The sequence below is a fragment of the Raphanus sativus genome, unplaced genomic scaffold, assembly GCF_000801105.2.
Source record: "Raphanus sativus cultivar WK10039 unplaced genomic scaffold, ASM80110v3 Scaffold0052, whole genome shotgun sequence".
Lineage (NCBI taxonomy): Eukaryota > Viridiplantae > Streptophyta > Magnoliopsida > Brassicales > Brassicaceae > Raphanus > Raphanus sativus.
Genome location: NW_026615375.1, coordinates 17,760 through 83,754, shown reverse-complemented (window position 1 = coordinate 83,754; position 65,995 = coordinate 17,760). Strand labels below are relative to the sequence as shown.

Below are 65,995 nucleotides of genomic sequence, written 5' to 3'. Positions count from 1 at the left end.
TTGGATACGAGTCGAGCTACTTCCTTTTACGAAGAGCTAACCAAATTTGGATTTTTTTGTTATAGCGCGCTATGGTATCCTTGTCGATGCAAGAGGACTTCGTTAGAAGCCAGACTACGAATTTGATTGAGTGAAACGTTTCTATGTTTTTCCGTCGGGGCAAATCAACGGAAATGACTTTAGAGTCGCGGACAGACTGTTTGATAGAGTTTTTAGAGTCGCGGATGGACTGTTTGGAGGAGAATGGAGAATCAAGACTTTTCGGGAAACTAACGACGTCTCACGTTCCTCAAAGAATATGATTCTCGTTTCCATTGATGTTTATACGTCGAGTAAGCATTTGAATTAAAGACTTATAATGTAGAGTACATGTGAAAAGTATTTTTGCGGGAGTACAAGGATGTTTTTATCCCATCTTCCCCCCCCCCTTTTCGGTGAGGGGGATAGCTGAACTCGTCGGGTTGCGACGAGCTGCCTACGTACCTCTTGCGAGGATCAAGCCATCTCGTAGTTCTGTTTCTATCGCGGTTGCTATTACTCCACGATTTCCGGTAAGTCGGTGTTGTCGCGTTGGGAGTTAGGTCATCCGTTCTTTCGGCGATGGACTCGAGGATTTTCCCGCTATCCTGAGTTGTGGCCTGTTCGGAAAAATCCGCGCTGTTCTTTGCTGAGTTCTCAGAGATACTCAGATGTTTCTTAGTTCGCTTCGGTTTTGCTACTGGGGCGTTCCGATTGCTGCGCAATTATGTTCGGCCAGAAGCAGAGAGTCGCGACTGTTTTTGGCTTCCCCAGATTACGCTGTTCCAGTCGGTGTTGGAAACTTGACGCTGAGATGGTAAGTGGACGGGACTGCCTTCATGGCGTTTATCCAAGGAGTTCCCATTATGGCGTTATAGATAGCCGGGTTATCCACTACCGCGAATTCGACGATCTTCGTGACTTCTTTAGCCATGACCGGGAGTCTGATTTTCCGAGGGTCTGGACGTGACGCCCGAGAATCCAGTCAACGGTCTTGGTTCTGGGATGACTTCTCCGAGGGGTATGTTCATCCTCTGCAGAGTGTCGCAGAACATGATGTTGACCGTGCTTCCTGTGTCGATGAGGATGCGGCCAACTTCGAATCCTGAATCACCAAGTCCGATGACCAGAGGATCATAGTGGGGTTTATCGAGTCCGGCCGTATCCTGTTCCTCGAAGATGATTGCGTGATTGAACGTCGTCCTCTGGACACCATCCGGGGCTTGTTTCGGCCCTCCGTCCGGAGGCTTTGATCGACGAAACGGAGTCCTGGTAAAAAATGCGATCCTCCGATGATCATGTTGATCCTTTGGCGGTTGTTGTTGTTTCCTTCGCCGTCTTGTCTCCGTCCGCGTTTTTCGCCCCGATTGAGTTCCAGGAGCGTTATTCTATTCTCCGGGATTGGCTCCGTCGGTCTTCGGCGGACGGTCAGAATCTAGGAGCAGGTCTTTCATGCTCCTGACCATTGCTAGTTCGCCGGCAAGCAGCTTCGTAATGAGTCTAGCGCCGAGGACTTTGCAGTTGGCGGGGTGGAGTGACCTCTCGTCTGATGGAACTCGCAGCTGGAATTATCCTTGTACGAGTTCCGCGTCCAGGTGTTTCCGGCGGTCCTTCCTTGTTCGGAATTGACGGCGTAGTTTATGTTCGCCTTGGACGTCTTCCCCTTCGTGATGGACGTACTTGTCGTTACGAGAGGTTTTCTTCTTGCCGGATGCTTTCTGCGGTCCATGCTTTTTGCGCTAGGACTTTCATCTCTTCTTCCATTATGATGAAATCCGTCGCCTTGTGGAGAGTGTCCTGGATGGTGCGTGGCCTCTCCAAAGAAATCCACTTTCGGAATTTCGATTTTGTACCAGAGGTTTTTTCTCAGGGCGTCGATGGCGACTCTGTCGCTGAGGCCTGTTACCCTGGACATCACGAGTTTGAACCTCCTTATGTAGTCGCGGAGCGGTTCATCTTCCTTTTGAATTAGACTCCAAAGGTCTACGTCGGAAGTTTCCCTGTCCATGAACATGGAGAATTGCTTCAGAAAAGCTGAAGCAAGCTGGCGGAAACTCCCGATGGAGTTTTCTTTCAAGTGTGAGAACCACTCGAGCGCCGCACCTCTGAGGTTCTCGACGAATAGGAGACAGCAGCCGACGCCTTTTCCCGCTCTGGAAGTTTAGATCTCGCCATCGCAATCGGGAAGGACTGCAGATGTGCCTTCGGATCTGTGGTTCCGTCGTAGGTGGGAAGCTTTATTTTCCCCGGGATCTGAGACTCGTGCGTCCGTGATTCGAGAGGTGAATGGAGTCTTTCTCGATTCCTCGAGGAGCAGGTCGATCTCGGGGGCTTTGCTGGTTGCGTGGTGAATCTGCGATTTTACCGCTTTCACCTCGGGCTGCAGTTTTTGCGATGTACTCGCGCTCCTTTGTCTACGTTGGCTGCGATAGGCCCGAGTCTGGTCTTCAGCCAACCTCTCTTGCTCTGACCAGTAGAGTCTTCTTCCTCTTATGTCATGGGTTTTTCGAAGGCTGCCGCCAGTCGAGCTGACTGACTTCGGGTCCTTCTGTGGTGGATGTCGGCGTCTTCGTCGGACGGATCCGATTGATCGCTGATGTCCAGATTGATTCTTTCGACGTCGTCTCCTTCGCTTTCCCTTGTGGGAGGTGGGAGGTTATCCGTCGTTTTCTTCTGCCTCGCCGGAGTGGTATCGTCAGGATGAGTTCCAGGGATTTCTCGGGGCATCTTTTTCTTGGTCTCCGGCAGTTCCGAAGTCGAGCCTCCTGACACGCCTCACCGGTGGATCCGCGCGGGAGTTTGCTTTTCGCTGTTAAGGTATTGACCTGTTTAGCGAGTGAAGCCATTAGTTTCTCTTGTTCTTCCGACCGTTTTGGGCGGTGGCGAACAGTTCCTTCACCTGGTCCAGCATCGCGGTGTTTGCCTCGGCAGTGACCGTCGATACGTTTCCGGCAGGAGTCTTCTTCTCAGCGTTGGCATCGGCGGCTGGTCCGTCGTGCGTTTCTTGTCTTTTTCCACGTTAGCGGACATGCTTAACTGCGCGTGCGTAGTTGCGAGAAAGATAAATCCGTGTATCCCCTCCTTCTAGCGCCAAACTGTGGGAACCGAAATTCGCACTGTCGATTTTAGTTAAGTTAAACGTAGGAAAACTAAGTTGACCTAGTTTTCCCCGAGGATCCCGGCTATCTGATGGGCCACGCACGACGAAGTTAATACGAGTTTAGTTTGAGAATAAATGCGTAAAATAAAGAGAGCAAAAGAAAGAATCTTATTTCCGAATTCGCGGAGAGCGTTTGAACAACAGGTCGAGATCTTGGCCGCAAGAGCTGTCGATCGTCGCTAGTCTCAAAACCTAGATCTAACCTAGTTGAGTCGCAGCTCGCTAAAAAGGAAATAAAAGCCTAAGTTCTAAGTTGCTCTAGAGTGGTTTCTTTCTTCTAATTCGGATCCCTCTTCCTCTGCTCCTAGCTTTGCTTATATACTCCCATATGACGGTCTATTCTTGATGGGCTGAGTCTGCCGCGAGCTGGGCTTTTTCCATTTTCGTCGGCCTTCGTGTTTATCGGGAAAGTTGACAATTATCCTTTCGGAAATTTGACATTTATCCTTTCGGAAATTTAACATTTATCTTGTTATGTGAAGATAATTGTAAACCGTCGTATCTATCTTTTAAAAATCGTAAATGGGTCGTCCGATCGGGTTTGGTCCCTTTCGGGCCGTCTTCCGGACTTCCGTTGTTTTCTACGATTTCTTTGAAAGAATGCTCCTACTTGGATGTCGAGTCTTTCGGAAGATCTTCAATCCATTGCTGAGGTGAATGGTGTTTTAAGATAACCATCACTGTTTTCTACGAAGTCTTTCTGTCCGTTGACGTCTTACGGGTTCTTCAAAATCTTGGAGCAGGAAAAGGAGTTTTGTTTGCGGGGATGTTGGAAAGTCGCAAAACAAGGATTTCTGGCGACCAGGGGGCTTAGAACTTACGCACGAAGACTACCCGCCGACGACCCGAGCCAGCACGGGGCTAGCCGCCCGGCGACCACGGCCAGCACGGGCGCTAGCCGCCGGCGGCCACGGCCAGCACGGGGGCTAGCCGCCCGGCGGCCACATGGCAAGCACGGGCGCTAGCCGCCCGCGCCACGCCCTGTAAGACCCGAACCTGGATCCCATGATCCAACCAGTCCAAGTACTTACCTAAATGTCTAAGTGCAATTCAACCGGTTTAAGTCCAATAATGTCTAAGTCATTTTCATTCATTTGAGGTTTATAACACACAAGTACAAAGCGGAAGCATAAAGAAAAGATCATTTCATATATATATAAGTCAATGTGATCCATACAAATCATTCAATCCACACAAGTTGCACAATAGGCTATCATAAGTTCATCTAAACTAGACACACATCACACATCCATCCACGGCCAAGTCTTCAAGACTCCTTAGCTTTACCACGATCACTGCTTGTTCCTGAAACCAAACCACAACACATGAATACATTTATGAACCGATATCCTAACATCAATACTAATAATACATGGTTCCGGACCCTAGATCACATCTAAGTCCCAATTCTGACCACACCAATTACTCGGCCAAAAACTAAATAAAATTCATGATAAATCCTGATAAATCCAAACTAAGAGAATGGTCCAATTGGATTCCTCAGAACCGGCCTCAATCATATCGATCTTGACCATGAACCGCCAACCGGCCAAACTGAACCATCTCCAAATCCATGATATAAATTGAATCTAACACTTTGATAATTCATTAAAAATCCCAACTAAGAGATTACAATCGCCAAACCCCAATAATCCCTTGGAACCATGAGATCGGACCATACCTCCCCAACCAAGGCCATGGAGAGATTACACTGACCAATCCAAGCCTTGGGTTTGTCCGCGGGTTTAAACCCTCAGACACACATCAGAATAATAGTAGAAAAGAGATTGACAAAGAGAAAAGAAGAAACGGATGCAACCAACACATCATGGTTCAACCGGCCAGACCATATAAACCCATGGTCTTGGACGATCACCATCCGGAGTGCATCACTACCTTAGGCGTGCGTTCCTCTGCGCCTCCATCCTTCTCTGTTTCCTTCCTCTTGTCCTTATCACTTTGCCCGCCTGCCATAGCCTTGCCTGAACCTTTTCCACCGTTTAAATCACACCGGACACCACTCGGATCACTCCTCACCGCCGGTCTCTTCTCTCTTTCTTTTGGTAGAATTTTGGCAGAGGTTTGCCTAGTGTTTTTCGTGATCCAAATCGATGAAGATGACTCCTATTTATAGGAAAATGTCGACAGCAGTTGGACCGAACGGTTGCACGGTTTTGGGCGAAAAGGCACAAACGGTTCCATTTGCATCTCTTCGGCCAAACCGCTTCCAACTGCCTCCAACCGCTCCCCTTGATCGATCTCCAGCTGCCAACACTCCTCCAGGTACCTAGCTCACTTGCCAAGCTCCATGGTCTCACCTGACCATGCCACCACCGAGCCGGACCCATAACCGCTCATGGTCCGGTCCAACCGCCCAAGAGCTAATCACTCCGTCCAGCTGAGGTGAGCTGGTCACTAGCTTCCCCAGCTGAGTGAGCTGACCTGCCAGCTACTGGAGCTGTCCTAGACTTGCCTGAGCTACTGTGAGCTTGCCTCACTCCTTTCCTAGCTGCCCGAGCTACCAAAACTCAACGGCCAGCTACCAAAACACTTGTCCAGCTCCTTTGAGCTTACCTTTCCTTCATTCTGGTTAAGTCTCAGCTTCCTGATGCACTTAACCCCATTTCTGGACCATGATACGCTTGCCCTTGGTCTCATGACCTGGCTGGTGCTTGTCCTCGCACCATGGTCCATCCGGATGGCTTTATCTAGAACTTGGGACATGACAAGTCTCCCCCACTTGGAAGGAACTCGTCCCCGAGTTCATACTTGATGGTTCACCATCCACATACTGACTATACCACTCAGGATACTCAGCTTTCATCCTTGCCTCGTTTCCCAAGTGATAATGTCCTTGCCATTGAATTCCCATACTATCTTAAGCATAGGAACTGTCTTCCTTCTCATTGCCTTTTCCATTCTATCTATGATCCGAACCGGCCTTGTCTCTAAGGTCAGGTTCTTACCAAGATCTTTTGGAATCTCAGGCAACACAATGTCCTGGTCGGTCAGACACTTCCTTAGTTGGGACACATGGAACACATTGTGATAAGCATCCATCTCAGATGGCAAATCCAATTTGTAAGCCACTGCCCCAACTCTCTCAAGTATCCTGAACGGACCTAGGAACCTTGGGTCCAGTTTCTTCCTTCCAGAAACTCTGGCCCTTCCCTTGAATGTGATCATCTTGAGATAGATTAGATCACCAACCTCAAACTCAAGATGTTTTCTTCTTTTATCAGCATAACTCTTCTGGCGGTCTTGTGCCTCTTTCATCTTCTCCTTGACCAACTTGATCTTCTCAGTTGTCTCCTCCACAATCTCAGGACCTATTATGCTGCGCTCCCCCACTTGGGTCCAGCATAAGGGTGTCCTGCAAGGCCGCCCATACAATGCCTCATAGGGAGACATGCCTATACTGGTGTGAAAGCTGTTGTTGTATGCAAACTCCACCAGTGGCAAATGCTTCTCCCATGAGTCGCCCAGTCTAGTACACATGCCCTTAGCATGTCTTCTAGTGTCTGGATAGTTCTTTCTGATTGTCCATCCGTTTGGGGATGGTAGGATGTACTCATGTTCACTCTAGTTCCTAAGGCTTTTTGAAAAGCCCTCCAGAAGTAAGAGGTGAACCTTGGGTCTCTATCAGAGACTATACTGGCCGGCACTCCATGCAGCCTCACTATCTCATCAATGTAGATCTTCACTATCTCATCCACCCCATCACCCTTCTTGATTGGTAAGAAGTGTGCAGACTTGGTCAGTCGGTCCACAATCACCCAAACTGCATCCTTCTTACTCCTTGTCGTTGGGAACCCAGTCACAAAGTCCATTGTGATGTGATCCCACTTCCATTCAGGTATAGGGAGGTTCTGAAGTAAACCACTGGGAACCTGATGCTCAGCCTTGACTAGTTGGCAAGTTGGACACTTAGCCACCCACTCGGCCACATCTGCTTTCATCCTCACCCAATGGTAATACCTCTTCATGTCCCTATACATCTTGTTCAGTCCCGGGTGCACTGAGAACTTAGACTTATGAGCTTGCCTCATAATCTCTTCCTTTAGTCCCCGGTCACTCGGAACACTCACACGCCCATGTACCAAAATGGTACCATTGCTGGCCGTCTGGTACTCTGTCTTGTCATTCCTTGCAACCTTTTGCAAGTTCTCATCCAAGCATTGTGCTTGTCTGATTCTACTCAGGAGATCAGCCTGATCCACAACCTCCAGTCCTAGAGGTTCATCCTCACTGACCAAGGTGTTTAGATTCAAAGACCTGACCATCCCCTCCAATACATCAGCTTCTCTTTCAGCTGACACTTCAGCTCTCCTCCGGCTCAAGCATCTGCCACCAGATTTGCCTTGCCCGGATGGTAAGCAATATCAAGATCATAATCCGCCACAAACTCCATCCACCTTCTCTGCCTCAAGTTTAACTCAGGCTGAGTAAAAATGTACTTGAGGTTGTGGTCGGTTAGGATCTGAACCTTAGCACCATACAATAAGGACCTCCATATCTTCAGAGCAAATACCACTGCAGCCATCTCCAGGTCATGAGTTGGGTAGTTGCCCTCATGCTTCCTCAGTTGCCTAGAGGCATAAGCAATGACCTTCCCATGTTGTGTGAGCACACAGCCTAATCCAGTGATGGATGCATCTGTGTAAACCACATATGGTTGGTCGGCCTCAGGCAACACTAGCACTGGTGCACTGGTCAACATGGTCTTTAAGGCCTGAAAGCTCTTATCACATGCATCAGACCATGTGAACTTCACATCCTTTCCAGTAAGTTGTGTCATAGGTTGTGCCACACTTGCAAACCCCTTGACATACTTCCTGTAGTACCCGGCCAAACCCAAGAAGCTTCTAACTTCAGTTGCATTCTTTGGTCTTGGCCATTCTTGTATACACTTGACCTTCTCCTGGTCAACAGAAACTCCTTCCTCAGACACCACATGGCCTAGGAATCCAATACTCTTCTGCCAGAAACTGCATTTGCTCAACTTAGCAAAGAGTTGCCGCTCCCTTAGCCGTTCCAGCACCAACCTGAGATGCTTCTCATGGTCCTCCTCAGTCTTAGAGTATACTAGTATATCATCAATAAAGATGATTACAAATTCATCTAAGAAATCTCGGAAGATGCCATTCATCATCTTCATGAAGGCTGCTGGGGCATTGGTCAGTCCAAATGGCATGACCACAAACTCATAGTGGCCATACCTTGTCCTGAATGCTGTCTTTTGCACATCCTCCGGTGCAATAGGGATTTGATGATAGCCTGATGCCAAATCAATTTTTGAAAACCACTTGGCTCCCCTCAGTTGATCCAGCAACTCATCAATCCCTGGCAAGGGGTACTTATTCTTAATAGTAACCCTGTTAAGCCCTCTGTAGTCAATACACAATCTGAAACTCCCATCCTTCTTCTTGACAAAGAGGACTGGTGCTCCCCATGGAGACACACTTGGGCATATAAACCCCTTATCCAACAACTCTTCAAGTTGTTTCTTTAACTCAGCCATCTCAGCTGGTGCCATACGGTACGGACTTTTGGACATTGGGGCTGTTCCAGGTTCAAGTTCGATCATGAACGGGTCAGCCCTATCAGGAGGCACACCCTGAAGCGCCCGAAATACATCACTAAACTCTTGAACCAACCGAATCCCGTCCGGGCTACCACCCCCACAACCTCCTTAGTGCTAATGGTCGCCAACCAGGCCTCACAACCACTCCTCAGCATACTTTCCACTTGGACCGCTGAACCACTAAGCTACCCGAGGTTGGTCGGATTCCTTGGAATCTGATCGGGGGTCCACACCCACTCTCAAACTGCACCCTTCCTCGGTGACAATCTAAGGTGGCCCGATTCTTTCCAAGCCAATCCATCCCTAAGATCACTTCATGATTCTTAAGGCTAACCACTACAAGATCCACGGGCAATGCCCTCCCTTGTATCATAACTGGGATATCCTTACTAGGCCTTGTGATTGCATCCTTTGGCCTCCGGCCGCAAGCACAACCCCAGGATCATCCCTGAACCAATACAAAACAATCATTTCCCAATCATCTCTGGACTCACAAAACTATGTGAAGCTCCAGTATCAAACAGGACATGTGTTTCCACACCACCAATACATAAGGTCCCTACAAAGACCCCATCTAAGTTCCTAACCATTCTAGGTTCCGTACCATGCATAGTTCTAAAATAAAAAGAAATGAGTTGTAGAATTTACCAGTGATTGCTTTGAATGGCCCTGCTCTTCCACATCTTTGGACAGCTCATAAACCCTTGGAGTTTAGGTCTGACCCCGGTTCTGATCCGGCCTGCTACCCCCACTCCTGTTCTTGTTCTGTCCATCAGCTTGTTTTGGACAGTCCTTCTTGAGATGACCCTTAAGGCCACATGTATGGCAAGTCCGGTCACCTCCCACATTTGGGCACTCTCGAGCAAAGTGTCCCATCTTACCACAACGAGTGCAAGCGCCCATGGCTCTCCAGCACTCACCATAGTGGTTCCTACCACACTTAGAGCACACAGGCTTACCACTTGTGGTTTTACCCTCTTCAGCCTGGTCTCTCTTTCTCTTCCGGTCACCACTTTGCCCAGGAGCCACCACCACACTCTTCACCTTATGCTTAGCCTCTTCTGCAAGGTTAGTCTCCAGCATTGCCATTCTCTCAACCAGTTCAGACACACTGGAGAAGGTCCGGACTGAGCAGTAGGTCTTGAGTTCAGGCCTAAGGCCGCGGATGAACCTTCGGACCTGTACTGCCTCATCCTCCAACTCCCTTCCCACAAAGCGCCTGAGCCTGTTGAACTCTTCCTCATACTCTCTGACCGTCCTACGCCCTTGAACCAAGTCCAAGAATTTAGCCTCCAAACGGTCCCATGCCTCAGCTGGAAAGTACTTGTGGTTGAACTCCACTTCAAAGTCAGCAAAGCGCTCAATGGAACCATTGGTACGTTTGTCCAAAGCTATCCACCAGTTGTGTGCATCACCCTCCAGGAAGTGCACTGCAATGTCCCTTTGGTACTTCTCAGGGCACCGGGTTGATTTGAAGTTTCTAACCAACCGGTCTCTCCATTCATCAGCCTCCATGGGATCAACACTTCCAGCAAAGTGCTTTGTCCCTAGGCGTGACACATGCTCCAGAACCTTCAGGTAGTCCACCTTCTTAGCTGATCCAGATGGTGGATCCAGCTCAATCACTTCAGCTACTGGTAACACTCGTCCACCAGCTCCACGGCTTGTCCAACGGATGAGTTTACCACTGGGGTCAGCACCTGAGTCATGGCTACCATCTGACTACCCATTAGCCTAATGGCAGCCAATATCTCTTGAATGGAAGGCTCAGCCGTCTGATCACCCGGACCAGTCCTCTCATCAGTCCTGATGTTTGGATCCGCCCGGTGACCAATCTCTGAAGAGTCAGCCTCTCCATCCGGATCTCCCTGGTGCTGCCCAGCATCTGCACCTAGCTGGCCTCCCGCTCCCTCAAGCTGTCTTCCGGTCTCATTCAGCTGCCCATCCACACCGTCCAGCTGAACCTCAGTTTGGTTAACTTGAATTTCAGTCAGGACAGTATCCCCGGTCCGACCCATGGGTGGAACCATCAACTCTACATTTGGGTTAGGCACTGATGCATCTCCAGCACCAGACGCCCCAGCCCCATCCTTAGCCTTCCGAGACCGCTTCCTTGTTCCCTTAGGACACATCAAAACCAAACACAAACCAAATGTTAGTCTTGACAGAAACTTTCAAACCTCAAACGGCATTAACATAAGCAACAAAACCATAAACTAAACATGTCAAGAGACCCAGCCGGATGTGTGATGATCTGCCCCTAACCCAACAGCCTAGAATCAAGCATGCTCTGATACCAACTTGTAAGACCCGAACCTGGATCCCATGATCCAACCAGTCCAAGTACTTACCTAAATGTCTATGTGCAATTCAACCGGTTTAAGTCCAATAATGTCTAAGTCATTTTCAGTTCATTTGAGGTTTATAAACACAAGTACAAAGCGGAAGCATAAAGAAAAGATCATTTCATATATATAAGTCAATGTGATCCATACAAATCATTCAATCCACACAAGTTGCACAATAGGCTATCATAAGTTCATCTAAACTAGACACACATCACACATCCATCCACGGCCAAGTCTTCAAGACTCCTTAGCTTTACCACGATCACTGCTTGTTCCTGAAACCAAACCCACAACACATGAATACATTTATGAACCGATATCCTAACAACAATACTAGTAATACATGGTTCCGGACCCTAGATCACATCTAAGTCCCAATTCTGACCACACCAATTACTCGGCCAAAAACTAAATAAAATTCATGATAAATCCTGATAAATCCAAACTAAGAGAATGGTCCAATTGGATTCCTCAGAACCGGCCTCAATCATATCGATCTTGACCATGAACCGCCAACCGGCCAAACTGAACCATCTCCAATTTCCATGATATAAATTGAATCTAACACTTTGATAATTCATTAAAAATCCCAACTAAGAGATTACAATCGCCAAACCCCAATAATTCCCTTGGGAACCATGAGATCGGACCATACCTCCCCAACCAAGGCCATGGAGAGATTACACTGACCAATCCAAGCCTTGGGTGTTTGTCCGCGGGTTTAAACCCTCAGACTACATCAGAATATAGTAGAAAAGAGATTGACAAAGAGAAAAGGAGAAACGGATGCAACCAACACATCATGGTTCAACCGGCCAGACCATATAAACCCATGGTCTTGGACGATCACCATCCGGAGTGCATCACTACCTTAGGCGTGCGTTCCTCTGCCCTCCATCCTTCTCTGTTTCCTTCCTCTTGTCCTTATCACTTTGCCCGCCTGCCATAGCCTTTCCTGAACCTTTTCCACCGTTTAAATCACACCGGACACCACTCGGATCACTCCTCACCGCCGGTCTCTTCTTTCTTTCTTTTTGGTAGAATTTTGGCAGAGGTTTGCCTAGTGTTTTTCGTGATCCAAATCGATGAATAATGCCTCCTATTTATAGGAAAACCATCGACAAGCAGTTGGACCGAACGGTTGCACGGTTTTGGGCGAAAAGGCACAAACGGTTCCATTTGCATCTCTTCGGCCAAACCGCTTTCCAACTGCCTCCAACCGCTCCCCTTGATCGATCTCCAGCTGCCAACACTTCTCCAGGTACCTAGCTCACTTGCCAAGCTCCATGGTCTCACCTGACCATGCCACCACCGAGCCGGACCCGTAACCGCTCATGGTCCGGTCCAACCGCCCAAGAGCTAATCACTCCGTCCAGCTGAGGTGAGCTGATTACTAGCTTCCCCAGCTGAGTGAGCTGACCTGCCAGCTACTGGAGCTGTCCTAGACTTGCCTGAGCTACTGTGAGCTTGCCTCACTCCTTTCCTAGCTGCCCGAGCTACCAAAACTCAACGGCCAGCTATCAAAACACTTGTCCAGCTCCCTTGAGCTTACCTTTACTCCATTCTGGTTAAGTCTCAGCTTCCTGATGCACTTAACCCCATTTCTGGACCATGATACGCTTGCCCTTTGGTCTCATGACTTGGCTGGTGCTTGTCCTCGCACCATGGTCAATCCGGATGGTGTTATCTAGAACTTAGGACATGACACGGCCAGCGCGGGGGCTAGCCGCCCGGCGGCCACGGCCAGCGCGGGGGCTAGCCGCCCGGCGGCCACGGCCAGCACGGGCGCTAGCCGCCGACGGCTACGGCCAGCACGGGGCTAGCCGCCCGGTGGCCACAGCCGCGACCGGAGTCGGCTGCTCGGTTCCTTCGGCTTGTGCGTGTCTTTGCGTTCTTTTTAGTTTTCCGTAGGTTTTTCCTCGTGTAGAAAACATTTCTAGCCGTTGATTTCGAGATGATCAATCTCGAACTTAATATTTTTCCAAGGTTTCTCGATTAACAATTAGTCTCTCGAGGTTGCTCTAACATCTTTCATGTTTTTCCGAGACTTTCAGACATCGATTTCGTCTTGACCGATTTTGACCCCAACATTGATGTCGATTCCCGGCATATCTTCCGCAGCCCAAGCGAACGTGTTAAGGTTATTTTTGAGACATGGGATGAGTTCTGCTTTCAACGGATCGCGGAGATTGGCTCCAATCTCCACGCACCGCTCTGGGTTAGTCTCGTCGAGGCAGACCGAAATTACTGGTTCGCAAGTGGGCTCACGTTTCCCTTCTAGGGCTTCAGCTCTTTGCGATTGCCAGAAGATTTCTGGAGGGTCCTGCGATGCTGGTTCGTGGGTTGCTTGCTTTTTTGGGTTAGTTTCGGGCTCAGAGTTTTTTCGTTTTAACCCAGCGGCCAAGCAGACTTGCGGCGCTTTACGATCTCCTTGTATTGTTTCAACTCCGAGGAGGGTCGGAAATTTGAGGCATAGATGGACAGTCGAGGGGATTGCTCGCATGGAGTTTAACCACGGAGTCCCGACGATCGCGTTATATGCTGCTGGACCGTCGACTACCAAAAATTCCACCATCTTCATGACACTCCCGGCTCTGACCGAGAGATCGGCTGAGCCGAGGGTCATTGTGATGTTTCCTGAGAGTCCGATTATTGGATTGGGATCGTCAGTGATAGCGCTTAGGTCGATTCCCATCCTCTCGAGAGTGTTTTTATATATAATATTTGTCGAGCATCCGGTGTCGACCAATATTCTTGCTACGTCGATGTCCTAGATCGTTAGTCTGATAACGAGGAGTTCGTCGTAAGGTTTGGCTTGACCAGCCGTTGCTCTGTCCCCGAATGACACGATGTTGCGGACATGTGATGTGGCCATGCTGTTGTTACCAATCGTAGGTTTTTGAGTAAGAGAATCCGACCCCCCTCCTTCTAGCGCCAAACTTTGGGAACCGAAATTCGCACTCTCGATTTTAGTTAAATAAATCGAAGGAAAACTAAGTAAACCTAGTTTTCCCTGAAGGCTCGTATTCTCTGCGACAACCAAACGAAATTGATAGAATAAAGCAACGTAGCGGAAAAATTGCACTAAGGCATTTTATTAAATAGATGATAAGTTGAATACAATATTCTTCCGAAAAAGGGAAGTAGAGAAACGCTAGAGCGGAAAACGACGGAAATACAGGAGACAAAACGTTCTCTGTCTTGCTCCGCTAGTCTAAACTACTAAGTCCTAAGCTAGCAGGAATTCTCTAAGTCCCTAGGTTTCGGATTTGCTATCTCTCTTAATGATTTTTTTCTCCCCTTCTTCCTCTCCCAAAGCTCCTTTATATACTCCTTTTTATGACGGTCTATTCTCCTTCTGGGCCGCAAGGCGGGCTTTTTTCCATTTTCGTCGGCCTCCATGTTTATCGGGAAACTTGACATTTATCTTCGGGAAACTTGACATTTATCCTTCCGGAAATTTAGCATTTATCTTGTTACGTAAAGATAAACGTAAATCGTCGTATCTATCTCAGATAATCGTAAACGGACTGCCCGATCGCGTTTGGTCCCTTTCGGGCCGTCTCTAGGACTTCCGTTGTTTTCCACGATTTCTTCGGAAGTTCTTCATTCGTTCGTAGAGTTGAGATGAGTGGTGTCTTAAGATAACCATCGCTGTTTCGTACGAAGAATTTAAGATCTTCCTTCCCGTTGATATCTTACGAGTTTCCGAAGTGTTTCCGACGGTCTTAGTTTGGAGTAAGAACCGGAGTTTCGTACGCGGAATCTCAATGATTCATCCTGCGAGGACTTGGGAAAGACTCGAAGTACAGACTTCTGACGGCCGGGGCCTGGGACTTGTGTACCGGAGATTGTTGTCCGAAGACCCGAGCCAGCACAGGGCTAGCCGCCCGGCGGCCACGGCCAGCACGGGCGCTAGCCGCCGGCGGCCACGGCCAGCACGGGGCTAGCCGCCCGGCGGCCACGGACAGCACGGGCGCTAGCCTCCGCCGGCTACGGCCAGCACGGGCGCTAGCCGCCGGCGGCTACGGCCAGCACGGGGGCTAGCCGCCCTGCGGCCACGGCCAGCACGGGCGCTAGCCGCCGGCGGCCACGGCCAGCACGGGGGCTAGCCGCCCGGCGGCTACAGCCAAGGCCGGGGTTGGCTGCTCGGTTCCTTCGGTTTACGGGTGTTCGTGTTCGTTTTCGGAGGGTTTTTCGTATGACAAATAGACTTAGCCGTTGATTTCGAGATAACCGTTTTTGACCCCAACAAGCTAAACACCTGAATTTCCTGAGACTGCTAAGGCTTGGCATCACTGATGACCACAGCTCTTCTGTTACTTGAAACTCAAGGACCGACGACGGTGATCGGTTTATCATGTACACCGCTGTCGAAGCTACTTCTGCACAGAACCTATTACTTAGGCCACTCTCGCTTAACATACTTCTTACTTTGTTCATGATTTAATTGTTTAGGCGTTCTGCTACTCCGTTTTGCTGGGGCGTGTAGGCACAAGTCTTATGCCTGACAATACCGTGCTCCTTGCAGAAATCATCAAATGCACGGTTGCAGAACTCCAAGCCATTATCTGTGCGAAGCTTCTTCACCTTTCGTTCAGACTGCGTCTCCACCATGGTTTTCCAAATCACAAAATTCTTGAACGCTTCGCTCTTATGCTTGAGAAAGTATATCCAAACTTTCCTTGTAAAGTCATCTGTGAAGGAGATGAAGTATTGACTATTACTCAGACTAAATGGAACATTTCGTGAACCCCACAAGTCTGAGTGGATAGAGTCAAGCTTGTTCCTTGTGACATGCTTTGCCGGTCCAAAACTCGTACGCTGAGTCTTTCCCTTTACACAATCCTCACAGAACTCCAACTCAGTGACTTCACTGCCCTCAAAACAACCTTTCTTGGCTAATATCTCAAGTCCTTTCTGACCGATGTGCCCCATCCTGCTGTGCCATAACTGCGTCTGAGAACCACTGCTTGTAGACTAACTGATCTCTTCCTGAACCACTGTGTGCAGCGCTGAAACCTTTGCTGACCCTTGAAGAACATACAATGTATCCCTCCTCGGTCCCTTAAGTAGCATTGTACATCCTCTGACAATCTTGAGAACACCATTAGCACACTTGAACTCTCAACCCTTAACTTCTAGAGTTCCAAGTGAGATGAGATTCCTCGAAATCCCAGGCATGTATCTGACTTCATGGAGAACCACCGTTGTTCCATCTGGATTTTCAAAACGAACAGATCCAATGCCTTTGACTTCTGTCTGTGTACCGTTTGCCATTCTGACTCTCCCACCTGAGACTTCCTTGAAGTTGATAAACACATCATCTCTAGCCGTCATATGGAAAGAGCAACCTGTGTCAAGTATCCATTCATCTCCTCTAATGTCCCCTTTTCCAAGGTTCACTTCTGAAACAAGTAAGCCGACTAGATCCCTCGCATCATCTCTTGCTAGAGCTGACTCGCCTTTATTGTAAGACCCAAACCTGGATCCCTCGACCCAACCAGTCCGCGGCCTTACCTAGATGTCTAAGTGTAATTCAGCCAGTTTAGGTCCAATAGTTTCTAAGTCATTTTTCATTCATTTGAGGTTCATAAACAAACATGTACATTGCGGAAGCATAAGAGAAAGATCATTTCATATATATAAGTCAATGTGATCCATAAAAATCATTCTTAACACACAAGTTGCACAATAGGCTATCATAGGTTCATTCTAAACTACACACATCACACACATCCATCTCGGCCAGGTCTTCAAGACTCCTTGGCTTTGCCACGGTCACTGCTGGTTCCTGAAACCAAACCCACAACACATGAATACATTTATCATTCGATATCCTAACATCAATACTAGCAATACATGGTTCCGGACCCTAGATCACATCTCTGTCCCAAAATAGACTACTTCAAATACTCGACCAAAAACTAAATAAAAACCCTGATAAATCATGATAAATCTAAACTAAGTGAATGGTCCAATTGGATTTCCCAGAACCGGCCTCAATCATATAGATCTCGGCCATGAACAGCCAAACCGGCCACAAGGGACCACCTCTAAATCAATGTGATAAACCCAATCTTTCACCATTATAATTCATGATAAATCCCCACTAAGAGATATCAAACGCCAAATCCCCATAACTCCCATGGGAACTATGAGATCGGACTGCACATGCCCAACCAAGGCCATGGAGAGATTACTCTGATCTAACCAAGGCTTGGTGGTCCGTACATGAGTATAAACCCACAGAATACTCAAGAATATAGTAGGGAAGAGTTTGGTAAAGAGAAAAGAAGTAAAAGATGCAGCCAACACATCATGGTTCAATCGGCCAGACCATATAAACCCATGGTCTTGGGCGATAACCATCCGGAGTGCATCACTGACCTTAGGCGTGCGTTCCTCTGCAGCCCCTTCCTTCTCTGATTCCTTCCTCTTGTCCTTATCACTTTGACCGCCTGCCATCGCCTTGCCTGATCTTCCCACTGCCTGAATCCCACCGGACAGACCACTCGGTTTGCTTGCCTTACTGCCGGTCCCTTTCTCTCTTTCTTTCTGGTGTGATTTTGGCAGAGGTTTGCCTAGTATTTTTCGTGGTCTAAATCGTGGAGTTCATCCATTGACAACCACCCTTGACCGAACGGTTGCAAGCCTTTGGGCGAATGGGCACATGTGATTTCATTCACAACCCTTCGGCCAAACTGCCTTCAACTGCTCCCAACCGCTCTCCTTGATCGATCTCCACCTGCCAGCACTTTGTCAAGTGCCTGACTCACTTGCCAAGCTCCATGGTCACACCAGACCATGTCACCACCGAGACGGACCCATAACCGCCCATGGTTTGGTCCAACCGCCCAAGAGCCAAACACTCCATCTAGCTGAGGTGAGCTGGTCACTAGCTTCCCCAGCTGAGTGAGCTAACACTCCAGCTACTGGAGCTGACCTGAACTCACTTGAGCTGCTGTGAACTCACTACACTCTTCCCCCAGCTGGACGAGCTACCATACCTCACCGGCCAGCTACCAAAACACTTGCCCAACTCCTTTGAGCTTGCCTTTCCTCCTTTCTGGTTAAGTCTCAGGTTCCTGATGCACTTAACCACCATTTTGGACCATGATACGCTTGCCTTTAGGTCTCATGACCTGGCTGGTGCTTGTCCTCGCACCATGGCCCGTTCTGATGGCTCTATCTAGAACTTGGGACATGACAAGTCTCCCCCACTTGGAAGGAACTCGTCCCCGAGTTCATACTTGATGGTTCACCATCCACATACTGACAATACCACTCAGGATACTCGGCCTTCATCCTTGCCTCTGTTCCCCAAGTGATAATGTCTTTGCCATTGAATTCCCATACTATCTTAAGCATAGGAACTGTCTTCTTTCTCATTGCCTTTTCCATTCTATCTATGATCCGAACCGGCCTTGTCTCTAAGGTTAGGTTCTTACCAAGATCTTTTGGAATTTCAGGCAACACAATGTCTTGGTCAGTCAGACACTTCCTTAGTTGAGACACATGGAAAACATTGTGGTAGGCATCCATTTCAGATGGCAGATCCAACTTGTAAGCCACTGCCCCAACTCTCTCGAGTATCCTGAACGGACCTAAGAACCTAGGGTCCAGTTTCCTCCTTCCAGAGACTCTGGCCCTACCCTTGAAGGTAATCATCTTGAGATAGATCAGATCACCAACCTCAAACTCAAGATGTTTTCTTCTCTTATCAGCATAGCTCTTCTGGCGGTCTTGTGCCTCTTTACATCTTTTAATTGACCAACTTGATCTTCTCTGTTGTCTCCTCCACTATCTCAGGACCTATTATGCTGCGCTCCCCCACTTGGGTCCAGCATAAGGGTGTCCTGCAAGGCCGCCCATACAATTCCTCATAGGGAGACATGCCTATACTGGTGTGGAAGCTGTTGTTGTATGCAAACTCCACCAGTGGCAAGTGCTTCTCCCATGAGTCGCCCCAGTCTAGAACACATGCCCTCAGCATGTCCTCCAGAGTCTGGATGGTCCTCTCTGATTGCCCATCCGTTTGGGGATGGTAGGATGTGCTCATGTTCACTATAGTTACTAAGGCTTTTTGAAAAGCCCTCCAGAAGTAAGAAGTGAACCTTGGGTCTCTATCTGAGACTATACTGGCCGGCACTCCATGCAGCCTCACAATCTCATCTATGTAGATCTTCACTATCTCATCCACCCCATCACCCTTCTTGATTGGTAAGAAGTGTGCAGACTTGGTCAGACGATCCACAATCACCCAAACTGCATCCTTCTTGCTCTTGGTCGTTGGGAACCCAGTCACAAAGTCCATTGTGATATGATCCCACTTCCATTCCGGTATAGGGAGGTTCTGAAACAAGCCACTGGGAACCTGATGCTCGGCCTTCACTAGTTGGCAAGTAGGACACTTGGCCACCAACTCGGCCACATCAGCTTTCATTCTTACCCAATGGTAGTACCTCTTCATGTCCCTATACATCTTGTTCAGCCCCGGGTGTAACACCCCCGAACCGTTCTAGGTATAGGTCGAACCATCGGCCAACAATCAAACAAGAACATGACCGACGGCTGACTTTCTACCAAGGTCAGGGAGCGCTACATGACGAGCTAGGAACGATCCAGCCATGATCACAAAGAGTGCAATTCGTGATTAGGCCAGTCCGCCCATTAACACGTCCCGTCAGATTAAAGCCTAAGGCTTCTCAACCCGTACTCCAATCTGATGTTGTGTTAGCTTGGACAAGCTAATATCAGATACAACAAGCCATTTACACAAAACATCGATTTATTTATCTTATATCATACTGGGTTCACAACACACAAAATATTATACACGTGGTGGCATGCCAAGAGAAAAGATACATACTTATAGTCTGAAAACGTCGCAAGCAAAAAGAGATGCAAAATCTACACCAGCCGGCCTAACTTCCCGCTTCCTCTATCAACACTACTGGTCACCTGAAAACAACAACGAGTGAGGGATGAGTAATCTAGCATTACTCAGTGAGTTACAATCGCCAACTAACAAATACAACCCCTCGCTATCCCACCCCAAACAATCTAAAGCGAGAGGTTCACCTAATTGCACAACCCAAAGAGAATAACGATAATACTATACGCATATCAAAAATATCTGAAATCCGCAGCAGAAAATAATACGAGTAAAATATCGATACTATAAGATAGTCGATAAAACTTAACCAGGGTTTACCAATCCCTTTACACTATATAATATATATCTAACTCGGGCCCTGGTGACGTTAGGTTCCTCCTTCACTATCGGCAATATCCTATCTTCCTACCACAAAGGCCAGAAGAAGGAACTTTCAACCGACCGCGGCCCACAGTCCTTCGGGTCACCGCGCGACAACCCACAGTCCTTCGGGTCACCGCGCGACAACCCACAGTCCTTCGGGTCACTGCCACGTTACACCGTCGTGTAACACTCAGCCCTAGGCCATGACCCCATCTCTCTGAGTCTTCCCGATCCAGCGAATAAGGGGTTTCCTTAAACCCGCTAAATACGAGGCTGAAGGAACACTAACTCACCCCTAATACGCCTAGCAATGCGGGTTACACAATGCTGTCGGCCAATATATAAACAATACCAAACCCGGTAATATAACCGAGGATCCAAGCAATAATCACAACAACCACAATCAAACACATTCCAGAATATAGCATAAAGACTAATTCCAGAATATCTAACTATCCACAACCTAGCGATATCATCTAAGCATTCAGCAATCGCTAACTAACCAATCAACCTAACCATTAGCATGCTACTACGATTCTCAAGCAATAACTAAGCATGTGATGAGGCCATCCAAGTAGAGGTTCCCATAATTAGGCGCGGTCCGACCACTAGGAGTGGAACCAGGGCGATAAGGGAAGGGTTCTCCAAGGCTGTCCAACAGATCCTAGATCAAGATGGACAAACCGGCCAGAACCAGCTACTGATTGAAGAGATGATCCAATTGAAGATACAAGACCAAGCCGGTTCAATTGAAGTTCAAGACTCACCCGGTCCAATCCAATTCAGATCACTCGGCCAGAACCAAGCCGGTTTCATCATCTCCACATTCAACCTTGGTTCAGAATCAATCTCCAATCCAACCGACCACATTGCTTCCGGTTCAGAGATATAGCCAACCACCAAAGTAAGTAGTATGTGTTGTACTCTTTTTCCTTCATCGGGTTTTGTCCCACTGGGTTTTCCCGATAAGGTTTTAATGAGGCAACATGCAAGCATACTATGAGCTTTGGTTTAGGCATCTCAATCAGCAACCGGTTTACTGTTTTAATTTTAATTTTATTTTGGTTAAGACTTTGGGCAATTGTCAGCCTTTTATCTTTTGTGAAAGTTGGCCCTTTGTCTAGGCCTTTTAAGACTTTGTTGAGTCCACAAAGGGATGGCTTTATAACCCCTTGTGGCTGACGAAATTTGGCACTTTAGTCTTGAATAAAATTTGTTTTGCCTTTGCAAAGAAAACCCTAAGTCTTTCTAGTGTGAGAAGCAAGAGAGAGCAGCCTGAATCTTATCAAGCTCCAACCATCAAGCTTGTGGCGATTCGTCATTCCATCAATCCCCCCAACGATTTGCCTTGAGAGTGATACACATCCAGCAAGGCCAATCCCATCTTCTACTCATCATCCATCCACTGATCTGTTGAGAGAGACACACATCCAGCAACAGATTCCATCACCATCTCTATCCTTTTATTTCTCTTATTTTTATTTCTGTTTGCATCTTTTGTCTGATTCATTTTATAAATCTAAAATCCATAAAAAAAATCATCTCTGTTTCTGTTCTTGTTTTATTTTCATAGTTTGCTTCTGCTCTTCATTTTTATAAATCCATAAAACTCATAAAAAGTTTCTTTTGTTTCAGGTACAGTTTTGGACAGTTTTGATCCAAGCATCAAGTCCTTTCAAAACCAGTACCAAAATCGACCAGAATCTCATTCTCCAAGCCATTAGTTTGCAGCCTGGTTCCCAGCCTGTAACATTTGGTATCAGAGCTAAAGGTTCCAAAAGATTGGTTATTTCTATCCTTTAGTTCATCTTTTTCAGTTCCTGCATTTGCATCTTTTAAAAAAAAAAAATTGTTCTTTGTTGTTCTTGTTTGTTCTTGCTGTTCTTGCTGTTCATCATTTTGTTCATCATAGAATTGCTAGATCATTTTCGTGGCTTGCATCATTTTTGCAATTTGTTTTTCCTGCTTGATCGATTTTTCTTTCCTAGTTTAGAGATAATTGATCATTTTTGCATTTATTCTGATTGCATTTGCATAAATCATATAGGATTGATTGCTTGCATTCATACCTGATTGATTTGCATTCATTTAATTTTGTCAATCATATTTAAAAAAAAAAAAAGATTTCAATCATCCTTTAATTTTGATTTGCATTTAAAGTTTAATCTTCTTTCTCTTTTTAAATTTTTCGATTTTAATTCTTTCCCAAGTTTAAAAAAAAAAAAAGATTTCAACTTTCCTTATTAAAAGAATTTCGAAATTAATTTTCATAAATCAAAAAAAAAAAGATTTGCTTTCATTCATTCATTTGCATTCAAGTTTTATATTTCTTTTCTTTTCTTTCTTAAGTTCTTCCTTCTTCCTTTCTTTCTTTCTTTCTTTGCCAATTCCCTTTGCACTTGATCTTCTTGTCTTTCTTATTTTCCAGGAGATATGGGAGACTTGAATGGTGCAGCTGAGATTAACATCCAACTCCAAGCCTTGCAGGCCGGACAAGCTCAGCTCACGGAAGCCCTTAATGCCTTGACTGCACAAATGAATCTCATGGGTCAGGGAAACCGGAACCAACCCAATGGCCAACCGGCTGCAAGAAGGTTCGGCCCTTACCTCAATCAGCCGCAGTCCGAGTCGGAGGGAGATGAGTCTGAGTATGAGCCACCAGATCGTGGAGGTGCAAACCAGGCCGCTCGAGGTGGGAGACGTGGTAGAGATGTAAGTCCTTACCAAAGGCGGGACGAAAGCCCCGACCGGAGGCGAGATCGAGACCGGAATGATGATGTGGCCTTTCAAAGAGGCAAGGACATCAAACTGAAGCCACCTACGTTCGCGGGAAAGGTTGATCCGGACGCTTACATCACATGGGAGAAGCTCATGGAATATATCTTTGAGTACTACAAGTACTCCGAGGCAAAGAAGATAGCTCTAGCCGCGGCCCAGCTTACTGATAATGCTCTATCATGGTGGGATCGAGATGTTGCTAAGTCCGGTCCAGTATGGAGAGCCCAAAATTGGATTGAGATGCGAACCAAACTCCGAGCGAGGTACATTCCATCACATTATCCTAGAGATTTACTAAAACGTTTTCGTAAGTTGTCTCAGGGAACTAAGTCCGTGGAAGAGTACTTTGAAGAGTTTGAGGCTCTAAGGAACCGATTGGAAGTGGACGAGTCCGAGGCGTCCATGATGTCCCAGTTCTTGGAGGGGCTGAACGATCGGATTGCACGGAAAGTGGAGCGCCAGCCGTATGAGGACTTCAATGATCTCTTGCACTATGCCGTCCAGGCTGAGGGCCATATCAAGAGGAAGAATGCGGCCACTAGCCGGAGCAAACCTGCGTGGTCTCAACCAGGTTCCAAAGGTGCTGAAAAGAACAAATCCATAGAAGTGGAGAACCGGTTCAAGAAGAACCAAGCTGACACAACTAGAGCCAGTTCATCTGACCAAGGTAAGGGTCAAGTTCAAAATCAGAGAACTCGTGATATTACTTGTTTTAAATGTCAGGGAAAAGGACACTATGCTAGAGATTGTCCGAACAAGAGAGTGATGGTCCTTAAGGCCGATGGGGAGTACGAGTCCCAAGATGAGGCCGAGTTGGAGAAAGATGCGTCTGATAAGGAATTGATCGATTATGCTGAGACTGGTGAGTTACTAGTGACCAGACGATCCCTCAGTGCACTCTTTGATCCTGAAACCGTCCAAAGAGAAAACATCTTCCATACAAGATGTAGTGTGGAACAAAAGGTATGTAGCTTGATCATAGATGGTGGTTTTTGTACTAATGTGGCTAGAAGTATCTTGTTGATAAGCTAGGTTTGATCAAGACTCCACACCCGAGACCATACCGACTCAAGTGGCTCAATGATGAGACTGAGCTCAAGATAGCCGAGCAAGTTGTTGTGTCTTTTAGTATTGGCAGGTACCATGACCAGGTGAAGTGTGATGTTGTTCCTATGCAAGCCGGCCACATACTTCTTGGCATGCCGTGGCAATTTGACAAGGAAACCATCCACTATGGTCGGACCAATGTCTACATCTTCTGCCATAACAACAAGAAGCACAGCTTAGCTCCCCTTAGTCCACAAGAAGTCCATGATATGCAGAGATCAATGGACCAGGCTGGAAAGGTAAGTAAAACCAACCTTTATATGTCTTCAGGCCAAGTTCTTAGATCTTTATCTCGTGAGACGCAGGTGCTACTAATGGTCTTTAAGGAAGGTTGTTTTACAGGTTTTGAGGCACAAGAGCTACCTGGCGAGATGCAAGACCTCATGGAGAAGTACAAGGACGTCTTCCCTGATGATATACCCGCCGGATTGCCCCCCATCCGCGGCATTGAACATCAGATCGACCTTGTACTAGGCGCACCACTACCCAACCGAACCGCTTACCGTGTTAACCCTGAAGAGGCCAAGGAGTTGGAGAGGCAGGTCCAAGACCTCATGGACAAAGGCTATATCCGTGAGAGCCTAAGTCCTTGTGCGGTCCCGGTCCTATTGGTGCCTAAGAAGGACGGAACATGGCGCATGTGTGTGGACTGCCGAGCCATCAACAACATAAGCATCAAATATCGGTACCCTATACCTAGATTAGATGATATGTTGGATGAACTAACACTAGTAAAAAAAACCCAAATAGCAACGAAGGTGCTACGGTCAAAACGTAGCAAAAACAAAAGAAGCTACGAACATGCTACGTTGTTGCTACGAAAACGTAAACGTAGCAAACCGAAGCTGTATCGTAGCAAGATTGATACGCTTTTGCTACGAAAACAAACGTGGCCACTTGCTACGCAAACGTATGTTTAGTTTATATATTTTTTTAAAAGAAAACCTTAGCTACGGCAGTGTAACGTATCAAATTCGTAGCAAACCCACCCAAAAAACATCCCATCACTCAAATCATGCGTAAGTGTTGGGGATAAAAACAAATTAACACAGCCACGATATTTTTTCGTAGCAAAGCCATGGCTTACTCTGAAATGTAATGTCCCTTCCGTCCGACAATGTGCAGGCAAAATAATTCAAGATATTTTCAACTTGCTACGAAAATAAAACGTTGCAAAAAACGTAGCAAGAACCGTAGCATTTGGTGGCAAAAAACGTAGCAAATGCCGTATCAAATCGTAGCAAAGTCGTTGCAAGGTATTTTATATAAAATCAAACGAGCGCTTCATTTTCTTTGCAGTGAGTTTGATATAAACTTAAGAGAGTTTGATATACTTGGGGCAAAATTTGAGAGTTTGATGTCTGATTATTTTTATTCAAGAGAGTGGATGGATCAACACTTTGATCCGATCAATAATTGTGTTTCTCGTGAGTTTAAGGAAGGTGTTGATGTTTTTATCGCATTTGCTTCTAATCAAAATTCTTTTATAGAGAGAAAAACTATGCTATGTCCTTGTGCAAAGTGTCAAAACCGAAAACAACACGACTCGAGAACCGTATCTCGCCATCTTTACCGACTCGGGTTCAAGAGTAATTATTATTTATGGTAAAGTCATGGAGAAAATTACTATGAAGGTGGCGAATCATCGACGGGAGGTCAATTTATCGAAGAAGAAACACTGCATACGGAAGAGGAGACATATCAGGAGAACTTTCCTAATGTTATGGGAGGAGACATTGGATCAACTCATGTATTGGAGGATGTGATGGAAGCATCCAATGAAGCGATATGAAGATGGCGTGTTTCAAGCATTTGAAGCCGCTAATGAACCATTATATGAAGGATGTGTTGAAGGTATTTCTCAGCTATATTTGGCGTCACGTTTATTGAAAGTAAAAACCGATCATAATTTATCGGAATCATGTTTGGATGAGATATCACAAACTTTTAGAGATGTTCTGCCACAACCAAACAAAGCTCCTTCATCATATTATGAAATGAAGAAGTTGACAAAAGAGCTTGGTTTGCCTGTTGTGAAGATTGATATTTGTGAGGATAACTGCATGTTATTCTGGAAGGAAGATAAAGAGTTGGTGGTATGTCGATTTTGTGGGAAAGATCGATATCACCAGAACCGTGGGAAGGGGAAAAAGCGGCCAAAACAAAGAATGTTTTACATGCCCTATTACAGAGAGGTTGAAGCGGTTGTACTAACTTGAGGCGACTGCATCACAAATGCGGTGGCACTCGGAACATGAGTCTTCCGAAGGAGAAATGCATCATCCTTCTGATGGAGCAGCTTGGAAGCATTTTAACAAGGTATATCCTCATTTCGCCGAAGAAAGTCGGAATATATATCTAGGATTAGCAACGGATGGATTTAATCCAGTTGGTATGAGTGGTGAAGCCCACTCTATCTGGCCCGTAATCATTACTCCGTATAACTTACCTCCTGGTATGTGTATGAAAAGGGAGTATTTCTTTTTATCAGTCTTAGTGCCCGGGCCAAGACATCCAAAGAAGAGCATTGATATCTATCTGCAGCCGCTAATTGAAGAATTACAAAGTTTGTGGAGTCACGGGGCAGAAACATACGATATCTCGAGAAAGGAAAATTTCACGATGCGAGCCGCATTAATGTGGACAATTAATGACTTTCCCGCTTATGGAATGATGTCAGGTTGGATGACTCATGGTCGTTTAGCTTGTCCATATTGTCAAGATGAAACAAAGTCATTTTGGTTGCAACATGGAAGGAAGCATAGCTGGTTTGATTGTCATCGAATGTTTCTGCCTAAAGAGCATCCTTACCGGAGAAATGTCCAAGCGTTTCGAAAGGGGAAGACAATAAGTGATGATCCTCCACCATGGTTGACGGGAGAAGAAATTCTCCGTGAAAGAATCAACAACATCGAAGGGTTGAAAGAAACTGTTAAATGTGGAGGAAACGGACACGAGAAACCTGCAAGCAACATAGACGGCTACGGAAAATATCACAACTGGGTGAAAAAGAGTATCTTTTGGGAATTGCCGTATTGGGAAGACCTTCTTCTTCGTCACAACGTGGACTTCATGCACGTCGAGAAAAATTTCTTTGATAATATTATCAACACGGTGCTTAATGTTCTCGGGAAGACAAAAGATAATGCAAAGTCAAGGATGGATCTACCTGATTTGTGCAGAAGGCAAGAGTTACATATGAAAGATGATGGAACGATTCCGGTCCCGATATTTCGCTTGTCAAAAGAAGAAAAAAAGAATTCTTGCGATGGTTGAAGGAAGATATAAAATTCCCAGATGGGTACGCTTCAAAGTTTAGTAGATGTATAGACGAGACATATTCGAAGCTTTCATGCCTCAAAAGTCATGATTGCCACGTCATCATGCAACGACTTCTCCCATTTGCGTTTAAGGAATTGCTTCCCAAAAATGTTAACATAGCAATTTCAGGTAATTTTGTTTTAAAAAAAAAAAATTCATGTGAGTATTACTATGCATGCACTAACTCCAAAATGTTTTGTGTAGAGATAGCACTCTTCTTTCGGGATATCTCTGCAAAAATACTAAAGAACGAAGATGTTGCCATTTTAAAAGAAAACATTGCGGTCCAGCTTTGTAATTTGGAAAAGATTCTACCACCTTCGTTTTTTGATGTTATGGAACATCTCGCAGTGCATTTGCCAGACGAAGCTGCTCTAGGTGGTCCAGTGCAATATAGATGGATGTATCCTTTCGAGCGATATATGTACCATCTGAAGAAAAAAGTTAAAAATAAGGCACATATTGCAGGTTCCATTATTTCCCAATGTCTTACTGAGGAGATTTCTACAGCTTCTGCACACCACTTTGGAAATCCAGAAGTGCCAGCTACCGTTTTGCAACCAGGAGATATTCGATTTATATATCATGATCCAGATGTGCCAGATATGTTTTATCATGAAGGCCGAGTTAGTGGAAAAATACAACAGAGGCATCTAAGCGATGATGACTATACTGTGCTACATACGTTTTTGATGCTCAATTGTCCTGCGTTTGAGCCCTACGAAAGGTATTTCAACTAGTTTTTTTATATGTTACATTTTTAGCAATGTCAGTTGAAAGTTATAAGCATATTATAACAACTACGGAACAGGATGTTTGAGGAGTTTATGATGGACAACAACCCAAATATATGTGGTAATGATTTACAAATTGCGAAAGACAACCATTATGCAGAATGGGTGAAAAAATATGTAAGTTTTTGATATAATTTGATTTTAAAGGTGAATTTATCATTTACACATATAATTTTAATTAACAGGTGAACGAAATGAGTACGTTATATCCATTTCCATTGTGGATGTTGGATTTCGTACAAGGCCCGAAACGCAGTTATAAAGCTTGGCCGATTTACTTCTCACGAGGATACTGTCATGTCCCTAGTTCTAACTAAGGCATTCGGACGGGCCATGGTGCGGGGAGATGGGCTGGCCAGGTTATAAAAACCTAAAGGCAAGCGTATCATGGTCTAAACTAAGGGTTAAGTGCATCAGGAAGCTGAGACTTGACCAGAATAAGAAGAAAAGAAGGAAATAGTAGCTGGATGAGTGATCTGGAAGCTGGACATGGTCCGGAGGCAGCTTAATCAGCTAGGTGGAGCTGGTAGGGAGCTCACACAGTCTTGGGCAGCTCACAGGAGCTGGAGGAGTAGCTCACTCAGCTCAGGCAACTAGTACTCAGCTGAACTCAGCTGGACGGAGTGATGGAGTCTTGACCGGTCATTGCGGACCATGAGTGATGGTCATGGACCGGATGCTGGTCATGGGTGTCCGTTGGGTCTAGGTGGTTTGGGCAAGGGAGCTGAGCTTGTGGGCAAGCATTTGGGCTTGAAATCGATCAGCCCAAAGGAAGGAAAGGGGTGGTTTGCAAACGGTTGAGCGGTTTTGGGCGAAAAGGTGTCCGTTGGCCAAATGACCAATCACATCGCCCGGACGGTTGCCAAGCCTCTTCCCTATAAATAAACCCCTCCTCTGTCGACATAAATCATCAGAAACATAAGGGGAAACTCTGCCCAAATTTCTACAGAATCAAAGAGAGAAAAGAGAAGTGTGACCGCAAAGGCAGTCCGTGTGAAGGCAAGGTGATTCCGGTGAGTTCTAAGCCGTGTGCAAGGGAGACTTGATCGGAAATGGATACCAGAGGAAAGGAGAAGGCTGCAGAGAAGAGTGTGGGGGCTTCCGAACACACACCTAAGGTACTGGATGCAAACCAAGTACAAACCGCCATGAATCATCCATCCGGGTGGTTTGGCCGTTTGATCCATGTGTGGATGGTTGCATCTATTGTTCTTTCTCTGTCAATATATCTCTTCTCTATCATATTCTGAAGTTATCTATGAGTCTAAACTCATGAACACGCCACTAAGGCTTGGTTAGATCAGAGTAATATCTCCATGGCCTTGGTTGGGTATGTATGATCCGATCTCATGCTTCCAGTGGGAGTTATTGGGATTTGGCGTTTGATATCTCTTAGTGGGGATTTATAATGAATTATCAAAGTGATAGAATAATTTTATAACATTGATTTCGAGATGGTACCATGAGACCGGTTAGGTTGTTCATGGCCAAGATCAACATGATCGAGGCCGGTTCTGGGAAATCCTCTTGGACCATTCTCTTAATCATGAATTATCATGATTTATCATGTAGTTAAATTAGTTTTTGGATGAGTAAATGATTGAGTCACAAATCGGCCAGAAATAGGCTAAGTGTCCGAACCATGCTTAGGTTTGTATATTGCTAGGATATCGGTCATGATTCTTATGCATATGTGTTGTGGGTTTTGATTTCAGGTTCTGACAGGGACCGTGGTAAGGCTAAGGAGCCATGAAGACCTTGGCCGTGTGGGATGTGTGATGTAGTGACTTGTTGTTACATTGGATTTATGATTAGCCTATTGTGCAACTGATGATTTGAATACATTGTATGAATCACATTTGACTTATATATAATATGATGTTTGTTTAAGCTTCCGCATTGTTTTATTATTACATGAACCTCGAAAGCTTGAAAAATGACTAAGTAAAGATTGGACTTAAACCGGCTGAATTACACTTAGAATTATTAGGTAAGGCCGCGGACTGGTAGGATCATGGGATCCAGGTTTGGGTCTTACAAGTTGGTATCAGAGCCAGGTTGATTCTAGGCTGTTGGGTTAGGGCAGGTCATCACACATCCGGCTGGGTCTCATGGCAGGTTTTGGGTTTTGGTTAACATATTATTGCTTGAGGTTTGCAAATAAAAATGTTAATCTAACATTTGCCTTGTGTTTTGTCTTTGTTGCCTAAGGGAACTAAGAAGAAGTCTCGGAAGACTAAGGAGGGGACAGGGGCGTCCGGAGCAGGAGATGCCTCAGTGCCAAATCCGCAATTGTTGCTGTCAGTTCCACCTACTGGCCAGACCAGTGAGGCTATCCTGACTGAAACCCAAGTGAATCAGACTGAGGTTCAGCTGGGTGGAGAGAACAGACAGTTGGACGAGACCGGGCAACCACTGAATGCGGCTGGAAGTCAGCTAGGAGCAACAGGTGGGCAGCAAAGGAATGAGCAGGAAGGTGAAGCCGAGTCCTCAGAGACTGGTAACCGGGCTGATCCAAACATCCAAGTGGATGGGAGGATTGGACCGGATGAACCAATGGCTGAACCAACCATGAAGCAGATACTTGATGCAATCAAGTTGATGGGAAGTCAGATGCTGGCAATGACCCAAGTGTTCACACCAGTTGTGAATTCATCTATGGGTCAAACCACTCAAGCACCTGTGATAGCTCCTGGAGTTGCTGTGACTGGTGGATATGTGGCGCCTCTTGCTGAGGTGATTGAGTTAGATCCACCAGTTGTGACAACCAAGAAGGTTGATTACCTAAAGGTGCTTGAGCACATCACCCGTTTGGGAACCAAACACTTTGCTGGAAGTGCTGATCCCATGGAGGCAGATGAGTGGAGGGACCGGCTGGCTAGGAACTTCGGGTCTACAAGGTGCCCTGAGGAGTACCAGAGAGACATTGCAGTGCACTTCCTGGAGGGAGATGCACACAACTGGTGGCTGTCCCTAGACAAGCGCACCAATGGTTCCATTGTGAAGTTCTCTGACTTTGAGGTTGAGTTCAACCACAAGTATTTTCCAGCTGAAGCATGGGACCGTTTGGAAGCTAAGTTCCTGGACTTGGTTCAGGGCAAGCAGTCAGTAAGGGAGTATGAGGAAGAGTTCAACCGGCTCAGGAGGTATGTGGGTAAGGAACTTGAGGATGAGAAGGTTCAGGTCCGCAGGTTCATAAGGGGCTTGAGGCCTGAGCTTAAGACTTATTGCTCAGTCCGTACCTTCAACACAGTCTCTGAGTTGGTGGAAAGGATGGCAATGCTGGAGACCAATCTGGCTGAGGAGAACAAACACAATCTCAAGAGTGTGGTGGTGTCTTCTGGTCAGAGTGGTGACAAGAAGAGAAAGAGGGATGCGGCTGAAGGGGGTAAAACCTCAAGTGGTAGGCCAGAGTGTCCCAAGTGTGGTAAACACCATGGAGGAGAGTGCTGGAAGGCAATGGGAGCTTGTACCCGTTGTGGCAAGATGGATCACTCAGCTCGGGATTGTCCTGGTCCGGATAGGAACCGTGGGCAAGGCTCGACCAGTGAAGCCAGGACTTGTCATCAGTGTGGTAAGAAAGGGCACTTCCGTGTGGACTGTCCCCAGTTACAAACTGGACAAAGCAAGGGCCGTGTTGAGAACAACCGGCCAGACCACAAACAAGGCCAAACTTCAGCACCTCGAGTCTATGAGCTTTCAAGGGATGTGGATGAGTCCGGACCCTTCAAGGCGATCACTGGTAAAATTCTAAAACCCATTCTTTCTAAATTTTTAAATTTATTAGAATGGCATGGTATGGAATCTAGGATGGACTAGATACTTAGAGAAGGTCTTATGTAGGGACCTTATGTATTGGTGGTGTGGAAACACATGTATTATTTGATACTGGAGCTACACATAGTTTTGTGAGTCCAGATATGATTGGAAAAGGTATGTTCCAAATGGGAACTAGGGATGATCTTGGCTTGGTGAGTGCAGCCGGTGGGAAAATGATGCACCCACTAGGTCTAGTCAAAGACATTCCAGTAATGATCCATAATAAGGCAATGCCGGTGGATCTGATTGTGGTCCGCCTTAAGAATCACGAGGTGATCCTAGGTATGGACTGGCTTGTCAAGAATCAGGCCACCTTAGACTGTCATCGAGGAAGGGTGCAGTTTGAGAGTGGGTGTGGACCCCCGATCAAGTACCAAGGTATTAATCCGGCCTCTGGATGCTTAGTGTTATCAGCAGTCCGAGCGGCAAGGATGCTGGAGCAAGGTTGTGAGGCTTATATAGCCACAATCACCACTAAGGAGGTCGTAGGGGATGGTGGCCCGGACGGGATACCGCTGGTCAACCATATGTGGTGTACACAGATGCATCCATTACTGGATTAGGCTGTGTACTCACACAGAATGGGAAGGTCATAGCTTATGCCTCAAGACAACTCAGGAAACATGAAGGCAATTACCCAACCCACGACCTGGAGATGGCCGCAGTGGTGTTTGCCTTAAAAATATGGAGGTCATACTTGTATGGTGCCAAAGTACAGATTCTCACTGACCACAAGAGCCTGAAGTACATCTTCACTCAACCTGAGTTGAATTTGAGACAAAGGCGGTGGATGGAGTTTGTGGCCGACTATGATTTGGACATTGCCTATCACCCAGGCAAGGCCAATCTAGTGGCAGATGCTTTGAGCAGGCGTAGAGCTGAGGTATCAGCTGAGAAGGAAGCAGAGATCTTGGAAGGGATGGTCCGGTCATTGCACTTAGACACCTTGGCTAGCGAGGATGAGCCCTTGGGTCTAGAGGCTGTGAACCAGGCTGATCTACTTACCAGAATCCAACAAGCAGAAGGCTTGGATGAGAACTTGCAAAAGGTTGCAAAGAATGACAAGACTAAATATCAAGTCACAAGTAATGGTACCATTTTGGTACATGGGCGGGTGAGTGTTCCTGGTGACCGGGGACTAAAGGAAGAAATTATGAGCCAGGCTCATAAGTCTAAGTTCTCAGTGCACCCGGGCTTAAATAAGATGTACAAAGACATCAAAAGGTATTACCATTGGATCAGGATGAAAGCTGACATTGCTGAGTGGGTGGCCAAGTGCCCTACTTGTCAATTAGTCAAGGCTGAACATCAGATTCCAAGTGGTTTATTACAAAACCTTCCCATACCAGAATGGAAGTGGGATCACATCACAATGGATTTTGTGACTGGATTTCCCACAACAAGGAACAAGAAGGATGCGGTATGGGTGATTGTGGACCGCCTGACCAAATCTGCACACTTCTTGCCCATCAAGAAAGGTGATGGAGTGGATGAGATTGTGAAAATCTACATAGATCAGATTGTGAGGCTGCATGGAGTGCCGGCCAGTATAGTCTCAAACAGAGACCCTAGGTTCACTTCTTATTTCTGGAGAGCCTTCCAAAAGGCCCTAGGGACAAGAGTGAACATGAGCACATCCTATCATCCCCAAACGGATGGTCAGTCCGAAAGGACCATCCAGACGTTGGAGGATATGCTAAGGGCATGTGTTCTTGATTGGGGTGACTCCTGGGAGAAACACTTACCACTGGTGGAGTTTGCATACAACAACAGCTTTCACACCAGCATAGGTATGTCCCCTTATGAAGCATTATATGGGCGGCCTTGCAGGACACCTTTATGCTGGACCCAAGTGGGGGAGCGCAGCATAATAGGTCCTGAGATTGTGGAAGAGACCACAGAAAAGATTAAATTGGTCAAGGAGAAGATGAAGGAAGCACAAGACCGCCAAAAGAGCTATGCTGATAAGAGAAGAAAACATCTTGAGTTTGAGGTTGGTGATCTAATCTATCTCAAGATGATTACCTTCAAAGGTAGGGCAAGAGTTTCTGGAAGAAGGAAACTAGACCCGAGGTTCTTAGGTCCATTCAGGATACTTGAAAGAGTTGGGGCAGTGGCTTACAAACTGGACTTGCCATCTGAAATGGATGCTTACCATAATGTATTCCATGTGTCTCAACTAAGAAAGTGCCTAACGGATCAAGACATTGTTCTGCCAGAAATTCCAAAAGATCTTGGTAGGAACCTCACCTTAGAAACAAGGCCGGTTCGGATCATAGATCGAATGGAAAAGGCAATGAGAAAGAAGACAGTTCCTATGCTAAAGATTGTATGGGAATTCAATGGCAAAGACATTATCACTTGGGAAACAGAGGCAAGAATGAAAGCTGAGTATCCTGAGTGGTATAGTCAGTATGTGATTGGTGAATCATCAAGTATGAACTCGGGGACGAGTTCCTTCCAAGTGGGGGAGACTTGTCATGTCCCTAGTTCTAACTAAGGCATTCGGACGGGCCATGGTGCGGGGAGATGGGCTGGCCAGGTTATAAAAACCTAAAGGCAAGCGTATCATGGTCTAAACTAAGGGTTAAGTGCATCAGGAAGCTGAGACTTGACCAGAATAAGAAGAAAAGAAGGAAATAGTAGCTGGATGAGTGATCCGGAAGCTGGACATGAGCCGGAGGCAGCTCAATCAGCTAGGTGGAGCTGGTAGGGAGCTCACACAGTCTTGGGAAGCTCACAGGAGCTGGAGGAGTAGCTCACTCAGCTCAGGCAACTAGTACTCAGCTGAACTCAGCTGGACGGAGTGATGGAGTCTTGACCGGTCATTACGGACCATGAGTGATGGTCATGGACCGGATGCTGGTCATGGGTGTCCGTTGGGTCTAGGTGGTTTGGGCAAGGGAGCTGAGCTTGTGGGCAAGCATTTGGGCTTGAGATCGATCAGCCCAAAGGAAGGAAAGGGGCGGTTTGCAAACGGTTGAGCGGTTTTGGCCGAAAAGGTGTCCGTTGGCCAAATGACCAATCACATCGCCCGGACGGTTGCCAAGCCTCTTCTCTATAAATAAACCCCTCCTCTGTCGACATAAATCATCAGAAACATAAGGGGAAACTCTGCCCAAATCTCTACAGAATCAAAGAGAGAAAAGAGAAGTGTGACCGCAAAGGCAGTCCGTGTGAAGGCAAGGTGATTCCGGTGAGTTCTAAGCCGTGTGCAAGGGAGACTTGATCGGAAATGGATACCAGAGGAAAGGAGAAGGCTGCAGAGAAGAGTGTGGGGGCTTCCGAACACACACCTAAGGTACTGGATGCAAACCAAGTACAAACCGCCATGAATCATCCATCCGGGTGGTTTGGCCGTTTGATCTATGTGTGGATGGTTGCATCTATTGTTCTTTCTCTGTCAATATATCTCTTCTCTATCATATTCTGAAGTTATCTATGAGTCTAAACTCATGAACACGCCACTAAGGCTTGGTTAGATCAGAGTAATCTCTCCATGGCCTTGGTTGGGTATGTATGATCCGATCTCATGCTTCCAGTGGGAGTTATTGGGATTTGGCGTTTGATATCTCTTAGTGGGGATTTATAATGAATTATCAAAGTGATAGAATAATTTTATAACATTGATTTCGAGATGGTACCATGAGACCGGTTAGGTTGTTCATGGCCAAGATCAACATGATCGAGGCCGGTTCTGGGAAATCCGCTTGGACCATTCTCTTAATCATGAATTATCATGATTTATCATGTAGTTAAATTAGTTTTTGGATGAGTAAATGATTGAGTCACAAATCGGCCAGGAAATAGGCTAAGTGTCCGAACCATGCTTAGGTTTGTATATTGCTAGGATATCGGTCATGATTCTTATGCATATGTGTTGTGGGTTTTGATTTCAGGTTCTGACAGGGACCGTGGTAAGGCTAAGGAGCCATGAAGACCTTGGCCGTGTGGGATGTGTGATGTAGTGACTTGTTGTTACATTGGATTTATGATTAGCCTATTGTGCAACTGATGATTTGAATACATTGTATGAATCACATTTGACTTATATATATAATATGATGTTTGTTTAAGCTTCCGCATTGTTTTATTATTACATGAACCTCGAAAGCTTGAAAAATGACTAAGTAAAGATTGGACTTAAACCGGCTGAATTACACTTAGAATTATTAGGTAAGGCCGCGGACTGGTAGGATCATGGGATCCAGGTTTGGGTCTTACAGATACTGCTTCCACACACATAGCCATGGTCAAGATAAGAGAACCCAACACTACGGTGTCCAAGTCCGGGGTACGACAGATACTGATTATTACGGGTTGATCGAGGAGATAATGATGGTTGAGTATTCTGGTTCCGTTGGCCTTAAGGCCATGGTTTTTAAGTGTAAGTGGTTTGATACAATTTTAGGTCGGGGGATTCGAAAACACAAATCGGGAATCGTCGATGTCTCTCCGCGTTGGCCGTACGAGAAATATGACCCATTTATATTATCTAGTAACTGTGATCAAGTTTGTTTCATTCCTTATCCGCGGGTTCGTCACACATCAGCAAACGATTGGTGGGCATGTACGAAAGTTGTGCCTAGAGAGGTTCGGGAAACTTCTGAAGTTGCTCTTACTGCGTTACAAGATGATACACACAATCAAATTGTTGCCCGAAGTGAAATGTTACGGATTGAAACTTATGTCGTGGAAGATGATTCAGATTATGATTCGACGCCGGTCGTTCCTCCCAATGACGAATATGTTTCTGAAGATGAGTTAGAACAGTCATGTACTGATTCTGATTCAGAATCTGATTCAAGTTCTTAGTGTTTTTATGATATATTAATGTAATATATTAATGTATAATCTAAGCTTTTTATGTAGTAAATTGTAATATATCATATGAATTTATAATATATGAGTGTGCAATGACTTTTAAAAATATATCATATGAATATATGAATTTTCCTTATTATAATTTATCTAAACCCTATTTAAACCCTGACTAACCCCTAAATTCAACAAACTCTCTAAAATTTTATAATTTCCTACAATTTTTTAGAGTCAAAAACCATTTCCCTCCATCTTTTTAGAGCCCAAAACCCATTCCCTCCAACATTTTGGAGCCCAAAACCCTTTTCCCACACTTAGCATTTTTTCATAAAGACAAACCTTTCATCTCTCTCCCTCGTCTCATCTCATCTCCTCTCAAACCTTTTTTGCGGCGACTGTATCACTCTCTCTGTCCCTGATACTCTCATCTCTCTCCTCATCCATCTCCCCGATACTCTCATCTCTCTCCCTCGTCTCATCTCATCTCCTCTCAAACCCTATTTGCGGCGACTGCATCTCATCTCTCTCTCTCTTCTAGCTCTCTTTTCCATGGCTCCTTCCACGGCAAACACAAGCAGCGACCGTCGTCGTCCTCACTCTGCCAGCTTGAATCTTCCAGGTAATGTTTCTGTCTATTTTTTTGGTGTTTGAGTTTCAATTAGGGTTTCGATTAGGGTCATGGTTTCAATTTTGAGTTTCAAGGTTTCAATTATGGTTTCGATTTTGAGTTTCTCTGCGGTTTCAATTAGGGTTTCAAGTTTTTGTTTCGATTTGTAAAAAGAGATCGAGAAAAGAAGAGTCACGGTTTGGTTTTACGAGTCTGTTTTTATTTTGTTGGGAGTTTTCGGGAACCATTACATCAAGTTATGGTTTTGATTCGGTTTTGTTTTGGGATATTGGTTTGGTTTGCTTTAACAGCTTCTTCTGTTCTCTGTCTACAGATGTCAGACGCGTGAGACCCGCAATGAGAACCGCGTCAATGCCTCATACTCCTGCGCCTCCTGCTTCTGCGCCTCCTGCTTCTGCGCCTCCTGCTTCTGCTCAACCAACAAGACCTCCTGGAACAGGCGCCTCTTCAAGTTCAGTATCAGCGGCTCCTCCAACATATGTGAGGAGAACAGAAGATGCTCTGCTACGTGCTCCATCCAGAATAAATCAGCCACACCTCCATCCTGATGAGATCAATGGAGCATTGTGGTAAGTGATATCTCTTACCTTAGCTAAGTGTTAGGTCTACTTAACTGTGTAGTTAATGGTTGTTTTTACATGTGTAGTCTTCTTATATCTGATGTTTGTTATGTTAAACATTGTCTTTGCAGGATTGGAGTTAATCCTGAAGTCCATGAATTTATTCGAGCTACATGGCAGGCAGATTACTGGGGGCCGTGGCCAAGCTGGAAAAAGGTTCCACTTGAGAAGAGAACAAGTTGGTGGCACTCATTCATCGTAAGTGGACCTGAACCATTCCCATTTCCCTTTCAATTCTCAAGTATATATTTTTTCTTCTAATCACTTCTCTTCTTTTGTAGCAACAATACTACTGGGAAGATAGATTTCATGATGAAATCTACTTCCTATGGAAGCTTCAGACTCAAGTGACTATCTCTGGACGTTTAAGCCAGAAAAAAAAATATAACAAGCAACCAAGTTACATCAGTGAGGAAGACTGGGAAACAATCCTTGCGATACATTCAAGACCTGCAGCAAAAGCCAAGAGCCAATCAGCATCTGTTTCTCGCTGTTCTGCTCCTCCACAGCAGAAGATGCACGTCCATGGTGCAGGACCACGCACCTTCGCAAATATTGCGTATAAAATGGTCAGCTTTCCATTCTTTTTACTTTCATTTTTTCCCTCTATTCAAGTGCTAATTGTCTAACTTTCTGTTGTTCTCTTTGTTGTAGGTAGTTGAAGAAGGTTTTGAGGTACCTGTTTCATATCCCGACCTTGTGAGGAGGACTCACTGCCGTAAAGATGGGACCTTCATGGACGAACGAGCAGAGTCAATTGTTATGGAGGTTGAGGGAGCGGTTGAGGAGATGCTACAAGAGGGGTCTACATTTGGAAACTGACACAACAACTTCAAAGCGCCTTCTCCTAAACCAAGAATACATCAAGGTAATAATCTCTCATGCTCATTATCTTTGTTTCTTGTTACTCTTTTTTTTTATCAATGTTTCTTCTTACTCCTGTATTGAATTTATAACAAGATCAGACTGCATTTTTATGACATATTGTTCTTTGTGGTGTAATGCATTTTTTTTTGTGTCTATTTCAGCGTGGACAGACACGCAGGGGCACCATTTATGGACTTGGCAATCTTCAATACAAGAACAAAGGTCCTTCTGAGTCTGTCCCTGCTGCACTCAAGCGAAACAATGACATGGAGATGCGGGTTAATGGCTTGGAGTCTATCACTCAAGAAGTCAAGTCTGATGTTAGTACTTTGAAGTCTGATGTCCATGCTTTGAAGACTGACTTCAATGAAGCGACAGCTAGAACTCAATCAATTCTCGCCACGATTCTGCAACTTCTACAGCCTCAGTCTTCTGCTGCACAACCATCTCAGTCTCAACGTCAGTCTCCCTCTCATTCTCAAGCTCAATCTGAAGGTCAAGGTCAAGCTCCATCTCCAGCTCAGGATCAGCCTCAAGCTCCAGGTCATACACAACCTCAACATCTCATCGCTGATAACCCTTCTGCATTTGATAGGTGGTGCAATGCAGAACTTGGTATCTAGGTTTAGATAGGATGTTGCTTCCCCAAAAACAAGTTATGTATTATGTTTTCATGTTTTGAACCTTTTGAATGTTTGGATCTTTTGAATGTTTGAATATTTTGAAGCTTTTGGATCTTTTTGATCTTTTAAAAAGCTTATTATAATATAAATTCGGTTTCTGTTTCAAAAACAAATTAATATTTTTTTTTTTAATTGTCAGTTTTGTACCCAGGAAATTCAAATCCAAATAGTAGCAAAACAAATCCAAAGACACATAAATCTTCGTATCTATTTCGTGGCAATATGCAACAAATAAAACGTTGCTAATTCGTAGCAATTTGCTACGGTACGGTCGTGTCAAAACGTAGCAATTTGCCACGTTATCCTTCGTAGCAAAACCGTAGCACGTTGAAACGAATTTGCTACGAAAAAAAAGGCTACGATCGTATAGCAACGAAAAGAGAAACGTGGCTTTTCGTTGCAACATGTCCATATAGCTACGAAAATTCTTGTGGGAACCGAAATTCGCACTGTCGATTTTAGTTAATGTTAAAACGTAGGAAAACTAAGTTGACCTAGTTTTCCCCGAGGATCCCGGCTATCTGCTGGGCCACGCACGACAGAGTTAAGACAAGTCTAATTTGAGAATAAATACGCAAAATAAGTAGAGCAAAAAGAAAGAATCTTATTTCCGAATCTGCGGAGAGCGTTTGGACAACAGGTCGAGATCTCGGCCGCAAGAGCTGTCGATCGTCGCTAGTCTCGAATCCTAGATCTAACCTAGTTGAGTCGCAGCTCGCTAAAAAAGGAAATAAGCGCCTAAGTTCTAAATTGCTCTGGGTTGGTTTCTTTCTTCTGATTTCGGATCCCCCTTCCTCTGCTCCTAGCATTGCTTATATACTCCCATATGACGGTCTATCCTTGGTGGGCTGAGTCTGCCGTGGGCTGGACTTTTTCCATTTTCGTCGGCTTTCGCGTTTATCGGGAAAGTTGACATTTATCTTTTCGGAAAGTTGACATTTATCCTTTCGGAAAGTTGACATTTATCTTTTCGGAAGTTTATCATTTGTCATGCGAAGATAATTGTTAACCGTCGCATCTATCCTTTTAGAAAATCGTAAACTGGTCGTCCGATCGGAGTTGGTCCCTTTCGGGCCGCATTCCGGGCTTCCGCTGTTTTTCTACGATTTCTCTGAAAGGATGCTCCTACTTGGATGTCGAGTCTTTTGGAAGATCTTCGATCCATTGCTGAGGTGAATGGTGTTGTACGATAACCATCACCGTTTTATACGAAGTCTTCCTATCCGTTGATGTCTTAGGAGTTTTCAGAAATCCCGGAACAGAAAAAGGAGTTTTACTTGCAAGGACTCGGAAAGTCGCGAAACACGGATTTCTGGCGACCCGGAGGTTTGGAATTTACGCACGAGGACTAGCCGTCCGACGACCCGAGCCAGCACGGGGCTAGCCGCCCGGCGACCACGGCCGGCACGGGCGCTAGCCGCCGGCGGCTACGGCCAGCACGGGGCTAGCCGCCCGGCGGCCATGGCCAGCACGGGCGCTAGCCGCCGGCGGCCACGGCCAGCACGGGGCTAGCCGCCCGGCGGCCACGGCCAGCACGGGCGCTAGCCGCCGGCGGCCACGGCCAGCACGGGGCTAGCCGCCCGGCGGCCACGGCCAGCACGGGCGCTAGCCGCCGGCGGCCACGGCCAGCACGGGGCTAGCCGCCCGGCGGCCACGGCCAACACGGGCGCTAGCCGCCGGCGGCCACGGCCAGCACGGGGCTTAGCCGCCCGGCGGCCACGGCCAGCACGGGCGCTAGCCGCCGGCGGCCACGGCCAGCACGGGGCTAGCCGCCCGGCGGCCACGGCCAGCACGGGCGCTAGCCGCCGGCGGCCACGGCCAGCACGGGGCTAGCCGCCCGGCGGCCACGGCCACGCTCGGTGTTGGCTGCTCGGTTCCTTTGGCGTGTTCGTGTTTCTTGCGTTTTCAGTTTTCCGTAGGTTTTTCCTTGTGTAGAAAATGTTTCTAGCAGTTGATTTCGAGATGGTGAATCTCGAACTTAATTTTTCTTAAGGTTTCTCGATTAACAATTAGTCTCTCGAGGTGGCTTTTAACATTTTTCATGTTTTTCCGAGACTTTCGGACATCGATTTCGTCTTGACCGATTTTGACCCCAACAGTTAGCCCCCCAGCTAGCTAGGAGCCGTAGGGTTCGTTGGTCCTAGCTTGCGGTATGGTTCATGAGGAAAGTATGGAGACGAAATCGTGCCGAAGGTCGGGGTGAATAGTAAAAATTTTGCCTATAAAGACTTGTGAATTCTTTACCATTCTTACTTCACCCAAGATTCTCAAGTTAATCTCTCTCTTGCAAATTCTCTCTCTGCTTTTAAGAAAAGAATGACTTCAAGATCGAAAATCTCGAGGAGGCAGTCTCGCTCGTCCTCGGATAGTTTTCACGCTGAGGAAGAAAATCCGAAGCCTGAGGTTTCGGAGATCAACAGGAACGCGTACTGCGATGCTGTCTTTGGCACTGATGCTCCCCTTCCCGTGATCCCGATTCCCCGGCGACCTCTGAAGGCGCGTGGAGAAATCGACTCACCGAGCGAAGTATCCCCCGAGTATCTTGAAACTCTGCGAGAGTACTATGGAGTTCCGGAGGGAGTCGTGTTCCGCATCCCCCGGGGGAATGAGAGTTCGGAGCATCCTCCGGAAGGTTATTTTACTTGTTACGAGGCGTTCTTGACGCAATGTCGATTGTGGTTCCCAATCCCTGGGGTCATTGTTCAGGCCCTTGACCGTTTCGGAATCTCAATCAGCCAACTGAACGTGTCAGCTTTGGAGAGCTGGCTCGGCGTTGTGATTCTGAGTTATGAGTTAGGGATAGATCTCAGCCCTGCCGATTTCGAGGGGTTATGGAACTCCAAGGCGACGAGTATCAATGGAGTTTACTCCATGAAGGCGAGGACCAATTTTTCGGTGATCAATGGAGTCACTTCGCATGCCAAGGATTATGTCGATCGTTTCTTTTTTGTGAGGATAGACGGAGAGTCTGTTGAGGAAGGCTTTCTCCACCTATTCCCGACGGACTGGTCGTACCAGCGAGGTAAAAATTATTGCATTACCTCTTTTAACATTCGAAAGGCGAATATCGAACGTGTTTGTTTTTTTTTTTTTTTTTTTTTTTTTTTTTTTTAGAGAACAGGTGTCTCGCGCATGTTCCTTCCGATCTCGCGGTCAGGAGGGATCTTTTTAGGTCGAGGCCTTGTTCCTGGAACTCCTTCACTCTCGACCGGATTCGAGGGGCTGTCGCGCTTCTCCGATCGCGAGGTGGTACACGTCCCTGCATCAACGATAGGTCCTACGTTTTTGCCCCTTTAAGACAGAGGCGGAGACCTCGTAAAGATAAAGGGATCGCTATTGAGGCCTCGTCGGGAGATGGCGCGACGCCGAGATACGACCCTGGCTTTACCTCAGAGAGTCGGGATGTTCCTCCCCGGGTGACTTCTTTGACGAACTTCCTCCGGCGTTTTCCCGTGACGAGTCTTTGGACAACGAGGAAAGGGATAAAGTGACTGCGGAGGGTGCTCGCTTGGTCAACGAGGTTTGTTCTTGAAACTCGAGTAACTCCTCTTTTCTTTTTATTTTGACCTAGGCTTCTTTGCAGGCCGTGAGAGTTTGGAATACATCGATTGATGGGAGTTTCCGCACCGCCCGGTTGGCCCGTTTTAAAGCGGAGGAAACGGCAAGGGAGTTTGCTAAGTATCGATTGGAGATGGAGGAGCAAAATCGCCGGCAAGCCAAAATCCAGGCTCGGGCCCTTGTTCGCGCGGAGAGGAGCGGACGGAGAAGAGCCGCCGTCGAGATGAACCGAAGGGCCGAAATTTTTTCTACTGAGTTCGAAGCATACAAAGATGCTCAGGACTTTGTAGGTGATTTTCGCGAGTGCCGTGGTTCGGTTGGTACTCTCGGCAAGATGCAACGTGGGAACTTCTCTCTTTCCGGCGAACTTGCCACGATGGATGGCTCGATGAGGATATGTGCCAACGCCGAATCCTTTGTTCCTCCGATTGAAGGAAGAATTCGAGAACTGTGGAATCCTATCCAGGTCTCGGAGGATACGGCGGATGTAGGCGAGGACCCAAACGTGGGCGACGGGGATGAGGAGGTTGATCAGCCCGACTCTTCGTTCGGAATATCTCTAACCGACTGCTATGCATTTGATTATAATTTATGATAGGCCAAGTGTGGCCGTTTGTATGTATGTGTCGCGACCCCTAGGAGGTCGCGTGACTTTATGTTTTCGGGATCGGCCGTTGGTGGCTTTCGAATCCCTGTTATAAATGCCTTTTATGAACTATGCGTTTTGATTTATACTTTCGTCAAGTGTAGAGGGTTTGAATACGCGTAGTCACTTCGCATTCAATCTCTTTTTTTTGTCGCTAGGTCCGTAGGTCACTTCGTAGCGAACGTTAGGTTTGTAAGCGATAAGAGGCAAATTTTGGGATCTCGTATTCTGGATACTTATGCCTATGAGATGTCTTAGATACCAGCAAGGCCGGGTTTAGGGCAAGACCTAGGTCTACTTTCGGACTGAAGCTGTGCGATGACAAATCGGCTTTCGTTTTGCTTGTTTGCGATTTTGACCTGACTCGTACCGTTCTAGAATCTGCGAAGTGCTTATCGGCTTATATGATTCGTTTGGGTACGAGTCGAGCTACTTCCTTTACGAAGAGCTAACCAAAATTTGGATTTTTTGTATAGCGCGCTATGATATCCTTGTCGGATGCAAAAGGACTTCGTTAGAAGCCGGACTACGAATTTGATTGAGTGAAACGTTTCTGTATTTTTCCGTCGGGGCCAATCGACGGAAATGGTTTTTAGAGTCGCGGATGGACTGTTTGGTGGAGTTTTTAGAGTCGCGGATGGACTGTTTGGAGGAAAATGGAGAATCGAGACCTTTTGGGAACTAACGACGTCTCGCGTTCCTTAAAGATATGATTTTCGTTTTCCTTAATGTTATGCGTTGAGTAAGCATTTGAATCAAAAGGATTTATCATTTATAATGTAGACTATATGCGAAAAGTGTTTTTGCGGGAGTACAAGGATATCCGTTCCCATCTCCCCCCCCCCTTTTTGGCGAGGGGGATAGCTGAACCCGTCGGGTTGCGACGAGCTGCCTACGTACCTCTTGCGAGGATCAAGCCATCTCGTAGTTCTGCTTCTATCACGGTTGTTATTACTCCACGATTTCTGGCGCCTTGACTGTTTCAGCTAAGTCGGCGGTCGCGTCGGGAGTTGGATCATCCGCTTTTTCGGCGACGGACTCGAGGATTTTTCCAATTTCCTGAGTTGTGGCCTGTTCGGACAAATCCGAGTTGCTTTTTGCTGAGTTCTCGGAGGTACTCAGGTTCTTCTTGGTTCGCTTCGGGTTAGCTACTGGGGCGTTCCGATTGCTGCGAAGTTTATGTTCGGCTAGGAAGCAGAGTCGCGACTGTTTTTGGCTTCCCCAGATTACCGCTGTTCCAGTTGGTGTTGGAAATTTGACGCCGAGATGGTAAGTGGACGGGACTGCCTTCATGGCATTTATCCAAGGAGTTCCCATTATGGCGTTATAGATAGCCGGGTTATCCACTACCGCGAATTCGACGATCTTCGTGACTTCTTTAGCCATGACCGGGAGTCTGATTTTTCCGAGGGTCATGGATGTGACGCCCGAGAATCCAGTCAGTGGTCTTGGCTCTGGGATGACTTCTCCGAGGGGTATGTTCATCCTTTGCAGAGTGTCGCGGAACATGATATTGACCGTGCTTCCTGTGTCGATGAGGATGCGGCCGACTTCGAGATCTTGAATCACCAAGTCGATGACCAGAGGATCGTAGTGGGGTTTATCGAGTCCGGTCGTATCCTGTTCCTCGAATGTGATTGCGTGACTGGGAACGTCGTCCTCCGGGCACCATCCGGGGCTTGTCTCAGCCTTCCGTCCGTAGGCTTTGATCGACGACACAGAGTCCTGGTAAAAATGTGATCCTCCGATGACCATGTTGATCCTTTGGCGGTTGTTGTTGTTTCCTTCGCCGTCTTGTCTCCGTTCGCGTTTTTCGCCCGATTGAGTTCCAGGAGCGTTATCGGGATTGGCTCCGTCGGTCCTCGGCGGACGGTCAGAATCCAGGATCAGGTCTTTCATGCTCTTGACCGTTGCTAGTTTACCGTCGAGCAGCTTCATAATGAGTCTAGCGCCGAGGACTTTGCAGTTGGCGGTGGAGTGACCTCTCGTCTGATGGAACTCGCAGCTGGAGTTGTCCTTGTACGAGTTCCGCGTCCAGGTGTTTCCGGAGGTCCTTCCTTGCTCGGAATTAACGGCGTAATTATGTTCGCCTTGGACGTCTTCCCCCTCGTGATGGACGTACTTGTCGTTACGAGAGGTTTTCTTCTTGCCGGACGCTTTTGGCGGTCCATGCTTTTGCGCTAGGATTTTCATCTCTTCTTCCATGATGATGAAATCCGTTGCCTTGTGGAGGGTATCTTGGATGGTGCGTGGCCTTTCAAGAGAAATCCACTTTCGGAACTTCGATTTGTACCAGAGGTTCTTCCTTAGGGCGTCGATGGCGACTCTATCGCTGAGGCCTGTTACCCTGGACATTACGAGTTTGAACCTCTTTATGTAGTCGCGGAGCGGTTCGTCTTCCTTTTGAATTAGGCTCCAAAGGTCCACGTCGGAAGTTTCCCTGTCCATGAACATGGAGAATTGCTTCAGAAAAGCTGAAGCAAGCTGGCGGAAACTTCCGATGGAGTTTCTTTTCAAGTGTGAGAACCATTCGAGCGCAGCACCTCTGAGGTTCTCGACGAACAGGAGACAGCAGCCGACATCCTTTTCCCGCTCCGGAAGTTTAGACCTTGCCATTGCAATCTGGAAAGACTGCAAATGTGCCTTTGGATCTGTGGTTCCATCGTAGGTGGGAAGCTTTATTTTCCCAGGATCCGAGACTCGCGCCTCCGTGATTCGAGAGGTGAACGGGGTTTTTCTCGACTCCTCGAGGAGCAGGTCGATCTCGGGGCAGTGCTGGTCGCGTGGTGAATCTGCGATTTTACCGCTTTCACCTCGGCTGCAGTTTTGGCGATGTACTCACGTAGATCGTGAATCTTGCTGGCGCCGTTTGCGCTCTTCTATCTACGCTGGCGGCGATAGGCCCGAGTCTGATCCTCAGCCAGCCTCTCTTGCTCTGACCAGTAGAGGTCTTCTTCCTCTTCCGTCATGGGTTTTTCGAAGGCTGCCGCCAGTCGAGCTGACTGACTTCGGGTCCTTCGGTGGTGGATGTCGGCGTCTTCGTCGGACGGATCCGATTGATCGCTGACATCCAGATTAATTCTTTCGACGTCGTCTCCTTCGTTGTCCCTTGCGGGAGGTGGAAGGTTGCCCGTCGTTTTCTTCTGCCCCGTCGGAGTGGTATCGTCAGGGACGAGTTCCGGGGATTTTCTCGGGGCATCTTTTTCTTGGTCTTCGGAAGGTCCGAAGTCCAGCCTCCTGACACGCCTCACCTTGGTGGATCCGCGCGGGAGTTTGCTTTTCGCTGTTAAGGTATTGACCTGTTTAGCGAGTGAAGCCATTAGTTTCTCCTGTTCTTCCGACCGTTTCTGGGCGGTGGCGAACAGTTCCTTCATCTGGTCCAGCATCGCGGTGTTTGCCTCGGCAGTGACCGTCGATACGTTTCCGTCAGGAGTCTTCTCAGCGTTGACATCGACGGCTGGTCCGTCGTGTGTTTGCTTGTCTTTTTCCGCGTCAACAGACATGCTTAACCGGGCGTGCGTAGTTGCGAGAAAGATAAAGCCGTGAATCCCCCTCCTTCTAGCGCCAAACTGTGGGAACCGAAATTCGCACTGTCGATTTTAGTTAATGTTAAAACGTAGGAAAACTAAGTTGACCTAGTTTTCCCCGAGGATCCCGGCTATCTGCTGGGCCACGCACGACAGAGTTAAGACAAGTCTAATTTGAGAATAAATACGCAAAATAAGTAGAGCAAAAAGAAAGAATCTTATTTCCGAATCTGCGGAGAGCGTTTGGACAACAGGTCGAGATCTCGGCCGCAAGAGCTGTCGATCGTCGCTAGTCTCGAATCCTAGATCTAACCTAGTTGAGTCGCAGCTCGCTAAAAAAGGAAATAAGCGCCTAAGTTCTAAATTGCTCTGGGTTGGTTTCTTTCTTCTGATTTCGGATCCCCCTTCCTCTGCTCCTAGCATTGCTTATATACTCCCATATGACGGTCTATCCTTGGTGGGCTGAGTCTGCCGTGGGCTGGACTTTTTCCATTTTCGTCGGCTTTCGCGTTTATCGGGAAAGTTGACATTTATCTTTTCGGAAAGTTGACATTTATCCTTTCGGAAAGTTGACATTTATCTTTTCGGAAGTTTATCATTTGTCATGCGAAGATAATTGTTAACCGTCGCATCTATCCTTTTAGAAAATCGTAAACTGGTCGTCCGATCGGAGTTGGTCCCTTTCGGGCCGCATTCCGGGCTTCCGCTGTTTTTCTACGATTTCTCTGAAAGGATGCTCCTACTTGGATGTCGAGTCTTTTGGAAGATCTTCGATCCATTGCTGAGGTGAATGGTGTTGTACGATAACCATCACCGTTTTATACGAAGTCTTCCTATCCGTTGATGTCTTAGGAGTTTTCAGAAATCCCGGAACAGAAAAAGGAGTTTTACTTGCAAGGACTCGGAAAGTCGCGAAACACGGATTTCTGGCGACCCGGAGGTTTGGAATTTACGCACGAGGACTAGCCGTCCGACGACCCGAGCCAGCACGGGGCTAGCCGCCCGGCGACCACGGCCGGCACGGGCGCTAGCCGCCGGCGGCTACGGCCAGCACGGGGCTAGCCGCCCGGCGGCCATGGCCAGCACGGGCGCTAGCCGCCGGCGGCCACGGCCAGCACGGGGCTAGCCGCCCGGCGGCCACGGCCAGCACGGGCGCTAGCCGCCGGCGGCCACGGCCAGCACGGGGCTAGCCGCCCGGCGGCCACGGCCAGCACGGGCGCTAGCCGCCGGCGGCCACGGCCAGCACGGGGCTAGCCGCCCGGCGGCCACGGCCAACACGGGCGCTAGCCGCCGGCGGCCACGGCCAGCACGGGGCTTAGCCGCCCGGCGGCCACGGCCAGCACGGGCGCTAGCCGCCGGCGGCCACGGCCAGCACGGGGCTAGCCGCCCGGCGGCCACGGCCAGCACGGGCGCTAGCCGCCGGCGGCCACGGCCAGCACGGGGCTAGCCGCCCGGCGGCCACGGCCACGCTCGGTGTTGGCTGCTCGGTTCCTTTGGCGTGTTCGTGTTTCTTGCGTTTTCAGTTTTCCGTAGGTTTTTCCTTGTGTAGAAAATGTTTCTAGCAGTTGATTTCGAGATGGTGAATCTCGAACTTAATTTTTCTTAAGGTTTCTCGATTAACAATTAGTCTCTCGAGGTGGCTTTTAACATTTTTCATGTTTTTCCGAGACTTTCGGACATCGATTTCGTCTTGACCGATTTTGACCCCAACAATTCTCGTATAGCAACGATTAGTGACCGTTGCTATTTGGGTTTTTTTTACTAGTGTAAGTGGTTCTACTGTGTTTTCTAAGATTGATCTCAGGAGTGGATATCACCAAGTTTGTATGAAGGAAGGTGATGAGTGGAAAACCGCCTTCAAGACGAAACAAGGTTTGTATGAGTGGCTTGTGATGCCATTTGGCCTTACCAACGCCCCCAGCACATTCATGAGGCTTATGAACGAGGTTCTAAGGCCATACATCAGGAAGTTTGTGGTTGTGTACTTTGATGATATACTGATCTATAGTCAGAGTTTATCCGACCATGTTTATCATGTAGAGCAGGTGATGAAGGCATTGAGGCAAGAGGGACTTTATGCTAACCTAAAGAAATGTGTGTTTTGTACTGATGAATTGGTTTTCTTAGGTTTTGTTGTGAGTTCACAAGGACTGAAGGTCGATGAAGAAAAGATCAAGGCGATCCAAGACTGGCCAACTCCGACCACCATTGGCCATGTCCGCAGTTTTCATGGTCTGGCCAGCTTCTATCGACGGTTCGTCAGGGATTTCAGTACCATTGCTGCCCCAATGACGTCTGTGATCAAGAAGAATGTATCCTTTACTTGGGGTCCTGCCCAAGAAGAGTCTTTTAACAGGCTTAAATATAGTTTGACTCATGCACCAGTCCTTACTCTGCCTAACTTCGATAAAACCTTTGAGATTGAATGTGATGCATCAGGTACAGGCATAGGAGCTGTGCTTACTCAAGGAGGCCGACCAGTAGCCTTCTTCAGTGAGAAATTGAGTGGAGCTGCCCTCAATTATCCCACCTACGACAAAGAGCTTTATGCTCTAGTGAGATCTCTTGAAACTTGGCAACATTATCTTTTGTCTAAAGAGTTTGTTATTCATACAGATCATGAGACTCTTAAGCACTTGAGAGGTCAGACCACACTCAAGAAGAGGCACGCCAGATGGTTAGAGTTTGTGGAGACTTTCCCTTATGTGATTAAGTACAAGAAGGGCAAAGACAATGTGGTGGCCGATGCACTGTCCCGGAGACACACTCTTATCTCCACCATGGAGGCTAAGATCATCGGTTTTGAGTATATTAAGGATTCTTATATTACTGACCCTGATTTTCAAGAAGTTTTCAGGAAAACTACCAAGATGGCAGCCGGCCCATTTTACCAACAAGATGGCTTCTTGTTCAAGGAAAAGAAACTGTGCATTCCCCAAGGTTCCATGCGGGAGTTGCTGGCGGCCTCATGGGACATTTTGGTAGAGATAAAACTCTAAGTGTCCTAACCGATCATTTCTTTTGGCCAAACATGAGGAGGGACGTTGAGAACTTGTGCACCAAGTGCATTGTCTGCCTTAAGACAAAATCCAGGTCACATCCTTACGGTTTATACATGCCTTTACCTATTCCTGACCACCCTTGGGTAGATCTTTCTATGGACTTTGTGCTGGGCTTGCCCAAGATAGACCACAAGGATTCCATTTTTGTTGTTGTGGACAGGTTCTCCAAGATGGTTCACTTCATTGCTTGCAACACAACCAATGATGCCACCCAAATCGCCAACCTGTTCTTCAAAGAGGTGGTTCGTCTACATGGCATGCCTAGGACCATTGTATCTGACCGAGACACCAAGTTCTTAAGCCATTTCTGGAAGACTTTATGGGGTAAACTTGGTACCAAGCTGCTGTTCTCGACCACTTGCCATCCACAGACTGATGGCCAAACCGAGGTAGTAAACCGTACACTCTCTCAGTTACTGAGAGCTACGGTCGGTAAGAACTTAAGGAACTGGTTAACTTGTCTGCCTTTTATTGAATTTGCTTATAACCATGCTAGGCACTCTACTACTGATCTTTCTCCTTTTGAAGTTGTCTATGGTTTTCAGCCTGAAACTCCTTTGGACCTTTCCACACTGCCCAGTCCTATGTACCGCAGTAGAGATGGAGCCAACAAGGCGGAGTTTGTTAAGACCTTGCACCAAAAAGTCAAGGAGAGACTAGAATCCAAGGCGGCCAAGGTCAAGGCGCGGGTCGACCAGAAGAGAAAGGAAGTTTTGTTCGAACCAGGAGACTTGGTGTGGTTGCACATGCGGCCAGAAAGGTTTCCTGAAGCAAGGAAGTCCAAGCTATCACCTCGAGGGACTGGACCCTTCCGGGTTCTTGAAAAGATCAATGACAATGCTTATAAGCTTGATCTTCCAGGTGAGTTTAAGATTTCCCATACGTTCAATGTATCTGATTTGTCCCCTTTTCTTGCAGATGATGATGTTCTGAGGCCAGAACCTTTTCAAGAGGGAGGGAATGATGAGGCCATCCAAGTAGAGGTTCCCATAATTAGGCGCGGTCCGACCACTAGGAGTGGAACCAGGGCGATAAGGGAAGGGTTCTCCAAGGCTGTCCAACAGATCCTAGATCAAGATGGAATAACCGGCCAGAACCAGCTACTGATTGAAGAGATGATCCAATTGAAGATACAAGACCAAGCCGGTTCAATTGAAGTTCAAGACTCAGCCGGTCCAATCCAATTCAGATCACTCGGCCAGAACCAAGCCGGTTTCATCATCTCCACATTCAACCTTGGTTCAGAATCAATCTCCAATCCAACCGACCACATTGCTTCCGGTTCAGAGATATAGCCAACCACCAAAGTAAGTAGTATGTGTTGTACTCTTTTTCCTTCATCGGGTTTTGTCCCACTGGGTTTTCCCGATAAGGTTTTAATGAGGCAACATGCAAGCATACTATGAGCTTTGGTTTAGGCATCTCAATCAGCAACCGGTTTACTGTTTTAATTTTAATTTTATTTTGGTTAAGACTTTGGGCAATTGTCAGCCTTTTATCTTTTGTGAAAGTTGGCCCTTTGTCTAGGCCTTTTAAGACTTTGTTGAGTCCAGAAAGGGATGGCTTTATAACCCCTTGTGGCTGACGAAATTTGGCACTTTAGTCTTGAATAAAATTTGTTTTGCCTTTGCAAAGAAAACCCTAAGTCTTTCTAGTGTGAGAAGCAAGAGAGAGCAGCCTGAATCTTATCAAGCTCCAACCATCAAGCTTGTGGCGATTCTTCATTCCATCAATCCCCCCAACGATTTGCCTTGAGAGTGATACACATCCAGCAAGGCCAATCCCATCTTCTACTCATCATCCATCCACTGATCTGTTGAGAGAGACACACATCCAGCAACAGATTCCATCACCATCTCTATCCTTTTATTTCTCTTATTTTTATTTCTGTTTGCATCTTTTGTTTGATTCATTTTATAAATCTAAAATCCATAAAAAAAATCATCTCTGTTTCTGTTCTTGTTTTATTTTCATAGTTTGCTTCTGTTCTTCATTTTTATAAATCCATAAAACTCATAAAAGTTTCTTTTGTTTCAGGTACAGTTTTGGACAGTTTTGATCCAAGCATCAAGTCCTTTCAAAACCAGTACCAAAATCGACCAGAATCTCATTCTCCAAACCATTAGTTTGCAGCCTGGTTCCCAGCCTGTAACAGCATGCTATTAACTAATCAAACTCAACTATAAACTAATCAAACCGTTACTCAGTTTAGACCTGGCCTCCTGCCATGATCCAACCTCCAAGTAACAGGAACCTGCATGAAAACAGCTAAGCAAACAATTGACTATAACTCACAGTTTTCGGTTGACCGTGGCCTCGACCCCAAACCCGACTTCAGCGATCCGAACCCTTTCTTCTTGACCTTCCCAAGTAGACCCACGTTCTGGACTGATATTCACTCAAGCAGAGCTTCTGTAGTAGCTGACTCAAATCGCGCAGAGTAACTTTTCTCGATGACTCTCAAAAACTGCCGAAAAAGACTCGAAAATGATCGAACTCGAACTTTCTCTCTCTAGCTTTCTCTCTCACGTTTTTCTCTGAGTTTAAAACTGGTCTGAATGTGATTTAATAAGCTGAGGGTCGTGGGGTATATAAAGGTTGCAGCAACCAATCACAAACAAGCCGTGTGGCAGCCCGTGTGTCGCTTCGCATGCCTCCGGACGCATGCGTCGCGGCACCTCGTGCTCCACATGTCTGATGGCATGACCATAGCTTCCTGCAGGGTGACACCACACCTTCCATGTGTCTGATCCACGTCCTGACCTCATCCAGATTGACACTCAGCGCACACATGTCGCTCAGCATGCTCCGATCGCAGGTATCGCGGCACCTCGTGCTTCTGGTGTCAATCAGCATGCTCTGCTCTCCTGGGCTTCAACACCTCCTGCTTCCCTTGCCACATACCATGCCAGGCAGGTTACATCACGTCCTTATCTCTCAGATAAGGCCACCTCGAGCTTCTCGGTTAATTCGACCGGTTTCGACCTTTTCGGTGAATTTTCGACCCGCGATGATTCCCGAATATTTTTCTATGCCCGTTCTGATGCGCTGAATATTTTTAAAATACTCCATAAGAATTCTGACCTTGTTGGAAAATATTTCCCGAGGCTCCGGCTTCCTCGAAAAATTTCGATAATACCGAAATCAGGGTTTTTGGTCGATTTCGGGTTTTCCCGTCATGCTTCAATCCCGTCGTGCTTATTTCCCGTCCTGCTTCATTATGTCTCCAGAGTGATAATTTATCGATACGAAGATTTCCCGGGAAAACTTAGTGGTTAAGAAACATCGGCTTCAAAAACGTCGAGCTTCTAAAACGCCATGCTTCCAAAAATGTTATGCTCCCAAAACATCCGTCTGCTCAATCTAAGAAACTTCTATCAATGGTAGAGCAGCTTATCTGTCTCATGGCTTCTCCCATGATCAGTTCTTTGACCACTTGTGCTTCAAAACTTCCCGATCGATCCTTATCGCCCGTGGCTCGACCTCAAAACAGATGCTCGACCAATCTTCCAAATTCTCTGAACCATGTTAAGTTTGAAATGATCAAAACTCAACATCCTTCTTCATTCTTTCAATCCCAAAAGCTTGACCTCTAACTCCAATCTTTATTATAATATTTTTTTTTACACGGGTTTCTACACCGGGTGTACTGAGAACTTAGACTTATGAGCCTGTCTCATAATCTCTTCCTTTAGTCCCCTGTCACTCGGGACACTTACCCTCCCATGTACCAGAATGGTACCATTACTGGCCGTCTGGTACTCTGTCTTGTCATTGTTTGCAACCTTTTGCAAATTCTCATCCAAGCCTTGTGCTTGTCGAATTCTACTCAGGAGATCAGCCTGATCCACAGCCTCCAGTTCTAGAGGTTCATCCTCACTGACCAAGGTGTTTAGATGCAAGGACCTGACCATCTCCTCCAATACATCAGCTTCTCTCTCTGCTGATACTTCAGCTCTCCTCCGGCTCAAAGCATCTGCCACCAGATTTGCCTTGCCCGGATGGTAAGCAATGTCAAGATCATAATCAGCCACAAACTCCATCCATCTTCTCTGCCTCAAGTTTAACTCAGGCTGAGTAAAAATGTACTTGAGACTCTTGTGGTAGGTTAGGATCTGAACCTTAGCACCATAAAGGTATGACCTCCATATCTTTAGAGCAAATACCACTGCAGCCATCTCCAGGTCATGAGTTGGGTAGTTGCCCTCATGCTTCCTTAGTTGTCTAGAGGCATAAGAAATGACCTTTCCATGTTGTGTGAGCACACAGCCTAATCCAGTAATGGATGCATCTGTGTAAACCACATATGGTTGGTCGGCCTCAGGCAACACTAGTACTGGTGCACTGGTCAACATGTTCTTTAAGGCCTGGAAGCTCTTATCACATGCATCATGTGACAACCCGTCCCGTGGAACACCTGCCCATGGACCCCAGACTCACAGCGCTGCAGCGCACCGACCCCAACCCCTCCATTATGAGATCTCACTATCTCCATAATTAGGTTGTTGGTGAGACTCGAACCCAGGTCATCACCCTTTAACAGCATTCCCACAGGACAAGCTGTCACAAATTGATCTGCAGGTCAATTGGTGACAGCTTGTCCTGTGGGAATGCTGTTAAAGGGTGAGGACCTGGGTTCGAGTCTCACTGTTGGGGTCAAAAAACGGTTATCTCGAAATCAACGGCTAAAAATATTTATCGTGCGCGGACTTTCCATAAAACAAGCGTCGAAAGCAAAACAAGTCGTATAGCTTAAAAACCTATGTTAAAGTCGATCGTTCTTGTTTTACACGATAAACTTTACGAGAAAACCAACTCAGATTTAGTCGTAAAACTTCGATGATACAATCAAGAAGAACCGAGAGACATTAGGTCCGTAGCTGATATGACACGACCATACGAAAGTATACGGAAGAAACGAGAAGTAATCTAAGTTTGGACAGGCCGAACGACAAGGAATCCGCCTTGAAACTTCAAAGAGCCCGTTCTCTCAAACCGTGAGGACCCAGAAAATGAGCAAGATATCAAATCGAAGCCCTCGCCAAGACGCAGGTCCCGGGCGGCTAGCCCCAGTGCTGGCTCTGGCTGCCGGGCGGCTAGCCCCCGTGCTGGTCCTGGCCGCCGGGAAACTTCAAAGAGCCCGTTCTCTCAAACCGTGAGGACCCAGAAAACGAGCAAGATATCAAATCGAAGCCCTCGCCGAGATGCAGGTCCTGGCCGCCGGGCGACTAGCGCCCGTGCTGGCCGTGGCCGCCGGGCGACTAGCGCCCGTGCTGGCCGTGGCCGCCGGGCGACTAGCGCCCGTGCTGGCCGTGGCCGCCGGGCGACTAGCGCCCGTGCTGGCCGTGGCCGCCGGGCGGCTAGCTCCCGTGCTGGCCGTGGCCGCCGGCGGCTAGCGCATGTGCTGGCCATGGCCGCCGGGCGGCTAGCCCCCGTGCTGGCCGTGGCCAGCGGCGGCTAGCGCCCGTGCTGGCCGTGGCCGCCGGGCGGCTAGCCCCCGTGCTGGCCGTTGTCGCCGGGCGGCTAGCCCCCGTGCTGGCCGTGGCCGCCGGCAGCTAGCGCCCGTGCTGGCCATGGCCGCCGGGCGGCTAGCCCCGTGCTGGCTCGGGTCGTCGGGCGACAAGTTTCCGTGCATAAGTTCTAGGCCCCGGCCGTCAGAAGTCTGTACTTTGCGTCTTTCCCAAGTTTTCGCGGAACGAATCGTTGAGATTCCGCGTACAAAACTCCCGTTCTTACTCCAAACTAAGATCGTCGGAAACACTTCGGAAACTCGTAAGATATCAACGGGAAGGAAGATCTTAAATTCTTCGTGCAAAACAGTTATGGTTATCTTAAGACACCACTCATCTCAACTCTACGAAGGATTGAAGATCTTCCGAAGAAATCGTAGAAAACAACGGAAGTCCTAGAGACGGCCCGAAAGGGACCAAACGCGATCGGACAGTCCGCTTACGATTATCTGAGATAGATACGACGATTTACGTTTATCTTTACATAACAAGATAAATGCTAAATTTCCAGAAGGATAAATGTCAAGTTTCCCAAAGATAAATGTCAAGTTTCCCGATAAACATGAAGGCCGACAAAAATGGAAAAAGCCCGCTTCGCGGCCCAAAAGGAGAATAGACCGTCATAAGGAGGAGTATATAAAGCAGCTTGAGGAGAGAAGCAAAGGGGGCAGAGGAGAAAAATCCAAGAGAAGAAAATTGAGAGACTTAGAGAGCAGATCCGAGATTTTAGACTGAGGGAACTTAGAACTTAGGTGGTTAGACTAGCAAGGCATGACCTAGGACGTCTGGCCGCCTCTCGTTCTACCTTCATCTTGTCCCACTACAAGAAATACGGGTATTGGTAGCAGTTCACGGTAGCACGAATTCACGAACTGCTACCAAAAGTTATGCCCATATTTTTGGTAGCGTTATTTACTCGCTAGCTATATTTATCAGTAACCCGGTAAAAAAATAATTAAAAATTCAGTTAAAAAGAGTAAAGTGGTGTCGCGATGCAAAAGACCTAAGGTTTGTTTCAACCTTTTCCGCCTCTCCTTCTCTTCACTTAGAAACTATCGAAGAAAAAAAAGAATGGGGAAGCTCAATCTCGCCGATCTTTGACCAGAATCCGTACGGTACGGTGCTTTCATCGCCGGCGGACAGCTTCCCGGTGAACCCAGATTCCATTTTGTCTGATTAATTCCTTCGATAACTTAAATGTATATGATTTCTCTTTGATGAATTCGATCGTTTGATTTGTTACAGGTTTTAAAAATTTGATTTAACCGAAGATTAGGAGGAGAGAAGTCAGGTTAGAGCTAATCAGTTCTGTTTCGTATTTTGTATCGTGAGGAGAATTGATTTATGGTTTGATTGTTTTGGACCGAACGCGAATTGATTTGTGGTTCTTGTCTGTTCTCTTTTGCTTTGCAGGTTTGAGCTTTTGATTGTCCGTTTTGGAGTGAAGTGGAGTTGAAATCGGAAGGAGCTTATTGAGGTTTTTCTTTTTCACCCAATAGAAGTTGTTTCTTGTAGGTGGTAGTGAATGACTGAGTTATAGTATTTGATAGATTGGCGATTGAATAATTGATAGTTTATTGGTACTTATTTGAATAACAATGTGTCTGTTTGGTGTATGTTTGACTTATAATTTATGGCTTTGCTTGATTTTGTTGGTTTATCGGTTAGAAACTTAGGACATAAAATGGTTGAAAAGTCATGGGTTCATCTAAACAGGTATGGAAAAACAATATATATTATAGGAACTTATATTTTGTGTGTGATTAAGAGTGTTTAAATTATGCTTTCATGTCTCTAAACCGAAGAGCTGATCCTGATTATGAGAGAGGTGCATGGGAATTTGTGAGGTCAGTTGCTGCAGATTTGCGAGAGTCTGAGTTGATCATCTGCCCATGTATTGACTGTCGCAACGTAGATCGTCACTCAGCCAGTGTTATTGTGGATCATTTAGTAACTAGGGGAATGGATTTGAGTTACAAAATGAGGGAGGATTGGTATCACCATGGAGAAGTAATATCAGGGACTGACAGCAGAAGCAGTGCAAGTGAGAAGAGCAATGAGATTTTAGGGTTATACCAAGCAGCAGCGTATGTTGATGAAGAGTTTCTAAGGCATGGTGACTTAAGTGAGGTTGCTGAAGGTGAAGATAAGGCAGAAGATGAGTTTCTTGCTAAGCTAGCCGATGCAGAAACACCTCTGTATCCAAGTTGTGGTAACCACAGCAAGCTCTCTGCTATTGTTTCACTCTTTAGGATAAAGACTCAGAATGGTTGGTCTGATAGAAGCTTTGATCTGTTGCTTGAGACTTTGCCACAGATGCTACCCAAGGATAATGTCTTGCACACGTCCTTGTACGAAGTAAAGAGGTTCTTGAGATCTTTTGATATGGGTTATGAGAAGATACACGCCTGTGTGAACGACTGCTGTCTATTCAGAAAGGAGTTTGAGAAGTTAGACAAATGTCCGAAATGCAATGCATCAAGATGGAAGAGTAACTTGCGCACAGGTGATGTAAAGAAAGGTATTCCACAGAAAGTTCTTAGGTATTTTCCCATAATCCCACGTCTGAAGAGGATGTTCAGGTCAGAGGACATGTCAAAGGACTTAAGGTGGCATTTTAGTAATAAAAGCACTGATGGGAAAAGCAGACATCCGGTTGATTCTGTAACTTGGGATCAGATGAATGACAGATATCCTTCATTTGCCGCTGAAGAAAGGAATCTTCGGCTTGGGCTGTCCACTGATGGGTTCAATCCTTTCAGCATGAAGAATGTGAACTACAGTTGCTGGCCCGTTTTGCTTGTCATTTACAACCTGTCACCTGAAAAGTGTATGAAGGAGGAGAACATCATGTTGTCGTTGCTCATTCCTGGTCCAACCCAACCTGGTAACAACATTGATGTGTACTTAGAACCGCTTATAGAGGATCTTAACCACCTGTGGGAGAAAGGAGAGGTAACGTATGATGCAGTCAGCCACACGACTTTCACATTAAGAGCAATGCTTCTCTGGACCATTCAGGATTTTCCAGCATATGGTAATCTCGCAGGCTGCAAAGTAAAGGGGAAAATGGGTTGTCCAGTGTGTGGGAAAAACACAGACACGATGTGGTTGACTAACTGCAGGAAGCACGTTTATATGTCCCACCGGAAAGGTCTTCCTCCCACACATCCTTATCGAGGAAAGAAAGCTTGGTTTGATGGGAAAGCAGAGCATGGGAAAAAAGGTAGAATTCTGAGTGGTCATAACATAAGTCATATACTCAGAAACTACAAGAATGATTTTGGAAAAGTGAAAGTAACTGGAAGGAAGAGGAAGATTAATGAGACGGTTGGATCAGACTCCAATACGGATGATGAATCCAGTGATTCAGAGGAAGAGGAAGAGGAAGAAGCAGTTGATGAGGAAGAGCTATCTAGATGGAAGAAGCGGTCAGTCTTTTTCAAGTTACCTTATTGGGAGGTATGTTTCTAATCTGAAGAGATATCAGTTTTTATGACCTGTGCAGTCACCACCTTTCTTTGACACTATTATCTTTGTTTGTTTTTTATAGGATCTACCGGTAAGACACAACTTAGACGTTATGCACGTGGAAAGAAATGTTGCTGCAAGCCTTATAGCAACATTGTTGCATTGTGGAAAATCTAAAGACGGTCTTAACGCGAGGAAAGATCTAGAACTGCTTGGCATTAGGAAGGATTTACATCCTCAACCCCGTGGAAAAAGAACATACCTTCCTCCAGCTCCTTGGTCTCTGTCCAGCAAAGAGAAAAAAGTATTCTGCAAGCGGTTATCAGACTTCAGAGGTCCGGATGGTTATTGCTCAAATATATCAAGGTGTGTGAAGTTGGAAGAATCTAAGATATCAGGGTTGAAATCACATGATTACCATGTATTGATGCAACAGCTTCTTCCGGTTGCTATCAGAGGTATCAACTGAGTCTTTAAACTTTGTATTAGTCAAGATTTAGATGTCCTGATGCAACAGCTTCTCCATTTATAATTTGGACAGGGTTATTACCTAAAGGTGTTAGGATAGCTATTCGACGCCTCTGTGCTTTCTTCCATCATCTCTGTCAGCGGGTAATTGATGTAGACAAAATTACAGCAATGGAGGAGGAAATTGTGGAAACACTCTGCATGTTTGAGCGTTTTTTTCCTCCAAGTTTCTTTGATATAATGGTGCATTTGGTAGTTCATCTAGGCAGGGAAGCTCGGTTATGTGGACCAGTTCATTTCCGTTGGATGTACCCATTTGAGAGATTCATGAAGGTGCTGAAAGACTTTGTCAGAAACCTTGCAAGGCCAGAGGGTTGTATTGCTGAAGCGTATCTCGCAGAGGAATGTGTTAGGTTTTGCAGTCAGTTCTTGAAAAAAACAACAGGTTATGAGGAGAAACCTGATAGAAACGCTGAGTATGAGAGTAGCTCTATTCTTGAAGGTCGTCCAATATCTGCTGGCACTTGTTGTGTTCTTTCTGAGAAGGATATGAGCATTGTACATCTTGCTGTGATTCAGAATATGACTATCGTCGAACCTTATGTGGAGTAAGTCTTTCAAAGCTACTTTTTGTTTTGTAGTTACTGCGGGTTGTTAGTTTATTAAGTTGCTAATACTCTGTTTGAATCCTTTTGAAGCATGCATCTACAGCATCTACAAGACACTAATGAAAAATGTAGACGTGATGCAACAATATTATGGAGAATGCATTCACAGAAATTTGCTTCTTGGTTAAAAGAGCAGGTAGTTCTCATAATATGATCAACAATTTAGTTTCCTGGCTTTGGCTATACATATGTATTGACACAACATATCTTTTTATAGATACCTATTAGCTCAGACCATCACGACGAGACACTCAAATGGCTGGCCTACGGACCTCGTGTTAGCTCTAGGTCTTACACTGGTTACATAGTTAATGGTCTGCGGTTCCACACGATTTCAGTTGACAGACAAAGCCAGAACAGTGGTGTTCTATATGAGGCAACAGCTATGTGTAGATCAAGTGCAAAAGATACTTCGCAGATGGTTGACTTGGTAACATACTATGGCAGAGTGTTGGAGATTCTGCTGATCGATTACAATACATTTTACATTCCTGTATTTCGCTGTCAGTGGGCAAATATAGGTAACGGAGTCAAGGTAGAAGATGGCTTCACACTAGTGAACCTCAACCAAAGTCAAATGGCTTTGTGGTTATTGAAATTTTAATGTCTTTCCAGAAAAAGGCATCAGAGATCGAACTTGAGGGTCATGCCGATTCAACGACAACGAATCCAAAGCATGGTATGCTATCTCAGATATTGGGACCTGATCAACCTGGGCGGTTGCGGGCGATGGGCAGAGGCATTAGCATGACCAAATTGAATTGTTTACAGGTTAAGGACAGCTATATCGCTGCAATGGAACAAAAACAGGTGTACATGCAGGAACAGGTTAATGATTTACAGAAGGCCCTTCGCAGAATGAATAATCAGGGACCTGCAACTGATGTCAGTGAAAACCAGGTATGAATTGAGTTCATCTGCCTTACTCTATCTATGGAATTGTATATATGAATTGGTTTGACATTGCTTGTTCTTCATGTAGAGTGTAAATAATACCAGATCACTTCCCAAGTGTTATCTGGTTGACTGGGCTTCTGTCGATGTGAAAGTTGCTGAGGGAAGGGTGGTTTCAGCTGAAGCTGATGAGTTAGTTAATGGGATTCCTTTAGGGCCTCACGCGGTGAAGGTTTTAGTTGAAACTGCAATAAAAGCAGACACCTTTTTATGGCGCCCTGCACAGAATATGTTTACTTTGGAGGATGCAGTTGGCGAAATGATTGCATGGCATTCTGATCACTGTATTGTTGCAACAGCAGGTCTCATTCCAGAGGACAATGCTCCTAACGTTAAGTTTCTTCTCCCTCTGTAGCTGATTATGTTTTCTCTCTATACATGAGTATGATTCTGAGTCCTTTTTATCCCGTCTTTGTTGTCTTTGGCAGAGCCCCTTCACAGGTTCAGTTAACAAATGCAAACTCATGGACTATATAAAGAAGGAGGAAGTGGTTGCTGTAGGCCGATGGCAGACAAAAGAACCAAAATCATTGGTCAATGGACTCCCTCTTGGTCCTAATGCAGTAAAAGTTTATGTTGATGAGGTCCTAAACCCAACGGCATACATATGGAGGCCTACTGTAGGAAAGACAACTATGGAGGATTTTATGAACTGTTATGTAGCATGGCCTGCAAATTGCGTTGTGTTTGAATCGGATATGACAGATTCTCCTCGTCGTCAACAATCAGATTCTAAAGCAGTGAGTTCATCTTCTAAGAATCAGAAGTCTCCATTAACACCACCAGCTCCTAAGAAACCATTTACTCCAGCATCTCCTCTACGCAGATCTGAGGTACTTTCTTTTCTTCAATTAGTTGATTTGTTCTGGGATGATGCTTGAATTTTGGCTTCGATTTTGCTTTGTGTGATTCCAGCGTAACAAATTCAAGCCAAATCAAAAAATCCAGCTGCTGGATATATCTGGAAACAATGTCGTCGTCGCTGAAGGACGATGGTCTTCGAGTAATCCTGAGCATCTTGTCCACTTTCAGGCATTGGGGCTTGGTGCTTGTAGAGTCTTTGTGGATGTTGTCAAGGTGAAAGATGCAGCTGTGTGGAGGACTTCGTCGGAGATCGAGTATATGGAAGATGCACTAGGCAGCTGTCTTGCTTGGCCAGAGGATAAAATTATAACGGTGAGAGTTGTGTTTATTTTGCGTTCTTTCTCACATGTTCTCTTGCATCCGTATGAAAATGTAAAAAACTAAGGTTATATGTCTTTATTTACAGGTTTGACAAAAGACCAAAAGGAGCATGGTGACTTGGTGTTTCCTGTTTAGTTAAGTTCTTGTTCTTTGCTGTTTCAGAACATGGCTTTGTATTTCAATGACTCGTGTGTTTCTCTTTTTCATGTACTCGGTTGAAAAATTTAATCTATGTATGGTTTGGATGATTTTACTAAATTAAGACTTTATGTTATTGTGTTTGATCCATTTTATCATTTCAATTTTACAAAAGCCCAATAAACTAAATGTCCATTTGTTGGTTCAGCTAGAAAATCACTATTTTCAATTTAGGGTAATGATAGGGGTTAGGATTCTCATGTTTTTTTGTGATTAGGTTTAGAGATTTCTTTTAAGGTTTATTCCACTTATAGTTTTCAGGTCTTTTTCAAGATGCTATAACACACACTAAGACAAAATGATATGTTAATCACAAAACATATGATGTAGTTCCCCTTTCCACATTATCTTTGTTGTGAAAGTGTTAGCATATGTAGTGTTGAGTTTGAGGATTAGGGTATATTGGTGTAGTTAAAGTGTTTTGTGGTTTATATTTTGACAAATTGATGCTAAAATTAGATTTATATTTTAAAATCATGATTATAAATTTTTACAATTTTTTTACATATTTTAAAAATAATTTTAAATACCCAGAAACATAATTTCTCTTCTTTTTTTAGTAGCCATCGATTTGATATAAGATCAAAGGCCCATAATCCACCATCCATCTATCCTCGTCCTCTCTTCCTATTGGTTGATTATTTTAAGGCAAGGATTCTAATCATGTCCGTTCGTAAATGTTAATCTAACGGTTCACAATTGTTTTTGTCTTTTATCTCCTTCCTTCTCCACCGCAACCTAGGTTACAGAGTTATCTCAAACAACCGCAATTCTCTCTGTGCCACCACGAGCCCACTTTGACCCACCACTAATCACTGTCTACACATCACCATTCCATCTCAAACAACCATGAATCTCTCTTAAGCAACCTCGATTTCACTCGCTGGGTTTCCATCGAACTCATCCATATCAATAGGTCTGCGCCCTCTAACGCCTAAACCCTAGATTTAACTCATCCTTATGATTATTATACATTTCTCTAATTAAAAAGGTAACAACTCTTAACAGATCCTTAAAGATTCGAAGCCTTAGAGATCTGGGTTTGGAACTTCTTCAAAGGTCAGAGATATTCGATTTCCATTTATTCTTCTTCAAATATCATCTTCGATTTATTATTTCTTCTTCAAATTATGTGTATTGTAACCGTATAGATCTATCTAACTACTGTTAAGTTTTCATTTTAAGTTAAGATATTCATAATCAAATATCAATTACAGTTCTAACTTGTGTTAACTTTACAGTCTAGAAATCTAATGGAAGGAAGGAAGATCATCGTATGTGCTCTGCCGGCATCTGGAGTGAGACCACAACTACTCCAAAAACAAAAACCACAACAAGAAGCACTCAACACAGAACAACAACGAGGACACGGGTGGGAATGATGTGGAGGAGATAACCAGAGCAGAGTTCAGGGGCGGGAATGATGTGGAGGAGATAACCAGAGCAGAGTACAGACGCTCTCTTGGCTACTTGACACGCATTGAGGAACCTGAAGAAGACATCGACCCAATGTTCAGAAACTCGTCTCTTATGAGACACATACGACAAGCACAAGGACAGTCCTCACGAAACAAGTCTGGCCGTCATTACTAATTGTTGTTTATGTATGTTGTTTATGTATGTGTTTCTTTGCTATATGATTAATCAATTGTCAGCATCATAATGCTTTTCCCATATTTCTATTTTCGTTACAATTACTAAAAAATCTTATTTTCATTTCTCCTTTTTCCAATATTTTGCATTTCAATAACCCAAAAAATAAACAAAATTCAGTAAATCAAACCAACAAATGTGTCAATATAGAAAAAATCGTATATTCAGTGTTAGCTATGAATATAAACTTCCCAGCACGAGAAAAATGCTGTATTAAACTTTCCAATGGCTTACGTACATTGCTATTACAGGATCAAAAATACTGAGTTACAAAAACGTAATCCATGACAAAAAATAATTGTCATAAGAAAATATTTTATAGCACACAGAAACTGCCACATAAATATTTAAAATAGCTAAAACCAGTCGCTATAAATAAGTTTAATATAACAAAGCAAAAATGCTATAATATCTCTAAATTGTTACAGCACGCGAAAAACGCTACGCTAGGAGGGGGGTCTATTATAGCTGCGGCTGTCACGGCGTTCTTCGAAACGCTATGAAAACGATATGATAGCGTTTTTCGGATGCTAATAATACACATATTTGTTGTAGTGTCCGCAGACTTTTGTTCCTTTGGAAGAATCTAACAATCCTTTTACTCAGAGTTCCGCACATAGAAACCCTAGGCGTTATTCTCGACACGCCCATTTCTATGACAAACGCTCGTACTAGACGAACTCCGCCAGGCAGTTCGATCTCTTGTTCAAATCTTTCTAACTGAACTACGTCCGACTTGATCCTCGAAAGGGGTACGTAGGCAGCCTTCCTTAAGGTCCATTCTTAAATCTTAATAAAACCTTTCCGCGTTTATTTGATCACTTGTCGTTGGTTGTCGCAGAGAATCCGGACCTTCAGGGAAAGTTAAGTTTACTTAGATTTCCTCCGATTTACTTAACAAAAATCGACAGTGCGAATTTCGGTTCCCACAGTTTGGCGCTAGAAGGAGGGGGGGACGGATTACTCTTACTCTTACGGCCGCAAAACGCTTGATCAAAGCAATGTCTGGAAATATGAAAGACAAACTCACAGCTCACATCGACGCTGGTAAAACAACTTCAGCAGTGACTGCTCCTACGACCAACGCTTATGCAAACAGTTATCTAAGATTATCATCTTACGGACAAACGTCCCGAGAACGGACCATCCCAACCAAGTTCGGGTCCTATCAACCATGCACCCCCGTCCAAGTTCCTGCAACACGGTCCTCGGGTCCATGGACACAACCCCCCTCGTTTGGGATTATCGAAGAAAGACTTCGGGAAAATTCATAAAAAGACTTGGT

The 65,995-nt window shown here is 45.9% G+C and overlaps 3 protein-coding genes and 1 pseudogene across 3 annotated transcripts; 2 read left to right on the top strand and 2 right to left on the bottom strand.

The window, feature by feature from the left end:
• Positions 1-6,672: 6,672 nt before the first annotated feature.
• LOC130500870 (uncharacterized) lies at positions 6,673-10,954 on the bottom strand (annotated as a pseudogene).
• Positions 10,955-16,237: 5,283 nt separating this feature from the next.
• LOC130500869 (uncharacterized) lies at positions 16,238-19,595 on the bottom strand. Its single transcript, XM_056995809.1, has 3 exons — positions 19,098-19,595; positions 18,562-18,781; positions 16,238-16,575 (listed from the first exon to the last, which is right to left on the bottom strand). The coding sequence occupies exons 1-3, from the start codon at positions 19,593-19,595 to the stop codon at positions 16,238-16,240; spliced, it is 1,056 nt and encodes a 351-aa protein (XP_056851789.1).
• A 37,356-nt stretch (positions 19,596-56,951) lies between these two features.
• On the top strand, positions 56,952-60,071 carry LOC130500868 (uncharacterized). Its single transcript, XM_056995808.1, has 3 exons — positions 56,952-57,404; positions 57,527-59,575; positions 59,667-60,071. Exons 2-3 carry the CDS (start codon positions 57,902-57,904, stop codon positions 60,051-60,053), a joined length of 2,061 nt encoding a protein of 686 aa, XP_056851788.1. The 5' UTR covers positions 56,952-57,404; positions 57,527-57,901; the 3' UTR covers positions 60,054-60,071.
• Positions 60,072-61,430: 1,359 nt separating this feature from the next.
• On the top strand, positions 61,431-63,126 carry LOC108834515 (uncharacterized). The gene is made up of 5 exons (XM_018607853.2): positions 61,431-61,620; positions 61,703-62,005; positions 62,103-62,507; positions 62,590-62,850; positions 62,945-63,126. The coding sequence occupies exons 1-5, from the start codon at positions 61,450-61,452 to the stop codon at positions 62,948-62,950; spliced, it is 1,146 nt and encodes a 381-aa protein (XP_018463355.2). The 5' UTR covers positions 61,431-61,449; the 3' UTR covers positions 62,951-63,126.
• Positions 63,127-65,995: the final 2,869 nt, after the last annotated feature.

Bases quoted from the DNA above. Each gene is read 5' to 3' on its own strand.
- LOC108834515 (XM_018607853.2), top strand. From the start codon at position 61,450: ATGGGCAGAGGCATTAGCATGACCAAATTGAATTGTTTACAGGTTAAG. The intron at 62,006-62,102 runs GTTAAGTTTCTT...TGTCTTTGGCAG, and splicing joins CAGAGGACAATGCTCCTAAC to AGCCCCTTCACAGGTTCAGT. The intron at 62,508-62,589 runs GTACTTTCTTTT...GTGTGATTCCAG, and splicing joins CTCCTCTACGCAGATCTGAG to CGTAACAAATTCAAGCCAAA.
- LOC130500869 (XM_056995809.1), bottom strand. From the start codon at position 19,595: ATGTATAGGGACATGAAGAGGTACTACCATTGGGTAAGAATGAAAGCT. The intron at 18,782-19,097 runs GCATGTGTTCTA...ATCTATCTCAAG, and splicing joins CTCTGGAGGACATGCTGAGG to ATGATTACCTTCAAGGGTAG. The intron at 16,576-18,561 runs GTAAGAACCTAA...CTTACAATAAAG, and splicing joins TGAAATTCCAAAAGATCTTG to GCGAGTCAGCTCTAGCAAGA.
- LOC130500868 (XM_056995808.1), top strand. From the start codon at position 57,902: ATGTCTCTAAACCGAAGAGCTGATCCTGATTATGAGAGAGGTGCATGG. The intron at 59,576-59,666 runs GTATGTTTCTAA...TGTTTTTTATAG, and splicing joins TCAAGTTACCTTATTGGGAG to GATCTACCGGTAAGACACAA.